Source organism: Stenella coeruleoalba (assembly GCF_951394435.1).
Source record: "Stenella coeruleoalba genome assembly, chromosome: 7".
Taxonomy (NCBI): Eukaryota; Metazoa; Chordata; class Mammalia; order Artiodactyla; family Delphinidae; genus Stenella; species Stenella coeruleoalba.
The window spans coordinates 83,997,283-84,058,230 of record NC_137153.1 but is presented as its reverse complement, the minus strand read 5'-3'; the positions used below and the strand labels follow the sequence as shown (position 1 = coordinate 84,058,230).

Below are 60,948 nucleotides of genomic sequence, written 5' to 3'. Positions count from 1 at the left end.
ACGACAGAGACATGTGCAAGCGACACTGCCTTGTGCACTTTTTATTGAATCATAATGTTATTTTATTTTTTTAAATAAATTTATTTATTTTTGGCTGCGTTGGGTCTTCGTTGCTGTGCGTAGGCTTTCTCTAGTTGTGGCGAGCGGGGGCTACTTTTCATTGCGGTGTGCGGGCTTCGCATTGCAGTAGCTTCTCTTGTTGCAGAGCACAGGCTCTTAGCGTGCGAGCTGCAGTAGTTGTGGCTCACAGGCTCAGTAGTTGTGGCTCGCAGGCTCTAGGAAGCAGGCTCAGTAGTTGTGGTGCATGGGCTTAGTTGCTCCATGGCATGTGAGATCTTCCCAGACCAGGGCTCAAACCCATGTCCCCTGCATTGGCAGGTGGATTCTTTTTTTTTTTTTTTTGCGGTACACAGGACTCTAACTGTTGTGGCCTCTCCTGTTGCGGAGCACAGGCTCCGGATGCGCAGGCCTAGCAGCCATGGCTCACGGGCCCAGCTGCTCTGCGGCACGTGGGATCTTCCCGGACCGGGGCACGAACCCGTGTCCCCTGCATCGGCAGGCGGACTCTCAACCACTGCGCCACCAGGGAAGCCCGGCAGGTGGATTCTTAACCACTGAGCCACCAGGGAAGTCCCTTATAATGTTATTTTAATCACCAGTAGAATCCCAGAGCAAATGCATATCTGCATCACATTCCCTAACAAGAGAGGCAGAGGAAACCAGGTTTTTTTTTTTCCAGCCTGAATAGAAAATCCTTTCTCCATCCAGGATTCAATGGAAGCATTTGCTACCTAAAAGCACTAGACTTGACTTTTTAAAATGCAACGCTTGACATGTTAGAGGTGAATATAAACATATGGGCAGGCCCCAGACACCAAATTTGCTCAGCCTGACAAAACAGAGAATAATGTGCCTTTAAAATATGTGAAAAGTAAGAGGATACTTCATTTGTGTAAAAAGCCGTTACTTCATTCCACAAACATTTACTATGTGCAGGTAACTCTGGTAGGTGCTCCTTGAAGGACATAATCACACTATGGTTAACATTTATTGAGTACTTACTGTATGTCAGGTACTTTACTAAGTGCTCTACTTGCCATATTTTATTTAAAAAGAATAATAAGACATGGTTTCTGTCCTGAAGGAACTGCATCCAGGGCCAGGATTAGGGTGAGATGAGGACTGAGGCTCAAAGTTTAAGGTGATGCCAAAAATCTCAGTGATCAAGATAAATCATGTTTTACTGCAATATTTAAAATATCAAAATTGGTGTAAAAATCTGATGACGTGGATGAACACTCATTCATTGCTAGTGGGAATGCAAAACGGTACAGCTACTTTGAAAGATAGCTGGGCAGCTACTCGCAAAACTAAACGTATACTTACCATTCTGTCCGGCAGTTGTGCTCCTTGGTATTTATCCAAAAGAGCTGAAAACGTTATGTCCACACAAAAACCTGCACGCAGATGTTCAGAGCAGCTTTATTCATAATTGTCAAGATTCGGAAGCAACCAAAATGTCTTTCAGTAGGTGACTGTATATGGTGGTTAATTTTATGTGTGAACGGGCCCCAGGGTACCCAGACTTTTGGTTAAACGTTATTTTGTTGTGTCTGTGAGTGTGTTTCTGGATGAGATTAACATATGAATCAGTAGACTGAGTAAGGTAGATTGCCCTCCCCAATGTGGGTGAGCCTGATTCAATACTTAAAGGCCCAAAGAGAACAAAAAAAAGACCACTAAGTGAGAATTCATGTTTTCTCTACCTGACTGTCTTCAAGCTGGGACAGTCTTCTCCTACCTTCAGACTCTGACTCGGGCTGGAACTACACCATTGGCTTTCATGGGTCTCCAGCTTACCGACTGCAGATCTTGGGACTTGTCCGTCTCCATAACCACATGACCCAATTCCATGTGATCTCTCAATCTCTCTGTCTCTGTCTCTCTCTCTCTCTCCTGCCGTGTATATACTGGTTCTGTTTTCCTGGAAAACCCAGAACACTACAGTGCATAAACTATGATAATCTAAACAAAGGAATATTACTCAGCACTGAAAAGAAATGAACTATCAAGCCATGAAAGGCATGGAGGAAACTTAAATGCATATTCCTAAGTGAAAGAAACCAATCTGAAAAGCCTACATGTAGCCCCAGGCAAACCATCAGACGACACACCTGCATGAGACCAGCACCACAGTGACTCACATGGCCAACCAACAGAATTCTGAAAATTAATAAATCATTGCTTCAGGCCCCTACCTTTGGGGTGGTTTGTCACACAGCAGCAGGTAACTGAGACAGGTGGTCTGTTAAAAATAGAAGCTGGTCTCAGAGTATTCTGGCTTCTGTAAGGAGACAGGTTCAGAAACATATGACGTCCGCTCTAGGCCTGGTGCAGCCCCTGTTTTCCGTCCTTGTGGGCATTGTGAACAGTGCTTTGCCTGGAGACATCAGCAAGTCTAGTTGGGTCAGGCAACAGTCCATTCAGGCACACATGGTATTCTGGAGCTGGGGACTGCCCTGAAGCTCTTGGGCTGCAGGCCTTCCTGTGCTTACTGCTTTGTTCCTACAGGACGGTGGTACACGTATAATCATTCTAGCCGAATAGACAGCTTGAAAACACCTATATTCCCAATGAAAAACTGAAACCTAACATCTCTATGCTAATTACGGCATACTTGGTTCTGATTCAGATAATATTTGAAGGACTTACAGAATTTGGAGTATGTACTCCTGATTAGGGCTCTTCACTTTCTAATTAACTGCCTCTGGAGTAGGGATTCCGGAGCAGGGTTCGTGCTAACTCACAGCAACCAGGGAGATTGACAGTAACCTACGTACACATGAGGATCACTGATTTTATTGAAGTCTCTTCCTTCACCTCCTTCTCCAGGCAGCAACCTTAAACCTAAGTAGAACCCTGTCCTATAGAAGGTGCTGAGTTGAAAGAGGGTAGGACTCTCCAAGGGAGAAGGGCAGGGCTGACCATGGAGGTTGGGAGGACAGCTAGGGGTCCATCCAGGAGGAGACAGGAAAAAAGCAAGAAGGCCTGGACTGACTTTTACTCCTATTCAGTGTTTTTAAATCAGTATTTCCCGATCATCTTCAGGCTGTGGCACACACAGAAAAGGAAAATATTCATTAGGTACAGTTGGGGAACAGAGAGTCTGCTTGTGCACTGTGTGTCGCAACCTCTGAGGGGACCTGTGGTTTCCCCATGTGCCTCAGGGCAGCAATGGGATGTTCTGGCTAAAAAAAAAAGAGCCCTCCTTTATGGCATATATATGTACTTAAAGTAAATAAAAGTTGACTATTTCAATAATCTGTAGGAAAATTTTCACTGCCCTTTGAGATCACTGGAGACACCCTAGGCTGGGCAGAGCTGGGGCTGAGTCTCTGCACCCAGCCCCGTTTAGTCACAAAAACTCAGGAGGAATAAGCAGAAGACTGTAAGAAAGGAGACTAGTCTTAAGCAGTGGGAATTTAAAACTGCATATTGTAGAAAAAAGATGGCTTTATTTCTTCCATAAACTCTAGAAATTAGACACTAAAGTCTAAAGAGCTACTCCTGGTATGGGATTAACAGATACACAGCACTATATATAAAATAAACAACAAGGATTTACTGTACAGCACAGGGAACTATATTCAATATCTTGTAATAACCTATAATGGAAAAGAATCTGAAAAATTTTATATATATATATATATATATATATATATATATATGAATTACTTTGCTGTACACCTGAATCTAACACAAAATTGTAAATCAACTACGGTTCAATAAAAAAAAGGAAAGCTACTCATGGGTTAAATGAGAAGAGCTACCAAAAGAACTACAATTCTCAATGAAATCAGGAAAAAAAAAGTCCCAAGTTTCCAAATTAGCTGTCTCGATTTAGTTGGGTCTAAAGAAAATTCAGTCACAAGGGTAAGGATGAGAACTGCATACACTGAGTGACTGCTATGTTCCAGAGACTTCTGTATCTCACCTCACTCCCTTCAGCATACTTCATGTAGGCTGGCCTATCTCCCATTTTAAAACCAAAAGCCAAAACCGGAAGACCAAAATCAAAACAAAAAAGTTTCCTTAACTCCACGCCCTCAGGGGTGCTGCCCCATTTGTCTTCTTATCACATCAGTTCTTTTCAGAATAATTCCATGCCAGTTGCCACTGTTTCTTCACCTCCAGCCTCAGTTCAACAGACTCATCAGGCTTTTAATCCCAGCCATGCCACGGAAGCTGCTTTTGACAAGGTCTCCAGGGCTCTCCTTGCCAAATCCATTGGCCAGTTCTTTATGTTTTTCTTGTTCAACCTCTCAGCAGCTTTTTAAAACAGTTGATTGCTGTAGAAACTCTCTTTTCTCGGCTTTGGAGACAACAAACAGGTTGCCTCCTGCCTCTCTGGATGCTGGCTTCTCCTCACTGGCACTCCCTGTTTCTCTACCATCTAGCCACACTTGGCTTCTTTCTCTTTCTGAAACATGCCAAGCTTGTTCAAGTTTGTCCAGTGCCTTTGCGCAAACCATTCCCCCTGCCTGGTTGCCATGTGGAAGTTCCTGCTCATCATTTAGCTCAAATTTCACTACCTCAGAGAGTCCCTGACCTCATTATCTAAAGTTACCCCCCACCTCGTCTACTTCTGTTGTTGCTTTCTTTTTTTCCACGCGTGTATTTCTGTCTTAAGTCCTTTGTTTGTGAACTTGTTTACTATTTTTCTCCCTCCCCAAGATTGTGAACTCCTTGAGAGCAAACTCAATGCCTATGCCAAACTGAAGATACACGTGTGATTACCAGCCTCCAAGATGGCCTCCAGTTATCCTTGCCTCTGGTATTCAGGCCCTTGTGTTGCCAGGGCTAACCTGTGTGACCAAAAGAATACTAAGAAAGTGACAGTATGGGACTTCCTGCCTTGGCCTTCTGGGTGGCTTCCTTTGGGGGAAAGCAGCTGCCACATTGTGAGGTCACTCAAGTAGCCCAGTGGAGAAGCACTGAGGCCTCTTCTAACAACCAGCACCAATTTGCCAGCCACATGAGCGAGTCATCTTAGAAGCAGATCTTTAAGGCCCAGTCCAGCCTTTGGTTGACTTCAGCCTGCCAATATCTGACTACAACCTCATCAGAGACCCATACGCCAAGCCAGAACTGCTCGGCCAAGCCAGCCCCAAATTCCTGATCCAGAGAAACAATGAGAGATAACAAATGAGTACTGTTGTTTCAGCCACTAAGTTTTTGGGTGGTTTGTTATGCAGCATTAGATAATGAATGCAGATACCTATATTTTAGTTACTTGAAGAGGATGCTCAACCTAGCAACTAAATTCCTGCTTCTCAGCCGTATTTGACTTCACTGTGAATCCACCTAACATCAGCAGCCTATCAACAAGTGCTTATTGATCACATGCTATATAGCAAACAGTGCTAAAGCAGCTGGAGATGCAGAGCTCTGCAAGTTATGACCCTGCTCTCATAGCTCTTGATGTAGTTTGGTAGACAATAGCTCTTGATATAGTTCAGGAGACAAATAAGAGCGTGTGAAAAGTTAACAACATAAAATAGAGATTTAAGGATGATGATTTCAGAGGAAGGCAATGGATCTTAGGTTTGCTTACCATGAGAAGTTTTCATGGTAGAGATGGTCAGGGACCTACATGAAAACATGGCCTAGATCTAGAATACTTGTGGTTCTCAAATGTGAGAGTGCATCAGAACCACCTGGAGAGCTTGTTAAAACTCAGATTTCTAGGGCTTCCCTGGTGGCGCAGTGGTTGAGAGTCTGCCTGCCGATGCAGGGGACGCGGGTTCATGCCCCGGTCCAGGAGGATCCCACATGCCGCGGAGCGGCTGGGCCCGTAAGCCATGGCCGCTGAGCCTGTGCATCCAGAGCCTGTGCTCCGCAACGGGAGAGGCCACAACAGTGAGGGGCCCGCGTACCACAAAAAAAAAAAACCAACGAAAAAAAAACAACTCAGATTTCTAGCCCCACAGCCTCTGATTCAGTCAGTCTGGGGTGGGGTCCAAGAATTTGCATTTCTAACGAGTTCCCAGATGATGCTGATGCTGCGGTAGAGGGACCACACACTTTGAGAAGCCACATTCCTCTAGATGTCTGCTACTTAAGTCTGGTCCACACACCAGCAGCATCAGTATCTCCTGGAAGCTTGTTAGAGATATAGATTCTCAGGCCCCATCTCATAGCTACTGAATCAGAATCTGCATGTTAACAGGCTCCCAGGTAACTCATGTGCACATTGAAGTTTAAGAAGCACCGCTGCAGAGGAAAGGTCATGTTCCCTTCAACAAGCTGGGCAAGGGCTGTATTTGCTGAGCACATCTGAGGTCAGGCATGGCCTGTGTATATGAGAGAATTCTTCTCTATGGTCAGCCCATTTTGGTTTCATTGATTTTCTCAGGCAGACCATTTTTTTCACTCATTGATTTTTGCCGCAGCAGGAGCCTTCCTCGTCAGTTCTCTGCAGATAATTTCAATTCATTTTGATTCATTTCCTCACTAGCTTGGCACTTCTCCCTTGGCACTAGGCAGTGCAACTAATTGTGCTTGCCTGAGAGTGACTGGGTATGAGACAACCGTGGAAAACTGCAAGGGGTCATGGGGATACTGCCCTGTGCAAAAGCGGAGAGGCCTGGATGCCTTCTGGAAAGCCAGGGAATTTGAACCTAGCCAGGCTTGGAAGCCCAGTGGTGTTCCTGCTGTTTGCTAAGTGAGAAGCTGGTGACAAAATGAGTGTGTCTGTGGCAATGCTTTGAACACAACTGAAAAATTCTGTGCTAACCCATGGAGGAATGGGCTGTTTTCCACTGGTGATTATGAGATAGATGTCATGACATCAGCTGCCCTAATGTCCAGAATTTTTTCTTGTGCCTTTTGTGCTCACACTAAGGCCAAGCTGCTCCCATGAATAGAGGAGGCTGCTGTGTCTGTGTTATGTCAAGATGAGGAAAGAAAACCCTGCTTCTCAAATCTTCTGATCCCAAATTTTCCTTTTTTCTTCTCTTTTTTGTGGGTTTTCACATTTTAACCCATTGATTGAAATCACATGTTAGCTACATTCTGGGAGTAACAAGCTCTCTCTAAAAAGCTGCTTTTTTTTTTTTTTTTTTCTTCTTTTCCCCCTTTGGTCTCGTTGGTTTCCAGACTCATCAAGTTGTGTACGTTAAATATGTATGGCTCTTTGTATGTCAATCATATCTCAATAAAAGTGGTTTAAAAAATAAATAAAAGGCATTTCCTCCCCTTCATACAATAGTCATTTAGCAAACATTTCTGTCTTCAGGTTGACAAAGATGATCTCCTTAAGGAGAAGAGACACACTTATTTTCAAAAACTAAAATAGTGTGATATGTATAATATATAAATACTGCTGAACTTACACAACCATTCGGTTCTCTTAGGCAGAGCTTCCCAAATTTTCTCTGTTCACAGCACCACAGGCCGAAAGAAATATCTAACAGTTCCACTTATTAAGTAGTTAAGTTCAAACAACTTAATAATATTTGTGTCTTATAAACTTGGTAGCTATTTAAAGAAATAAACATAAATCAAAAGAAAAAAATATTTTGAGATGACCATGCTTACTAATGGGATGTGTGCACCAACTGGGAACTTCACAGCTTCTCACATTTGGGAAGCAGATTGAAGACTGTCACCCTTCATTTCCTGTTCCATAGTGATTTTTCTGATCTAATGCTAAAAACTGGGAATGAGCTCAAGCTAGTATTTTGTACGTCTGGCAGTTGTTGAGTGCCTCTGTGTTTCCCTTAAAAAGGTAAAATATCTCATGGCGTCCCTGTGAGTTTGCTGGGGTGCCCCAGGAGCCATGGCCATGAAGTCTTAGGTAAATGTTGCAGAAATATGCAACTCAATAACCCTGGAGCCCCACCTTGCCCAATCTCCTCATGGACTCAAATTTAGGGAAGCACATTCCCATGAAAAAATGTAGTTAAAAATAGAGGGTTTTTTCCTGATGTTGTTGAGATGCACTATCCCGTTTAATTCAAACCTTCACTCATTTTAAGGTCTCTGATATTGCAGAGTAAATAATTTTTTGTCATAAATTTATTTATTGTGACATATGTACAGTAAAAAGAACATATCAGCAAACCTCAGCTTGCTGACTTTTTACGAAGATGAACACTATTGACATTTGGGCTGGATGATTCTGTGTTGAGGGGGCTGCCCTGTGCCATGTAGGATGTTTAGCAGCTGCATCCCTGGCCTCTACCTTCTAGGTACCAGTAGCATGCCCACCGAAGTCATGACAGCTAAAAATGTCACCAGAGTTGTCGGCTGGGGCAAAATCACCCCCACTTGAGAAGCACTGGCCTGTACTCATGTAACTACCACCTTATGGTGGCAAGATTTAGCAAATCCACCCAGTTTATAAGACACCCAGTTAAATTTGAATTTCAGATAAACAATCTTTTTTTTTTTTTTTTTTTTTGCGGTACGCGGGCCTCTCTCGTGGAGCACAGGCTCTGGAAGCGCAGGCTCAGCGGCCATGGCTCTCGGGCCCAGCCGCTCCGCGGCATGTGGGATCTTCCCGGACCAGGGCACGAACTCGTGTCCCCTGCATCGGCAGGCGGACTCCCAACCACTGCGCCACCGGGGAAGCCCAGATAAACAATCTTTTTTGATATTCATTGTCCCAAATATTTAACCGAGTTTCCTATATTTTACCTGGCAAGCCTATACCCCTCCCCACCCCAGATTAAGATATGGAACGTTTCCAGAACCCCAAAAGGCCCCTTTCTGCTCCTTCTCAGTCAATACCCTCACCTCACGGAAAGCACCATTTTTTTTTTTTTTTTTTGTGGCGGTACGCGGGTCTCTCACCGCGGCGGCCTCTCCCACCGCGGAGCGCAGGCCCCGGACGCGCAGGCTCAGCGGCCACGGCTCACGGGCCCAGCCGCTCCGCGGCACGCGGGATCCTCTCGGACCGGAGCACGAACCCGTGTCCCCTGCCTCGGCAGGCGGACTCCCAACCACTGCACCACCAGGGAAGCGCAGGACAGCCCCATTTTGCATGAAGTAAATCTTTATGTTCTCGCGAGATCCGCAGCCACATTTAGCGACGCCTCCCTCTGTTGCCCAATCTTTCTCTGCCCGGAACGGTCTCAAAGCGTCTCACCTGCTCATGCTGAAGAATCTCCTGGACCCAACCCTTGTGCCTTTTCAGTTTCTCTCCTCCTCCTCACCCTCCGTAACCCGCCAGCTCCTCGTTTAGCTCCCTTTCTGCCCTGCACGGGCCTTCTGTCCCTTGCGCCACGTGGAAACAAGGCGCCGAGAGCCGAGCAGCAAGCGGATGGCGTCTACTTTCCTGTCGCCTCTCTCACCCTGTTCCTGCTACACGTTTTCTGGATTCTATATCACCACTACGGCGAGAACTAGGCCGACAGAGACAGACTTCTCTGGAGGGAAGAGGGGTTTGGAGGCCGTATTAGAAGAGGAGGAAGACAGGCCATCCTTACCACTTCACCCCGTGGCTATTGGGGCTGACATCACTTCTGGAACCTTGTTAGGTTCCTCCTACCTCAGCCCCATTGGGCCTTTCCTCTTGCATCTAACAATGGGATGAGGCCAAAGCACAAGGCCTTGTGTCCCTCATTCTGGGAATGGGAACAAGCTACAAGCTTCCTCCTTGGGTTGGCTTCTCTCTACCGTGCTCATTTTTTGATGTTTGTTCACCCACTGGATTATTTTGTTTTTCTGTACTTAATATATGTGTCATGCCAGTCACATTTTACAGCTGATTAATGGAACAATTTACGTAGGGTTGAATTTGCAGAGGTTAAGTGAATGTTGCTGGGAGTTGCTGTCATGAAAGAGGTAAGATATATATATATTTTAAATTGAAGTATAGTTGATTTACAATGTGTGTTAATTTCTGCTGTACAGCAGAGTGACTCAGTTATATATAGTCTTTTTCATATTCTTTTCCATTATGGTTTATCAGAGGATATTGAATATAGTTCCATGTGCTATACAGCAGGACCTTGTTGTTTATCCATTTTATATATAGTTTGCATCTGCTAATCCGAATCTTCCAATCCATCCCTCCCCCACCTCGCTCCCCCTTGGCAACCACAAGTCTGTTCTCTACAAGTCTGTTCCTGTTTTGTGAATAAGTTCATTTGTGTCATATTTTAAGTTCCACATATAAGTGATATAATGTGGTATTTGTCTTTCTGACTTTGCTTAGTATGATAATCTCTAGGTCAATCCATATTGCTGAAAATAGCATTATTTCATTCTTTTTTATGGCTGAGTAGTATTCCATTGTATATATGTACCACATCTTCTTTATCCTTTCATTTGTCGATGGACATTTAGGTCGTTTCCATGTTTTGGCTATTGTAAATAGTGCTACTGTGAACATAGGGGAGCATGTATCTTTTTGAATTATAGTTTTGTCTGGATATATGCCCAGGAGTGGGATTGCTGGATCATATGGCAACTCTATTTTTAGTTTTTTGAGGAACTTCCGTACTGCCTTCCATAGTGGCTGCACCAATTTACATTCCCACCAACAATGTAGGAGGGTTCCCTTTCTCCACACCTTCTCCAGCATTTGTTATTTGTAGATTTTTTAATGATGGCCATTCTGACCTGTTTGAGGTGGTAAGAGGTAAGATTTTGACACTAAGAAGTGAGCCATGACCTTTACTGGGTGGGTGCAGGTCAGGGAAGTTTCCAGAGAAGGTGATGCTTGAACTCAGATTTTGAACTCAGATTCTGCTAAATGGTTGTGACTGAAGAAGTGTGTTCTAATTTGAATTAAGGAAGTTCAGAGGAAAGGTAAATATTGCAGCATGATTCTGTAATGGGAAGAGGGTGGAGCAGGGTTGTCCTGGACCAAAATGGTGGGTATTTGGGTTGGATGGGGATGCAGATGGAGTGAGGGTGGGGGCTTCCACATTTTCTGTGGGTCACAGGGAACCAACAGAACCTGGTCAAGTTTTTGTTTTAGACCGCAGCTCTGTGGAGGTGGGCTAGAGGGAAGGGTCAGTTAGGAGACTTATAATTTAGATCAAAGGGGTCAGCCATTCGCCTGTAAGTATGAATTTACATACACCCATTACTTCCCTCCAAAGCTGTAGTTGACACTAGCAGTGAGGGGATGGGAGTTTTACTGACACAGTGAGGAGACAGCAGGACATTTTGAGGCAGCGGGTACTGCCAGGGAGTTCAGACTTAGTGGAGGGGGTGTGCCTCACAGCAGAGGGGCCACCGTTGGCAGCTTTCAGCCACTGAACGCATGAAGTTGGAGCAGGGTTGCAGGGGAGGGATTAAAGAAAGGGTGGAAAGGACAAAGATGGTCCAGGTCATGAATCAGCCTGGGGTTGGTGGCAGCCATACTGATGGGTAATGCCACTGTGAGATTGTTGGGTGTTCTCAGAATCCAGAGTTACAAAGGTGTGACATCTCCTGAGCATTTGTTCTTGTTCTTATTCTTATCAGCCTGTCCAGGAATGAGTCTGAGATTGAGAGAACAAATAGTTTGGAGATTAAGTAATCAAGCATTCTCTGGTGGCGGTCCCCTGTGGTGCCTCGTTCCATTAGTTTCCTAGAAGCAAGAGACAGTAGTTTACAATTGCAAAGCACAAGGCTGCTCTCCCAGAAAGACCTGAGTTCCTGGTAGGGGAAAAATGAGCTAGTAGGTTGGAAAGGTCACAAGGGAAGTTACCTCATAGCATGGAAGACTGAAAGATGACTTGTTACATCCCTTGTCATGGGTCTAATTTGTTTAAAATCAAATCCATCTGTTCATTTCACACCCTTTGTCCCACTTCCTTGCTGCAATCCACAGTGGATTACTCCATTACTTAAAAACTGGCTGCCCTTACAATAAACTAATAACTTATTTTGTGGTTAACTGCGTCAAGACATTCTGGAGCACGACCAACGCTTCTCTCTCTGTCTCTCTCTCTCTCTAATGAACTTCTTGGTGTAGCACATTGACAGAGAAAAATGTTTACGTCTCCTTCACAAAACATACCATTTACAGGCTCTGAAGTGATGCAGGTAGGGGAAAAGGTTTCTGTCACCGGCTAGGCCTTCCTCTCCCCATGTAACCTGCAAACGCTCATTTGCCTCCCATGTGCCATACATTACAAAAGACTTCCTGGCTCAATTGATTCCATTGATGATCTCCAAATCTTAATTTCAAATGAAGCTCGCTCCTTTTCAGGAAAGAATTATCTTCAGTGCAATAAACCAGAGTCCCCCGAGGCCTGCATTTGGGATGCATCAATTCCCTTAAGGTCTCCTAATCCATTAAAATATGTACAGTATTTCTGGTTAACTAATGGATCATTGGAAAAATGGAATTGCATGCAAAATATAATTCAAAGAAATGAACTTGGGGTTGTTGGCCAATCCATTCATAGGAACATTTGCTGATTGGGAAAATATGTTATTTTTTTTGGCTTAATCCTTTGCCAGGCCACACAAACTAGTGAAGGTTGTTATTTTTGATTTGTTGGACCTGATTCTGAAGACAGAGCAGCAATGGAATTTGTGATTTTTGTCACTGCTCCTGATTAAGAAATGGCTGGCTGGCATTTAAACTCAGTTGGATCTGCACAGTCCGTGGATATTCCCTTCTTGTTGAGTGCAAGCTATAGCTAGATGTTATCTTGCATTCACTCCTGTTTTCTGAAGGGCCAAACATTTTGGAAATATAATATTTATGAAATTGGATATTAAAATAGCAAGTGGTTCAAAGCTGAGGAATGGGTGTTGAAAGATCCCAGCACAGACACTCAGTAATTTTACATTTTTCATTACTGAGGTAATTAAAAAATTCCTTAGGGCTGAATTACAGTAAAATTTTATGTATCTTTCTACTAAGGGTAAACTAATTTTCTTTCCCACTGGACAGCGTTAATATAAGTAGGAAATATTTTTAATCCTATCTCATTTACTCATATTATGAAAAATTGCAAGCCTTACTAATTTTATTCAACATCATTTCTTTCTAAATATTCTTAGATTCAGTAAGTGCATTTAGTATTAAAGGTTAAACAGAAATGAAAGATGGAATTTTTTGTCTCACCAGTGACCTTTCCTAGTTCATTTCTAATACTTGGGTGTTCCCAGAAAAGTCATAGGGTCCGACCACTTTGTATCTAAGTCCCTGAAAGTCATGATAATGTTTCCATAAATTTTTCTTTTAACTTTGAGGAATATATGAAATGCTGTGTGATCTTGGACAAGTCCTTATATTATCTAAGAAATTTAATGAGCTATATTCTCTTCCTTACCTAATTCTTAAAGCAGCAAGTGAAATGCTCAGTGAAGCCCTTTGACTCTTTGAAGCCACAGGGTGCCGTTTTGTATGTTATGGTTCTAGCGGTATTAACTTTAGGGTTCACTTTTCTGATACTTAGGGAAACAGAGAAGTGAATGTAGCATGCAAGAAATTGTACAGAATCTGATGAAAAGCCCTTATGTCTAGAAACAAGAAGGAACTGAGGGCATCCACGCATGGAGCAATAATATTCCATAATGGCTTATCCATTTGGAATTTATGCCCAAGAGAAATGCAATGACAGAGACAGGGAAGAGGGAGGATGGAGAGAAAACACTGTACTCAGTGCTTGGGCTGAATCCATGTGGAAAATTGAGACCTGGGAGAAGCTTTGAACTTCATGTGCCAGGGATGGCTTGGGCAGCAGGGAATAGAAAATCCATTTCCAGACTAGGAGGAGAAAGAGCTGCCGTTTCTTCTAAGCCTCCCCTCTGCAAGGTGCTCTGCCAGTGCTGGCCATAATGGGGTGAGTGTCACGAGCATTACCTCCTGTGACCCTGGTAACCACTTGCACTACCACAGATAAGGAAATAGAAAGTTCTGACTAGGTCACGTGGTTCAGTTCCTATTGCTTGTAAGATGTAAAGTGTGGCTTTGAATGGAAGGCCCGTTGTCTTGCCTTCTCCACAGTGTGTCATTGCTGCCCTTAGAGATTTGCTGCGGATGTGCATTTAGTGTCCATTCCACTCTTTTCACCCCATGACTATCCCAGGGGCTTTCAAAACTAGCTCTGCAGGAGAATCTAATACGAAGGTGCTGGGGCCTTTGCCCAGGCCTATTCAATTGGAACCTTCTCAGGTGGGAACACATGGATAATGACTGGTTTATACAAGAGGTTATTTGCATTTTATTTAAGGGATCCTTCATTCTATTCAGCTCACACAATCATTGTATATGGAGGATTATTAAGGGCCTCACTCTGGATCCATGAGATTAAAAACACACTCTGTCTTTAAGGCTCACAGTCATCTAAACAAGCCTCCGGGATAGGAACAAATATGGAGGATGAAGTTTCAGATCTCACAACCGGCAAGTGGAAGAGATCATTTAGAGCAGAAATCTTCTTCTAACCCTTTCAGTTTCTATTGGGTGAACCTCCCCTGCCTGTCCTCAAAAACCACGAACCGTGTTCTGCTTAAATCAACCCCGAAAATCCCAGGATTGAAGAAAAAAAAAAAGTAAAGTTCCACACCAAAAACGTATTCCTTTTCCCCTGATCCTTTTTGCTTACCTTTATGCAGACCTGATGTGATAATGAGCTGAAAAAGAAAGCATCATAACACTACTTCCTCTGGAGGCATCGGCAAATATAGCAGAGACTACACAATCCTTCCAGTAGCCATCTAATCTAGCCCAGAGAAACGGGAGGTGTTTCTGCTTCAGTTTTTCCTAATCTGTAAAGAACAGGTGCTTCCTAATCTTTAGGACGTGATTAGCAATTTGCCTTCCTGGAGTCTTTTTTTTACCATTCCCGGCTTGTCTGAGTTCTTGGCAATAGCTGTCGTTTAGGAGTGAGATTCTTAAGATGAGCTAGGAATTCTACTTTTGTCTCTGGCACATACTCTGCTCGGCACCCTTTGCTCTGCGGGCCCCTGTAACCCCAAGGCTGGCTCCAGCCTTTTTATGCTGGGGTGAGGGTGTAATTACCCTAATATTACGCTGCTATCAGTTTAATCACTACAGCGTAGACCATGTTGTCCAAAACATTAAAGTTTGTGTCCCTTTTTTGGGGGGGCCATGCTGTGCGATTTTGGGGATTTTAGTTTCCCAACCTGGAATTGAACCCCGGCCCTTGGCGGTGAGAGTGCAGAGTCCTAACCACTGGACCGCCAGGGGATTCCCTGTGTCCTTTTCAAGTGATGGACTCTAGATGCAGTTACTGTTTCCACATTGATCCTCTCAAACAGAACCTGCACTATTCACCTGCACTACTTAACTCCAGCTGAGTTGGTCTGCTTCTCACTTCAGTTTACTTTTGCAGGCAGTCTGTTCCTGCTTTCTTCAAAAGTGGCATTCGGACAGCTGGGGCACAGTGTCTTCCCGTTTATCTGTTTGTGTGCCTGTGTCCTCCTCTAGACCGTGAAACCCCCAGTAGCAGGAGCCCGCCTAATTCATTTTTGTGCCCCACCTGGCACAGAGTAGGACTTTTGTAAATTCAGTTAGTGAAAACAAAAATGCTTGAGTTGATATAATGACTAGGTGTTTCTTTAATCAGATCTTCTATTTCCTTATCTTTTCTAACTCTTTTAGGTTGAACCTGTATGACTTATGTAATAAAAAATATTTAAATTAAAATATGGGTGTTTCTGTTTAATTCTGTGAAAGCATTTCCACTGTTAATCTTAAACTGTTAACTTTTTAAAAAACAATCTAGGCAAAGCATAAATCAGTGCTGTGGGCACGTTTAACAAATGCTTATATTATTTGTTGAAATACGTTTGACTGTGCACAAGCACACGGGCCTGTTCAAAAGAAGAAAGAGTCTCTCTGTGCCCACCAAAGGGTTTCAACCTGTTACCCATTCCCTTTTGGCTTTTCTTTCCAACCTTACTATCCCATCACTTAAAAATGGCCAGTGTAGCCCTAACTCCGTAAACAGAAATTATTGAATGCTAATAATTTCTGGTAGGCAATTTAGGAGACATTTAAGTCACTAATATATATGTGATTGCCTTTTTTACTGCAGTTTCCAGGGAAAGTGCTACAAAGTGATGTGCGGCAATAACAAATTCAGAAGGAAGGGAATATGAAATTCAGCGAGCAGTGTGAATGATTTGCTGTTAGCATGGGGCCCAATAACACTACAAAGCTATAAACTCTGTCGATCTAGATTGCCCAGTTAGGTGGCAGAGATGCAATTTGTCTTTTCTGAAGCCGCCTGCTGTTTGCTAGCTCCATCTCCTGTCACAGCCTATTAGCTCCCCAAGAAAATTGGTGGGAAATTGCCTGCAGATTGTAGGAAATTGCATCTCCAGGCCCTGGAAAAAATGTAGGATAGCACAACACTGACCCTCCCAGAGCAGCTATTAATACAGCAAAAAGTGACCTTTGACTCACCGGGAAACGACTTTGCTATCTGCTGAATAAAGTGTGTATTATGCGTGGGTGAAGGAAGGTGCAAATGATTATCCTAGGGAGGCTTGCAGCCAACCTGCTTTTGAAAGCCTAAATACTAGTTAGAAGTTTTTTTTTATTTTATTTTTTGGTTTATTTGTTTCTTTTAGGTGCAGAGGGTTTGAGTGCTGTAGGAGAAAATGGTCCAGTTGGCTTGTTTTTGAAAAAGCACCTCTTCCCCGAGTTAAAAAGAGGTAAATTGTCTCAAGGAAGTGCTCACGAATCTCTCAGGCAAAAATCCAGGAAGTGAATCTTTCAAAGATGAGATTAGAAAACAAAGATGAGTGCATCAGGGCACTGGTTTGTTTCCCTTTGGTTCTGCTGCGTGTACATCTGGGGCTTCCCCGCCCCCCTTCCTAATTGCGTTTTACAATTCTGTCTATTTCCACTCACTTCTGAATTATTTTCTTTATAGACCATCCCCAGAAGTTCAGACATCAAGATAATTCAGTGCTCCTCAGGGGTACATATTGTGCATATTTTAAGCATCATTAACTTTATGTTACAAAAAAAAAAAATCAAGATCCTGACATGATATTTACAGGCTTGCCTTTCTACCTAGAAGGATCTGAGCTCCCATTTACAAGCGATATTTTTGGAGAGGGAGAACAGCAGTTTAGCTGCTCAGAATGAGTCAGACACCCTCACTGCCTCTGAATCCTAAACATTGTCCCCTAAATCCCACCCTCTCCCTCATTACTGGGTCATTCACGTTCAGTGCCCTTGGGAGCAAATTTGAATGAAATGAGATGGTGGAACACAGATAGTCATTGCTATAAAACAATAAGATATAAGCCATATTGACAAAGAGAAACCCCACACAGGGAAAAAGAACATCAATGGTAGCTCCAGATTTATACATGATAGAAAGCATTGCTCAGCAATTAATATGCTTTTAATTTAAGATCAAAATTACTCTCAGTTTTGATACCCCAGCTTTTCTTCCCTTGTGAACTGCAGTGTTACTCCCTGTTGGATTTGCACAGATGAAAAAAATGAGACTCCTCTCAGCTCCTTGCAGGATTGAGAGGTTTTTTTTTTTTTATAGATCTGCTGCCTTCTTACATTTGGTTCTTGCTTCTAGAGAGAAAAGTATAAAGTATCGGACACTATGTTGTATCAGAGCGCACTGAATTTAGACTGAGAATTTCTGAGCTTCTAAGTGGGCTCTGATGCTCTACCTGTGTGATCTTGGGTGATTTTTTTTAAGCTTCTTGGGCCTCAGTTTCATGATCTGAAAAAAAAAAGGATGTTCTTTAAGAACCCTTTGAGATTTAAATTCTGTAATAAAGGGTAAGGATCTGGATCTGAGCTGCTGCTCTGCTTCCTGCCTACTTCTTGGGCTCCCTTGACTGACTGTCCTTGGAGAAGGAGTTCTGTTTGGCCAAAGAATATATTTTGGAGTCTGCAAGCACCCAACATGCAACCAGCTAACTTATCAAACATTCTATGTCAGGTGAATACTGGCCTGTGACTACGGAAGGGCCTAAAAAAGTTCTTAAGACATGACCCCTGGGGGCATACTGACTACCAGGGTGAGTGGATATTAGGTGGTAGACGGCCCATCACAGGACAGCTGCTAGGCAGTGGAACTTCGGTATAGAGTTCATATATATGTAGCCCCACATTATAGGATATGGGAAGGGATATCAAATGAGGTCCAGTTAACTTTGAAAGTAGTATGTTAAATGGAAAAAAAAAAGGCACAAAAAGTTACATATTGTATGATTGCATTTGTATGAAATATCCAGAACGGGTAGATCCATAGAGACAGAAAGCAGATTAGTGGTTGCCGGGGACTTGGTGATATGGAGGATGGGGTAATGGGGTGTTGCTGCGTAAGGGGTAGGGGTTTTCATTTTGGGGACATGAGACTGTTTTGGAACTAGATAGAGGTGATGATTGAACAACTTTGTGAATGTACTAGGTGATGCTGAATGGTACACTTTAAAATGGTTGATTTTATGTTACGTGAATTTTACCTCAGTCAAAGGAAGAGGTCTACTTAAATTGATGAATAAAGGAACAAATGCAAGGATATATAATTACTTACAATTTAAAGTGGAGATTTTAGCCCAGAGAGTATAACTCTTTTCCACAGCAGAAACCACTCTGTAACCTTTCTTATCAGCCTTTTTTCCACTCTGGTGTTTGACCATGGTGATGATTTGAGAAATGACTGGAAGTTCTGATGTCCCAGAATGCTAAATAACTCCACAGCTCCAAAAGCCAATGCTAGAGCTGATTTTGTGATATTTCCATTTTCAGATGATTTGTGAACACCATCTTTCCTACAGACTCCTTCAAAATCCGATTCGGGTGCCATGTCTTTTCTAAAAAGTCTCCAATTTGAGCTGAAAGAGATCTCTGCCTTCTCTGACGAATAATGGCATCTACCAACCTTTTTAGGGCTTTACTGATTTCCTATCTTGGATTATGGTTGCTTATTCTTCCGACGTGCCTTACCTCCCTTACTTGAGGCCAGAATCACATTTCCCTCACCTTTGTATCCTCCCAGACACCAGGGCAGTATGTACTCAAGTAGACATTGGAGCTTTTGCTCTTATTTTCTTCTCTACCTGAAATGTGCTTTGAGGAGAATTCCCCAGCAGTCTCTTCCCTCCTTCTACGTAGCTGCTGGATTTTTTAGGGATCCACCCATTCCCCATTCTCAGTTCCTGAGATTCAGGGTGGGCGAAATGCCTCCCGGTATGTATGCCAACCCTTCAGTCATCTTCATGGGTGATCTCATCTGCATATTCCAGATCTGAGAATCCATCCACAGAGACTGCAGATTTGGGCCCATGTAAACCTGAAGCTGAAGGTGACTGTTTGCCATGGTGTGGGAAGAGGCTGCCTGGGAATAAAGCCAACATGAAGAAAAGCAGGCCAAGCAGTGGAGAGAGACTGGTTCTGGGAATATTGTTTGGATACCAGGGTTCTGCCAACGGGGAGCCAAGTTTGCCCCTGGATTTCTCAGTTTCGTGAGCCAACTTTCCCCCCTTTTTTGCTGAAGCCATTAGAGGTGTGTTTCCGCCATGTGTTATTGAAAAGACTCCTGTCCGATACATTCTTGGTATCTTTTCTCTGTGTTTGAAATGCCCTTCAAGGCTTGGGTAACATCAGATGTTCTCTGGGAAGCCCTCACATCTCTTATATTTTTATTTATTCACCCTGTTATTTTTTATTCTACTTTGAGCAGAGATTTATGGAGCATTAGAACAGAAGCAGATATATAAAAGAATAAGATTGTTTTTGCTTCCGGGGAGTGATATTTAAAGAAAGCCTTATATTTAAGCAATTTTGTATAATTTTATCTCCCTTAATCCTTATATTAGTCTTGTGAGATGAATATTACCACCTGTATTTTATAGATGGTAAAACTGAGGATCAGAGGTTATAAAAATATTCAGTTGAATAAGCCCACAGTTTGACCATTTGGACTCCAGTTTGGACTTCTGTTGATAATTCCTTTGTTCTTCCAATGTAGTCTGCGTTATGTATCTTTTTTGTCTTCTCCGCTAGACCCTGGGTCCTGTAAGGGCAGGGACGTATTTTTCAATCAGCGACACATCTTAGCAGAGTCTCTTAATGATGAGAGACTTCAATAAGTATTTTTTCAGTGTCATGATAGCTAGATGAATGAACCACAACTAAGTGAATAATTTGTGTCAGCTGAAATCCAGACCAGAATTCACATCTCCAGATTCAAAGGAGTCGGAGATGCCATACTGGTGTTTCTGAAGCTCAGAATGTTGTACACCTGTACAGCCATCTATTTCCTCTGAGCCATCAGGCGCACAGCAGGACCATGTGTGGAGCCGCTAGAACTCAGGAGAATCAGTGAAGATTTACCATTAAATGAATGATTATTAAACTTCAGGGCCACTTACTTGCTAGGTCATAGGTATAAACTATGCAAAATAAAACATTTTAAACGTATTGTTTAAGATCAGGGTCCCTTTCCATTCAGACGTTCCTTCCACTCTTCTTTCTCTTGCATAGGGTGGCACTGGAAAGGCCATGTGTGCTGGGATCCAGCTAAGAGGAAGTTGAGTTGGGGATACATGTAGTTCAAGTTTAGTGAGATATGTTTATTTGTTTCACAGTCACTTCCAGAAGTACATAGTGGATGTTTCTTTAGAAGGAGGATTAGCCTAGCTGTTCTGCTGTGGGAATGGCTTCCAGGAACCATTGGCTCCTACTGACCATTGGCTACTTGACCCAGTGTCGTGCCGTGAAGGTGTGGGGAAGGAGTTATCTCGCACCATGAACATGTTTCATAGCTCAGCACTAAGGATATGAGTAGTGGAGGAAGAACAGAAGTTGAAGCATATAGAGTCAGAAACTGGTAAGGAAAATGTGTCTCACCGTCAGCTCTTAGTAGAAAATTTGGTTCTCATCAAAGCCTAGTAAATGGAAGTTCTTTCCTCTCAGGAATATAACGTGATAATGCAACATGCACAGTTATAAAGACACCATAATCTTTTTTCTTTCGTGAACGGAATTGAGAAAAATACGAAGTTGGTATAGGGCCTTGCAAGGGACCCGTGGGAGTGAGGGGCCTGAAGCTGAAGCTTTATCCATTTCATGGTAAATCTGCCTCGGAAAATACTTTTCAAAATCGTTGTTGTACGAAGAGATGGTCAAGGGTGCAGATGAAAAATGTGGGAAAAAGTATTATGGAGGTGTGGCTTGTAGGTAAAATGTCAGTTTTTTACACGTTTTGTGACTTTTATGATATTTCCTATTAAAAATTAATAATGTATTGTGACTTCTTTAAATTCTGAAGAAATACTAAGTATTCCTTTTACTGAAGAGCACCTCTCTCTCCCTGAAAAAAATGTTTTTTTTTTTTTTACAAAAATGTTTTTAAAAGCTCCAAGCCTCAGAAAATCTGAATTTGCCTCTCCTGAGAGTAACTATCAAAGGACTTTGGGTCAGTCATTTCCCCAGACATTTGTGAAATTCACCTCATAGTGTTTCACATCCTTCTGGAGAGGCATTCACTTTTGGTTTTCTTCAGGGACAGGGGATGTGGCATCTTTGTGATTTCTGTATTTGCAAAGTCAAAAGCAATAAGATTCCTCTTGCTTTCTAATTGTGCAGCAATTGTTTTGAGCTCTGTAATAACCTCAGCTTCAGGATCTGGGAGAGCATCGCTTTTTGCCAATAAGCAGTACACAAGGCAAGACTTTTTGGCTTAGCATAAAATAGTGTTGAAATTATGTATTGCGGTAGAGTACCGTTAACGACAATTTATGCAAAATAGGCCAAGGCCCAGGGAAAAAAAATTGCTCTACCCGGGTTCATGGGATAATGAATATCAGAGCTGCAATTATAATTTTCTAACTCCCCAACTGTACATGCAATTTGCAGGTTTACAATCCTGTACAAAACACCAACAGAGAGCACAGATGGGCTTCTAACCCCTGCTAATGAGAGCATCACTCTTCATTGCTGGGATAATTAAGCAAATATTTAGTGGTCAGAAACCCACCCAGACTTTAAATAAAATCAATCAAACCCCAATCCCTTGGGAGATGTTGATTTTGGATTTTTTTTTTTCTACATTGAAATGTAGCTGTGTGTGTGTGTGTGTGTGTGTGTGTGTGTGTGTGTGTGTGGTGTTTCTTATTTTTATAATTTTAAGCAGAGGAGAGTTAATCCAATTGCACTGTCTGTTGAAGAGCCACATTCCCCAGAAAGGCGCTGCTCTGACACTCAGAAGGCACCAGGTCAGAAGAGCGTTTTCTCCTCGTTGATTGCTCTTTTTTTCCTCAGAATTTTCCTTCTTCCTTATCGAATTAGACCCTTTGAGTAAATTGCAAACAGTTCTCTGTGTGAGGCAATGTCTAGCCCACTACACTACGTGACACAATCATTGATATTTCTTGTGTAAATAACAGCAGTTGGATTCAGCACTTTCAGGAATGGGAGTTGAAAAAAATAATGAACTATTTTTCCAAGATAAAACATACTATATGTTCCAGAAATTAGAAAGGTCTGAGGAATGAAAGGAAAAACTAATACTTAATTCTTGTGTTACTTTTGTTACAACCTGTCCATTCCACCTTCCTCTCCTAATTCTCTTTACTCAGCTATACTTTTTTTTCCTGTAGAATTTATCACCTTTGAACAAACTGCAGTCTTTATTTATTGTGACTATAGTTTATTATCTGTCTCTGCCTGCTAGAATGTAAGATATGGGACAAGAATTTTTATCTGGGTGTATCCCAAGCACCTAAAATAGCACCTGGCATACAAAAAGAGCTCAAGAAATAGCTGCTGGATGACCACGGACTACGTGTCAGCACTTGGAGAGCAAAAAGTGAATATGATATTATACTTTCCTTTGAGACGCTAATTACTTTCTCTGTGGATTGAAATTCTAGAATTTTGGCATTAAATATTTATACCATTCTTTCTTATCCTTCCTATTAGAACCCTGATTTGTTTGCAGTGGCAACATGTCTAGTAAAAACAGTCTATCATATAACCTTCCTTGCAGCTTTTCTTTTAATTCTGGCTAACAAGACACAAGCTGAATTCTATTAGGGATATCTGGGAAAGTTTTGCGTTCCTGATGTAGATATTTCCTCTTCCCCTTTGTCACTTGTTTTTTCTTGTCTGGAATGTGGATGTGATGCCTGGAGGTATAGCGGCCATAGTGAGGCAGGGAGGATGAAAGCAAAATGCTAAAGATGGCAGAATGAAAAGATAGAAAAGGATGGCCTACTCCTAGACTTATTGCAAGAGAAATATACAATATTTGGTTAAACTTTTTTAAGTGGATCTGCATTGCATTGAACCAAAAACAATCCTACAAAATACACCCATCTCAAATTGTGACTTAGCTGAATATCTTTGTTTTCATGATCCCAGTTTTTCAGAGAGTTAAGCCCATTGGATTACATTTTGGTGCCTTACTATCATGGACCCAGGGCGTCTCAAAAATAGAGGGGAAAGGAGGATGACTGGAGGGCAGAGGATTCCTGCTACAAGGAATACACTTACCAAATAAATCGAGAGTCATTTGAAATGCAAGAGGACAAAATATCTGTACTGTAACTGCTCTTCAGAAAGGAACCACTTTTTCACAGAGGCTTTAGGTTTGTTTTCCTCTCCTCTTGGGGCACTAGATTATAGTAGATTTATTGCTATCCATGTACAGGGACTAAGTAGAGATATTGAAAATGCAGGTAATAGGGCTGAACCATCTGGAAAACTTTTGTACTAATATAGTGGTTGCTGTGACTCACAACTGTACATATAGGTGTATGAGAGTGCAAGAGTGTGTAAGAGTGTCCTCTTTGCATCCCCAAACCAATACATAGTTTAGTTCTCCCTTTAACTTAGCCAGAATAACCATTCTTACCAGTCGCTGCCATTTTGATACTTGACCAATAATAAATGTTATTTTATATTTGGTACATTAGCTGGCAGCACCATACAGAAAATAAAATATCTCCCTTATTTCTGGGACCTTTCACATGCCTCTACTGTGGATTTTCAGATTTGGTGCTGTGATTTTTATTTATTTAATTTTTTTTTTTTTTTTTTTTTTTGTGGTACGCGGGCCTCTCCCTGTTGTGGCCTCTCCCGTTGCGGAGCACAGGCTCCGGACGCGCAGGCTCAGCGGCCATGGCTCACGGGCCCAGCCGCTCCGCGGCATGTGCGATCCTCCCAGACCGGGGCACGAACCCCTGTCCCCTGCATCGGCAGGCGGACTCTCAACCACTGCGCCACCAGGGAAGCCCTATTTATTTAATTTTTATGTAACGCTAATCCTATAAAGGGAAATTTACAATTCCCTTCTGCAAAGAACATTTAGTTACATTAGCTGTGGATCTGTTTTTTATTTTTTTAAAGATGCTATCTTATTATAGAAAGTGTCTCTTTTTAAACCTTTTAAAGATGACAAATTATTCCTATGTTTTAGTTGAAACCTAAAACAAACAAACAAACAAAAAGCCTTAAGCAAGACAGTCCACCAAAAGGAAACCATTCAGCTATTTCCCTGTTTTTCTAGCTCTGGCAGGAGGACTTTGCTTCTATACTCTTTTGAGGAAATTTGTGTTGAGGAGCAAAATGAAAGGAAACAGGTAAGAAACAATAAGGTCACATCAGTTCTGATCAGTTCTGTCTATACTAGGAACTTCAAGCTCCCTGAGAAAAAGAACTGTAATTGCAGTTTATATGATGTCTTGCTCTTGGATTCTTCATCCCTTTTTCTTATTATTTAAGAAATTGATTTCCAATTTCAAATATATTTTTTACCTAGTTATCTTTTTTTAATGAAAATTTGAAGACAGACAAACAAAACCAATTTATTCTGCAATGAGACTCAAAAAATCCTGTCTATCACTAACCAGAAAGATGTCCAAGGATCAAATATTACCTTAATTCTCTCTTGAGAGTCATCTCAATATTTGAAGATAGAGGCAACGCTCCCTACCCCCAATATTTATTCTTTCATTTCTCTCCATCAATAGAACCTTGGAACCCAGAATAAAGACAGCATACACAGCTAGGTATCGTCATATGAGTAAGTTACGGCCAGAATTGGTGTGTACAACTTCTGGGAAATGGAGGTGGCTTGTCTTCCTCCCTTTTTTCTCTTTCATTCATAGCATGAGTATATGATGGCTGGACTACTTAAAGAAGTATTTTTTCCATATGTATTTTCCTGGGAGTCACACAGACAGAGGGCATTCTTACATTACACCCACATAAATGGGACTTGTGATTAGAAATTCTCAAGCCCAATGAGGCATACATGCCCAACGTCTCCTCTGTAAAGTGTATGGAATGTTTTCCCCTACCTCTGAAAGTATATATATTTGGGGTTAGGAGGGCAGCTCTATGCCAACGCTTTTTAATCTGACCTGCTCCCTTGCTACAGCCCCAAGTTGTGCTGGGTGCAGCCAAGTAAAAAGTGAGCTGTGGGCCTCTTGAGGATTTTTAGATAGTCCTAAGGTGAGTGCTTTCTCTACTGCTTGCTTACTTCTGAGATTCACATTCTTCACCTCTGGCCTCCAATCCATCCCTATATTTCCCTGCCAGCCACACCATGCATTCAAATGACATTTTAAATATTTTATTCAGCATTTTAGTTATGCCTGGAGGGATTAGTCTGCCATGTTGCTGGAAACAGAGTTCTAAATTCTGTTGTGTTTCATCTTCAAAAAATAGTGCCTACCTGATCACTTTACATTCATCAGCATTACTTCTTTTATTAGCCCATCCTTCCTTGTGTTAGACACAGAGCTATGGGTTTCCCTTCATTTCTTTCTTTCCTTTCTTCTTCTGTTCCTTCCTTTTTACCTTTTCTTTTCTTTTCTTTCCTCTTCTCTCATTCTTTCCTCCTCCCCCTCCCCTCCTCCTCTCTCTCTCTCTCTCTCCACCCCCTTCTCCCCAACCTCATTTTTTTTTTTTAAAGGAATCCAGGACCCCAGAGCCCAAGATCCTGTTGAGTTTTAGGGAAGAAGTAACAGAATCACTGTTCACTCCCGCATTTATTGACTGCCTGCTGTGTGTCGGGCACTGGGCTAGGCACTGGTGCTCTGTGGGTGCACCAGGATTCATAGATGGATCCTGTCCTCAAATAACCAGTTGTGTGGGTGATTGTACAGTGTTGAGTGCTGTGGTAGGGGGAAGTACAAGGTGCCAGATTGATACAGGAGGGGGCAGATATAGAAGGTTTTCTAGGGGAGCCCATCATAAAGGGTAATCTGTATATGGGAATTCCCCTTTAAAGAGCCCATCTGAGCAGATCAGGAGTGAGTGACTGAAGTAGTCTAGTCCCTGGCATTAGAATTTGTCTGGGAAACAAACACTGTATTATTATTGCTTATATTACACAGGTATGAGACTGTTTTTAGCCTCAGAAAAATCACAAAACATTTTTTCCATGGCAATGTAGTTAAACTCTCACACCCAGGAAGACAGGAGGAGTCTTCTGCTCTTGAATGGGTAGATAAAACGATCAGGGAGCTCCAAGTTCAAGAAACAGACCCTCATAAGTCAGACCATAAACATCAACCTCATAGGATAACAGAACGGCCCATGGTTTCTCTCCGACCACAGCATGGTGACCTCAGATAATCCTTTGCAAAAAAAGTTGGCACAAATGCATTCCAAAAAGCACTGCACTACTGCACGTCAGTATTTGAACCTCCTAACTGAAATGGGTGAAATAATGACCTACAGATAGGATCGTTTCTACAGGCTCATTTTCCAGTTTCCATAATGTAAAGTGGAAAGAATCGCTTTGTTAAAATCCAGTTTGTTAGGATCATGCTTTACACCAGGATCCCAAGACGTAATTTTTATTAATGCAAAAGTGCAAACTGAGAAAACAGACAATTTTTCTGTTTTCTGCAGGAACTGCAGGTTGGTGGGCATTTCTCTGTATGTAACACTGCCTGTTTTCTTGGGTACACCGGTCGGCTTGAGCGGAGCCCAGCAGATGACAGACTGCGTGTACTCTCGGTTGTAGATCACAGCTGAACAAACTGCTCTGGAGTGTGAAGGGTCAGCACAGTGTAAACAGAAATCAGCAGTGACCTATGGAGTAGTTCGTTGCGAGACATAATAAATACCGTCTTCGCGCCGCCTCCTGCCTTCTGCTGATTCAGGTCTTCTCCAGCGCCATAGGGCTTGTCTCTGGAGCAATATTTCAAAGCCAGCAGACCATTGTATTTGGAGCAGATTTTCTAACTGTGCTTTTAATTTGGGGAAGATAGCTTTTAGCTCCTTCTGAAAATGTCATCATACACATGGAGCTTCACTGGGAAAGAATAAAATACTTCTTAGAACACTCCATTAGCTTTGGCTACCATTAGTTTTGCTATTCTGCAAGAATTTCTCCTAGGTTTAGTGGATAAAAATAGAGCTGTTTTTTTCAATCCAGAATAGAATTTTGTGGCAGAATCACTAACTTTCCCTACCTTTGAAATCCCCCAGTGACCATTTAGTCCTTCTGTACGCCTTTATTGAGGGCTATCCAGGCCAGTATAACCTCTTGCCAAAGTAGGGTTGGGTCCACATCCATCCTGTTCCTTTCCCTGGGACAGCCACAAATCAATCAGGAGAGCCTGTACTAGTCCCTGCCCATGTTGGGCAGATTATGCTTTGCTGTCAGCTGGCTCGTACTCACCTATGGAGGTAATTTAAGAGAGTCTTACTCGCCTGGACCTGAGGTGATTGGATCTGGTGAGATTGGACCATACACTATGTTCCCTGTGCACGCCAGGGCAGAGGAGAAATAAGTTTAGGAAGCTGTATGAACATACCAGAGAATGCTTTCCAATTTCCATCATGTACAAGATTCACATAGATTTGCTTGTCCAACAGGGTAGCCTTGCAGAAAACCTAAAGCCACTCATAGAATAATAATATCTGACACTGTGCTGCTCGACAAAAGTGTAAAAGGGGGATAGGGAAGACTTCCCCCGACCCAAGCCAAACCAAACAAAAAGCTCAGTCTATAACTTAACCCAGATGGTCCTGTTTTCTTTAGACTGCAAACCATTTCCAGTGAATTCACTAGTTTCAGTGTTTCTTCTTTTCTATTCTTGCCGTTAATGTTTGGCTTGCCAAGTGCTAGCCATCCAAGAAGATGTGAGATCAGATACTTAAGATTAAGCATTCCAAGTTAATGATATTTGGTTAAAATAAACAAATGGAATAAAATGAACTGCAGACTTACTGGTCCAAAAGTTAAAACTTGTTGATCAAGACTTGTGCTATGAGATGGTTGGTTTTATCTGAAAGTAAGGTGCTCATGAAAGATAAACTTAATAACAGTGTCACCAAGGAGATAATGGGGGCGTTATGTTGAAGGAATGGTCCAGTCTCTCCTGTTGTGTGACCCCATTTTAAATCCCAGCAAAATGTCCCAGTGAAATAAAACAACAAAAACAACAAGAAACTGAAATAATGGGCTAGAATATGTTGGTCATTAACCTCTTCAACTTGGAGGCCTGGGATGACTCAGGGTAGGAAATCTGATGAGAAGAAACAAAATTAAAAGTTAAAAAGAACACGAACCCAAAGAAATGTGACTTAGAGAATTATGTGCACGCGTTTATATTTTAGCATTTCTTCATCTTGCACTAGATGCATTTAAAAATGGAAAACAAGGGCTTATGACTGGCTAAAGATAACTTCAAGGCCTTTCATCAGTCATTTTCACCCATCACCTCTTGATTTCCAAACATACTGCTTTGTTTGGCAAATAAAGATGTTCTTAGTCTATTTTGAATACTGTTTCTTCTCTGGCCTTTGTGCCCACAATGTATATGTGAAACTGTCCGTGCTCATCTCCCTTTTCTTCTTCACAGCACTGCTGAAGTCTAGGACCTGCCTAAAATTTTCTCCAATTTAGAAGATTCAAGTTACTCTCAATACAATGGAAAACGTACCTCTTCCTGGACATCTAAGCACCATTCTGCACATGTCCACATGGTATTTTTTGGCGTGTGCACTTTGCAAGAGCCAGGTCTTTTGAAAGCTTGCATGGTTCCTACTCCTGAGTTATGCATGACCCATATGGGTGTTCCGTAAATGTTGAATCGAAGTGAATTGCTTCCCATTGCATTTATTGGCATATGTACTTCAGTAAGTCAAGATCCATCTCTTTTTGCAGTGCTCAGTGGTTTTCTTTTTGAATGCATTCCCGACCAGGCCAGAGGTGTTGGATGTCTCTGAAAATTGTTCACAGCTTCCTAAACAAGGAAGCAGCATGATTGCATTGTTGTATTGTAGCCATGGCCAAGGTTTACAAATCAAGGAAACTCCACTTCTATTGTACAAGTGGTTGTGCTTTCTCTTTTGTTCTTTCCTTTTGCTCCCTCCCTCCCTCCCTCCCTTCTTTCTTTTCTTCCTTCCTTCCTTCCTCTCTCCCTCTTTCCTCCCCTCTCTTTCTTTTACTTTCATTCTATCAAAGCTCCCCTGTGAAGCTCAAACACTTATAACAGGATCAACAGCATTGAAGGGCTGTCTTTTTCAGCCCAGCAAAGCTGGACAAATGCAAATCCAGAAGCCTGGCCTCATACCTCAATTGAGGAAGGTGTCAACAAGAATGAGTTGAATCAAGGCTGGCCCTGCTCTCTGCCTGGGGATGGCATTGGCCCCACCAGCAGGAACACTGAGTTTCTAGCTTCAGGCATTGAGTTCTCTCTATAGCTTAATGGCTCACAGCCCTTTTATGAGACAGCTGGATAACAATGTGCCTTTATGACTGGCTGACTCTTTTTCCCCCTTTTAAATCTCCAACTGTACTGTATAAAACATTCTGTCTCCTATCGTTCCATCAATGAGGCCTGAATAGCTGAGCCAAGTGCTCCTGCAGCACTCATTTATTCCCTTGGATCTTTTTTTTTCCTACAGTAAAAGAATGAGGAGAAAAGAAGGTCCAGGATGTAAGAGGTGGCTGGTAAAGGCCTCTGTGTGAGGTCCTTGGCGAGATAATCTCATTCTAAAGATCTGGGTGACTGGAATTTCCCTTCCTCCCATCCCCCGCAGACATCCCCTCCCCAACATCCTTCTAATACAAATCCTTAAGCATTAAGTCAGGCGGAAAATGAGTCTACTCTACATTTATCTTCCTGAATGGCAGTCAACTCCCGCTTAATCTTTCAACATATATTTGTTCAATGGATCAACAGATTGTGTAAGCAGCATGACGGTTGGGTTTAGAAATGTGTCTGCTCATGTTTGGTTTGTGCTGAACCATTGACCATTTTGTTTGTGAATCCATCATAAATTATATCTCTGAGTTACCCGGCACTAGGGATGGGGACAGAGGACAGTGCTCATACAGGCAGAAAGGCTTTTTCAGTCACTGTCATTTTCCAGCATCGAGAATGCTGACTTGTTTTATTTTGGAGTGCTTTTTAATCTTTCAGACTAGAAAACTTCAAAGTTAATTCCTTCCTCATTTTCCCAAGGTGTCTCCTACATATACTTCTGCAGTCCTTTCCCCATTAAAACAAAGTAGGCTCTGAAGATAACAAGGAAGTCATAAAATAGTATAACGCATGAATGAGAAGGTTAAGAATTAAAAACACTATGACTCTCCTAATGTCCTATATGAACATTTTGGTTTAAATCACTGCTCCTTAAAAATGGGAAAAGTTTGTTTGGGTATTAGAATATTGAAGCATTGATTAGTCAATTCATGACAAAACTGATTTGATTTTTTTAAAAAAAGAATTGTCAGTTGCACTAAATTTTCAAGTTATCATTCAACCAATCAGCCAACACTTACTGAGCATCTACTGCATTAAAGGCAATGGAGAGAATATAAAAAGTCAAAGACAAATTTCCTGACCTCAATAACTTAAATCAAGTTGGAGGAATGCAAGTATTTTGAGGCTTCTTGAATAATGAAGGGAAGAGAAAATTTGTGTTGTAGTAGTGTAGTTTGTGCGCAAGAAGGAATAGTTTTTGAGGAAATTTTATTCATTTATTTGAATAAATTCAACAGTATTCAAACAGTATGTTCAACAGTATTTATTGAACACCTAGTATTTTTTGAGCACTGAGCATATAATGCAAAGTGAGATAGATTCACTTGCTATCCTTATGATGCTTAAGATTGAAATAGGAAGACTGGAAGTAGGGTGTGGATGAGGAAGGAAAATTGATGTCAGCCATCGTGTCCAATTCATGCCCAACTCATGTCCTAGTCAGGCCAGGGTTGGGAGCTATGGGCAGACTTCACTTGCTGGTTCTCATAAGTAGACTTTGCATGTTAAAGTGGAGACTTGTTAGATAAAAGGATGTTTTCATACATTTTGAGTGACACATTCTTGCATTTCAAAATAGAAGTATAATCACAACTTTGAAATTATCAAGGCAGAATTTTACAATAATACATTATTTAATAATATATTGATATATAATATTTTGAATAATATGTTACATATCATTTTTTAAAACCTACTGTTGATGTAGCATTCTAGCTATTCAGTCACCTCTGTGCGTCTGTTGCCTTACTGACTCCCCATAACAACTCTGTCAGCTTGGGAAAGTGTTGTTGTCACCGTTAGAAAAATAAGGAACCTTCAAGTTCTCGTGGACAAATACTGTATGATATCACTTAGATGTGGAATCTAAAAAATACAAGAAATTAGTGAATATAGCAAAAAAGAAGGAGACTCACAGATATAGAGAAGAAACTAGTGGTCACCAGTTGGGAGAGGGGAGGGGGGAAGGGCAATATAGAGGTGGGTGAGTAAGAGGTACAAACTATTAGGTATAAAATAAGCTACAAGGGTATATTGTATAACACAGGGAATATAGCCAATATTTTATAATATTCTATAAATGGAGTATAACCTTTAAAAATTGTGAATCACTGTATTGTACACCTGTAACTTACATAATATTGTACAGCAGCTGTACTTCAATAAACAAAACAAAACAAAACAAAAAAATCCTGATGGACAAGTGCCCAAGGTCATAGAACTAGTTATTGGGAGATTTGACATCAGGGTCTAGGCCTCCTGATTCCTAGCTCTGGGAATTTAAAAACTCATCTATTGATTTTTTGTTTCCTGCTGGGGAATATTAACCAATGTTTTGTTGTTGTTGTTTTTGTTTTTTGCTCGAGATATGTTTTAATATTTATAGGTGAATTTGTCTGCAGTTGTGAAGACAAATTCTTTGTAAATCACCTATTATGGTGATTCAATACCGACTGATACCTCCACACACTTTGAATATGGAGTAACAGTAATAGAATAAGATACATAACATCTAGTAAGCCAAATACCAACAACAAGTCCTTTAGCAGCCACTGGATCGAGAGACATTCAGGCTTTGGAGTGTTTACTTGGATTTGATGACATCAAAAGGCACAGAAAAGCTGTAATCCTAGATCCAAAACTGGTAGTGATGGTTCCCTTCATTGCAGAAAGAGAAGCTCACCCAAGCCAGCCCATGAAAAGAGAAAGGTTTCTAAGAGGTTTCAGGGGGTTTATTAGGAAATAGAGCTAAAAGATGGGCCTTAGGGGCCCTGTTGCTGGGAAGACATGGGAACTGCGGCCTTTCCTTAACTAATATAGGGTTAGGCAAAGTTTGGGTTCGGTACACACCCTGGGTCCAGTCACCTGATCCCAAGGTGTTGCACATCCCTATGTCCATTCAGAAGAGGGTATGGGCAGAGCTAGCAATGGTCTGTGTCTTTCATTAAGAATATTCTATTTATTCTGTTTATCTTACACCACAGCTAATGGACTCAGTAGACTCTAAATGTTCCCCCAATTTGATTAGGGTTGATCTGGTTATTTATAATTGCTGAGAAGCATAACATAGTTTTGTTTGCACTGTAGTTTATTATGCAATATTTGATTTCCTCTAAAAATAGAGGGAAATTATAATATTCACAATGACCATATCAGTCAATGGCAGGGACAGAAATTAGAATTCTGCATATTCTGGTCATATGCACTATGGTTATCCCAATGTTTCCTAATATAAGAGAAGAATAAAATTATCCATTATTTAGTTATCTCTTATAAATACAGAATCTTTGCTAATAAGGGCCTGAGAAAATATAAGAGCTAAGTTTTCTTTTTCACAGAGATGTTCCTGAAACAAGCTGCCTTGATTTGACCTTCTTTTTCTCCTCTCACCCTCTTTGTACATTTCAGGACAGGGGCTTCCATCATGGAGTATGAAAACTCTGGAAATCCTTGAAATTTTCCAAGGTAGGTGTTATGGGAGACTGGATTGTATTTCTCCAAATCCACATGTTGAAGTCCTGACCCTCAATATGACTGTTTTTAGAGACAGGGCCTTAAAGAAGGTAATTAAGGTTAAGTGAGGTCATAAGGTTAGGGCCTACTCTGATGGGACTGGTGTCCTTATAAGAAGAGGAGACACCGGAGAACTCTCTCTCTAATGTGCACACAGAGGAAAGGCCACATGAGGACATATCAAGAAGGCAACCATCTCCAAGCCAAGAAGAGAGGGCTCACCAGAAATCAACCCTGCCAGCACCTTGATCTTGGACTTCCAGCCTCCAGAACTGTGAGAAAATATATTTTTATTGTTTATCCCATCCAGTCTGTGTTCTGTTATGGCAGCCTGAGGAGACTAATACAGAGATTTTCATCTATGAGCAAGCTGAAATGCACTAGAGGTGAAGTAGCATAACGTATTAAATGGAGAAACCAGAATTTGAAAATAGGCTGTTCTGATTTCCATGATGATGGTCTGTCTCCTATCTGGTCTGCCTGCTTAATTCTCCAAAAGTCTTAGTGTTGAAAACCCTTACTGGTGTCAAATTTACAGGTGGGTCCAAAAGTTTGCTAAGTAGTGAAATTCTGGGTGAAACTCGAGGCAGAATCTGGACAATCCCCTCTAGTAATTGCAGGTTGGCTATGATGAGGGAGCGAAGCAAAAGCCCTGGAAACTGTGCTCCAGGCAGGTACAAGGTGCCGAGTCACACTAAGGAAGTCAGTTCTTCCAGGGGAAGCAGAGAAATGGGGCCACTGTAATTATCAGCTGGAAAGGGAATTGGGGAAGATGGAGGAAGCTAGCGAATCTGCAGGCTACTTCCTCCTTGAATTCAGGCTGGGCAGAACTGAGACCACTTGGAGCAGTCCAGGAAAGCACATCTCATGCAGAGGGGTTAAGGTCTGAATAGAATTGGCAGCAGTGTTTACTGCTAAGGGATTCTGAAATGCTGCCAGTTAATTTAACGACAGTCTGCCTCGAAAAAAAAAACGCACGTGTTTACACAGCCTTTATTTGTATTTGCCATGCAAAGCTTATCATCGTACTTTCCTCTTAATTTTTCATCTTCCTTGTACAACGTTCAGTGGTGAATATCATCAGTATTTTCTTTTTATCCTTGGATGATGGAAACCTGTGATTTTTTCCCGTTTCCTCTTTACTTTAGAGAGAGGAGGAACACTTAGAATTTGCCCTGGAGATACAATGTCTTCCAAATATTAGCTCAGGGAATAGAAAGGCTCTGAGTTGCCGTGTGCTGTTGTTTGCTGGAATAAATAATCATACAAAAGGCCTTGCTCCTTCTGCTCCTCTCTCTTTCAGCAGAGTTCAAACCAGGGTTATTTGCAGGTATCCTTTTGAATCCAATTGAAACACTCTGAATATCTTGGCTTTTCAATCTTTCTTTGGCTTTTCCATCACCTCATTCCTTTTTATTTCTTTATAGGTTCTTGACCTTATTTCTTTATTTCTCTCAAACAGTAGAAGCTCTTCTGTGTGTGAGTGTACACATGTGTGTGTGTGTCTTTGTGTATACGTTCAAGTGTGTGTCTGTAGGTGTGTGGTATATGTGTGGCTGTGGGTGTGTGTGTGGGGGTGGGTATGTGGTGTCTCTTTCTTTTAAAAGCAACGCTGATTGTACCATCGTTGAATTCCCAACGCTTTGCCATCCGTAATTGTAATTGCTAAGTATTGATAGACTAAAAGTCAAATAAATGGATGAACTACCAGATGCATATCGAATACAAATAAAGATTTATTCCCCACATCTAGTGCTGTTTAGAAAGTTAAGTGCGTAAAATGCCTTGAAGAATAAGGGTTGTGACACTCTGGGCTCAGTTTTCTCCAATGTTCACTTGTGCCCCTGCTTTTTTTTTTTTTTTTGCAGTACGCGGGCCTCTCACTGTTGTGGCCTCTCCCGTTACAGAGCACAGGCTCCGGACGCACAGGCTCAGCGGCCATGGCTCACGGGCCCAGCCGCTCTGCGGCATGTGGGATCCTCCCGGACCAGGGCACGAACCTGTGTCCCCTGCATCAGCAGGCGGGCTCTCAACCACTGCGCCACCAGGGAAGCCCCAGTGCACCTGCTTTTAAAAACAGGTATTTCCTTTCTGTTTTGAAAGAGTAAACACCTTACAAGCTGAAAGTCATCAAAATTCTGCCTTTCTCTATTCATCATACATTCCACTTGCCAAGTACAGATTAAGGCAGATTATTAACCTGCTCAATTACAATGGAACTCCTATGGAAATGTCTATTACAACCACATTAATATCTCATTAGTTCATCATGTTAATGTTATTACAATGGTTACCAAAGGAATTGGCACTGATTGGTACCTAATTTTGAAAGGTTGTTGCCCCAAGCATCATTGGAGAGGGAGGCTCAATAGTAAAGATTAAAATCTGCTTTCTGTCTTATTCTCTAAAACAGAGAAGAAAAGAAAAAAGAACAAATGAATATTCCTGGCAAAGACATTCTACAGAGGCTGTCTGAGACTCAAGATATAAATCTATTTTGACAGGTGTAGTCATTATTCTTCTCATCTAGGATAGCATTATTCTTTTGTTTTAATGACAGAGATAGCAGGAAGACAAGATTTGCCTTCACGTGAATGCATAAAAATGTAATAACAATTAGCTAATATAATTAAATTATTACTAATGATGATAATACCATATCTGTGTCTTTACAATGAATGTGTAGCTCTACTTATTTACATCTTTCCCCAAAGGAGTTCAAATAGATTTATAGGAAAGTTCAACCACTCCCACTTCCCCATTCATTTGCATACATTAAAAGAAACTGAGCATAGAAGCTGATTGTGCCATTTTATAAGGAAAATAAGGTCTCTGCAGTTTCATGCCTTTAACTGCCTGGGCAGTCTGTCCTGTTTGGGCAGGAAGGTTTATGCAGCTGTAAGGTGGGTAGAACCAAGACTGGAGTCGGGGTTCTAAGACTGGACTGGACTTTGGGGGTATGTTCATCTCCATATGCCCAGGGTCTCTGGCTGGTGGGTCCTACACAGAATGAAGAGCTGGCCTTTAAAACAAGTATAAAGAAGATAAAGTCTGTTGTTGATGCTGTCTTATTTACTATACTTTTCCTACCTGTGTTCCTACTTTTCTCTCAGAATCCAGAGCTCTCATGGTCTTTTCAATGAAATTTTGGGGTGGGTTGTCATAGCAGTTAACCTCTTGGTTTGTTTCTATTTTCTTAGCAAAAAAAAAAAGCCAGCTGAAAATGACTAGGGAGGAGTTGTTGGAGGTTTGCAGAGAAGGGAGAAATTGTAGAATGGGCCTCCTAAGGAGGAGGGGGAGAGCAAATTGTGTCTGAAATGTTGAATAAATAAGACTTGTCTGGTAGCGCTGAGGTCCCACTTGAGGTTTGCACAGACGTTGAACGGTGAGCCGTCATACTGGTTGTGAGCTCACTCCTGCGGTGTCCAGCTGCTTGGGGGCAGGCACCTGGTCGAACTGGGATCTCGCTGGGTGTGTAGCAGGCATATGCAAGGGAAACATCATAATAATGGATTGTGAAATCTAACCAGGGCAAGGAGGCAAATAAGAGTGCAATTAAAAAACAAAAAAAGAGCGTGTAACAGACAGTGAAATGTGGTAGGGGCAGTCAGTGGAGTCCCAATGTGGTTGAAGAATTATTGGATCAAGATTGTTGAAGGGATGCAAGAAGAATAGGAGATGGTGACCTAAATGGAAAATTTGGAGGCAGTACATTTGTTGGTAATGACAAGGTCTAGGACGTTAATATGGGAACCAGTGGAAGGTAGATTATTGCAATAAGGGCAGGTTAATGTGGTAATCTAATCTGATAACACATGTTTCCATGTAACTGAGGACTTTTAGAGATTGGGGGGAAACAATAGTTTAGAAATAAAGATAAGGAGCAAGGGGGATCCTGCCCATCTCAAGCCTTGTTGAATTTTGGGTATGAGGGGTTTCCCTGGTGGCGCAGTGGTTGAGAGTCCGCCTGCCGATGCAGGGGACACGGGTTCGTGCCCCGGTCCGGGAAGATCCCACATACTGTGGAGCGGCTGGGCCCGTGAGCCATGGCCGCTGGGCCTGTGCGTCCGGAGCCTGTGCTCCGCAACTGGAGAGGCCCGCGTACCGCAAAAAAAAAAAAAAAAAAAAAAAAAAAAAAATTGGGTATGAGAATAAAAACAGCCTCTACTTAAAAGGACTCCTCTTGAAGTGGTACCTGAAAGCTCTAGCTAGAGCAAGAAGGTGAAGGCAACTTCCAGAGAGGAGGTCACAGCATAGGGGATTTCCAGTTGCAGAGGGCACAGAGCAAGGTGTTAGGGAGTCACGGAGGTGTGGGAAATTGAGTCAGATTAGGGGAGGCACGAACCCACAAGGGGATCCATTCTAAGTGGTGAGAGATGATACATCTGAGGAGTGGAGAGAGAGAGAGAAATAAACGTTGTAAGCACCTCATATTTCGGAGCTTGTTGTCATAGCATAATAAGCACGAATTAATCAGTGCAGTCCTTTAAAGAAAGGGACACATGTTTCTGTACCCCCCTTTCTCCTTCGTGCTGATTGGGATATGGACAAGCAGGTTGATGCTCTTAACTAGTGTGGATCATGGGGTACAAGCTTAAGATTCCTGAGCTGTAAGAGAAAAGACGCTCAAGTCCTTGGTGACAATGAAGCCGCCACAAGTACTGTGAGCTAGCTATACCTCTGGACTTCTTTTTTGGGACAAAGAAACTTCTATCCAATTTAACACAGTGGAGAAAATAGTAACAGGCCCTCCTTAATTAGAATTGTGGTCAAAGGGGAAGAGAGAGCCAAAATGAGCAAATAGATTGTTTTTCGCGGTACGCGGGCCTCTCACTGTTGTGGCCTCTCCCGTTGCAGAGCACAGGCTCCGGACGCGCAGGCTCAGCGGCCATGGCTCATGGGCCCAGCCGCTGCGCGGCATGTGGAATCTTCCCGGACTGGGGCACGAACCTGTGTCCCCTGCATCGGCAGGTGGACTCTCAACCACTGCGCCACCAGGGAAGCCTGAGCAAATAGATTGTTAAGAGGAGTTGAAGCACCCCCTTGCAATAAATGCATGTTTTTTCTTTAAATTATATTTCAACATTAAAAAAAGGACTTGTAAATGCGATTGTTGAGTAATCTTGGCAAATGAGGTACGTTGGAAGATCAGATGTGGGCAAATGCCGTTTTGCCTTTCCAGTTTTCAAAAAGAGGAAGAGAGATTCAGCAAACTCTGAATTATGAGCTTTATTTTATTTCCTGGAGTTCCAAGAAGAGGAAGTGTTTGGGTCATCATTACAGTAACCTCATTTCCTTCTCTGACAGATATATTGGACTATCGTGCCAGGGGAAATGTGGCAGAGTGTACTTTTGAACTAAAGCAAGGCATCCGAAGAGGCTTTCAAAATGTCTTCATAGATCAATTAGAGGAATATTGGTTGAATAGAAGATGGAAAGAGTGTATGAAGGATATTTCCTCTGTAACAACCCTTCGCATAGGTTCTATTTTTGCTCCCCTATGGTGTCAGCTTCATCATAAGGGTTGGCTCCCCCTTGTGGTTAAAGGTGGCTTCACTGATGCTTGCCTTGAACAGGGAGAGGGATCCTTCTGAATCTTCCCTCTGGGGAGTGAGAAAGCTTCTTTCCTGGATTGTGACAATAAACCTTTTCTTATATTTTATTGACTTCAGTTGGATCAGGAGTCCATCTCTGAACCAGTTGCTCTGCCCAGAGAAAGGGATACTTTGCTTGGCTCAGGGCTGACTGGCTAGGGGTGGAGTTGACTTCCTCTAAAACACATTGGCTTCATGGGGCAGGAAGGGCGTGATTATGTACGGATATAGATATCTAAAGAGAATTGAGTAGTTAATGAAAGAAGAGGGAGTGTATTATTTTTTAGGCAAACACAATATTCACTATTCTTGGAAGATATTGAGGGTAAGGTTCTTCAATTCTGTAACATGAAAGTTTAAATTTTGATGAGGCAGGCATTCTGATCTGTCAGGATCATATTAGCCACAAAATATAGTCCAATTAATCAAATGAGTGAACCCAAGGAGCAGGATTGTTTATCATGATTCATCTCGTGGCAGAGACATGTTGGCCAAAAATTATGATTTTGGTTTAATTATAATCAAGGTTAATGCTTCTACCTGATTAATTACCCAATATATTTACCTTCTTTAGAACATTACAGTAGAATTATGTTCTCAGAATGGATAAGAATGACACCCATTGTTTTTTTAATTGCAGGAGAGCATGTATCTAAAGATTTGCATGAAATTGCTCAGGTATAAATTAAAAAGGAAACGGCTGGAACATAGTCTTTTTTTAATGCTATTTGAAATAGTGGTTTGAAATACTTAACTTCAGTGTGATTTTGAAGGTGCTATTGCAAAAAAAAAAAGTCTCTCAAAGGATCCTTAAGTGTCTCGGATCATTTTATTGAGATCGTTAAGACAGATTTTATTTTAAAAATGCTTAGAGTTGTCTAATACTTGCTGCTGTTTTTAACCAGTTCCTCTGTTAAGTGAAGCAAAGTATATCAAAGCTCAGTGGTAAAAAGTTCATCTTGAAACCAGCTTATTGGTTATGCTGACTATTTAAATGAGAAATCAACGTGTGCAATGTATTGAGGAAAAAGAGACCACAGATTTGGGGTATGTGTTTGGTGAAATGATAGATCTGTAATTTGGGGAAGTTTAGAGGAGCTCTTTTTGTAGGAAAGTCATCCCTTAGGGTGTGTTCTGCAAGATATAAATCCAAGGTCTTCAAGAAAATTAAATAATTTTTAAGATGAGATCTTGTCATTCAAAACAGGATTTAATGATTTCCATCAGCAGAAGATTGTCCCAGAAGGCCATCTTCACTTGAAAATAGTTAAATATTCTGCAACTCCTTGTTACTTAAACTGTGGTCCATGGACCAGAAAGATCATTATCATGGAGAGCTTGTTAGATCTGCAGAGTCTCACCTCCATCCTAAACCAGCTGAATCTTAATCTGCCTTTTAATAAGATCCCCAGAGGATTCATCTGCTCATTAAAATTTGATCATGGATTACTAAATCTCAATTAGGGAGATTTCCACAGTCCACAGAGTATTGGGGGGGTAGGGGTTCATAGGCCAAAGAATTCATGTTTCTACAGATTCTCTCACAAAAGCCCTTAGATATAGCATAGAATTTCCATTTCCATTTACTGTGATGACTACACATGATGTTTCCTACTATAGTCTCTATTACTTTTTAAAACTTTATTTTAAATGAGCTGTCTCTAGAGTAAAGGCTTTGAAGTTGAGCAACCTAGGTTTGAAATCTGGGTCTGCCACTTCCCGAACGTCTGACTTTGGGTAAGTTACTTCCATAGTCAAAACCTAGTTTTCTCATCTCTAGAATCTTTAGATTGTGGGAAAAAATCTCTAGAATATCATCTCTACATGATACTGGTTTCATACTGTAAGACACTTAAATGTACCAGTCCGGGCCCTGGTACATATAAAGAACTCAGTGAATATTAGTTCCCTTCCTCCTTGCTGGAGCGTGCAGTCTGTTAAAACCTTAGAATCATCTACTACAAATGATGCAAAGACTACAGAAAGTCTTCCCCTATGTAGCAAAACTGTAATGTGGTTCCTATAAAACATTAGATTTTAAACAGTTCTCCTTGCCAAGTTAAGTGATTCTCAAAATAATATTTAAATAATTAAAAAGAATTGCATTGTTTAGTGTGGTCCATCTGGATGCCAAATTGCACTCACCAAATGATAATTTGGATTTTTTAATATAATTGATACATTACTGTGCTTCCTGAGTCTGATTTATCAACAGGCTTTGCTACTTTTTTACTACTTAGCTTTTATTCAGTGACTGCTTCTGGGTTCCATGAAAAAGTGTCCACTTGCTAAGTTTCCTTGACTTCGCTGCAATCTTTGTCTAGTGAGGAGTCAGAGTGGTCCATTCCCTGATGCTTGGAAGTGTGGCTGGATGGGTTCTGATGAGTCACTGAATGACTGTTGGAAAAGCTACTCCTGAAAGACAGCCTGGACTGAGAGCTGGAAGCTTTGTGGACCACCAATAGTTCTTTACAGTGAAACTGTTACTCTACTATAAACTCCCTGATCACACCATCCCAAGATGAGTGAAACTGTAAAATGATAGCTAGACTGTATGACAGTAGTTGAGGCATGGAGGGAGCTAAAGGCAGTGCACAGGTGAATCCATGTGACTGATGGTGTGGTGGACATCATGGATTTTCTCTCCATTGTGGGCTGCAGGTATCCACAATTCCCACTCAGAGAACAGGAGGTTATCATTTATTTAAAAAAATTTTTTGATTAAAATATATAGTAAAGCATAAGAGAACATAACAAACACCCATATTCCCATCATTCAGAATTAACTATTGATATCCCATTTAACCATTATTGTATGTCCCATTTCCTTCCCAACATCTCCAAAGGCAACCACCATTAATAGTTTGGTACATATCATTATATATCGCTATAAAAACTCTATTATTGAAGATGGCGGAGTGGGAGGACTTGGAGTTCATGTCTCCCCCCAACTAGGGCACCTGCTAGATGCTGGTGGGGGACCTCAACCCCAGAGGAGATGGGAGGAACCCCTGAGTGACTGGGTAGGATGTGGTGGGGAGTGAGTGGAGGGGAGAAGTGGAAGCCAGACGGGACTGGCGCCCCTGAAGGGTGGCTGGGAGTGGGGAGAGGTTCACATGCCTGGAGGGACCCTTGGGGCCTTGGAGGATCAGGGGGAGCACGGCTAGTGTTTCCCCTGCCCACTTGGGCCCTGGGAAGCTGGCTGGGCTCCTGGGCTGGGTTCTCCACCCTCCAAGTCCCCTTCCGGCTGCATTGGTCCTAGGGGCATAGGGTGGGGGGGGGGGGAGAAGAGGAGAGGCAGACTGGGAGGGGCCCTCTGGGATCAGAGGATCAGGGGGGAATGTGCCTAGCATTTTCGCTGCCCACTCAGCTCTGGGGAGCCTGCTTGGCTCCTAGGCCTGGTCCTTCACCCTCCAGGACCCCCTCCAGAGGCATGGGAGGGAGGGAGGGAGGAGAGGGGAAGAGGAGGAGAGGCAGACTGTGGGGGGGGACCCTCTGGAACTGGAGGATCAGGGGAGGTGTGGTGGGTGATTCCTGCACCCAGTCGGGTCCCAGGAAGTCTGATGGGCTCCTGGGCTGGGTCCTATACCCTCCAGGGCCCCGTCCAACCACGTGGATCCTAGGGTGGAGAAGAGGAGAGGCGGATGGGAATGGACCCTCTGGGATCAGAGGATCAGGGGGGAATGTGCCTAGCATTTCCCCTACCTACTCAGGCCTCGGGGAGCCTGCTGGGCTCCTGGACCTGGTCCTCTGCCCTCTGAGGGTCCTAGGGGCGTAGGAGGGAGGGAGGAGGCGTGAAGAAGAAGAGGGACCAAAGGGGAAGGACCCTCTGAGATCAGAGGATCGGGGGGAACACTCCTAGCATTTCCCCTGTCCACTCGGGCCCAGGGAGCCTGCTGGGGTCCCAGACCTGGTCCTCCACCCTCCAAGTCCGAAGGCACTCCTGGGCCCCTCCAGCCACGCTGAGCCTAGCCCCGCTCCCCACAGCCAAGGCCTTTTGCAGCCTTTTTTTTTTTTTTTCTGCTGTTGTGGTTCTGTTTTACCTTCCAGTTGTTGTTTCATCTACATTTTTATTTTTTCTAACATATCTGTTAGTTTTCTAATCGTATTTTATTTTTTACTCTTTGTTATTGTCCTGCTCCTTTTTTTTTGCTGCCCCTCGCAGCTTGCAGGATCTTGGTTCACCAGCCAGGGGTTGGACCTGAGCTCCTGTGGTAGGAGCTCCATATCTGAACCACTGGACTTACAGAGAACCTCAGATCCCAGGGAATATTCACTGGAGCGAAGTCTCCTGGAGGTCCTCATCTTGGCACAAAGACCCGGCCCTGCCCAACAGCCTACAAACTCCAGTGCTGGAGGCCTCAGGCCAAACAACCAATGAGACAGGAACAAATTCCCACCAATCAAAAAAAAAAAAAAAAAAAAAGAGACAACTAAAAAGTATGTCACAGATGAAGGAGCAAGGTAAAAACCTACAAGACCAAATGAAGAGGAAATAGGCACCCTACCTGAAAAAGAATTCAGAGTAATGATGGTAAAGATGATCCAGAATCTTGGAAATAGAATGGAGGCACGGATTGAGAAAATACAAGAAATGTTTAACAAAGATCTAGAAGAACTAAGGAACAAACAAACAGATGAACAAAACAATAACTGAAAAGAAAAATACACTGGAAGGAATCAATAACAGAATAACTGAGGCAGAAGAACCAATAAGTGAACTGGAAGACAGAATGGTAGAAATAACTGCTGAGGAGCGGAATAAAGAAAAAAGAATGAAAAGAGTTGAAGACAATCTCAGAGACCTCTGGGACAACACTAAATACACCAACATTCGAATTATAGGGGTCCCAGAAGAAGAAGAGAAAAAGGAAGCATCTGAGAAAATATTTGAAGAGATTGTAGTCGAAAACTTCCTTAACTTGGGAAAGGAAATAGTCACCCAAGTCCAGGAAGCACAGAGAGTCCCATACAGGATAAACCCTAGGAGAAACACATCAAGACACATATTAACAAACTAACAAAAATTAAATTCAAAGGAAAAATATTAAAAGCAGCAAGGGAAAAGCAAAATAAAACATACAAGAATCCCATAAGGTTATCAGCTGATTTTTCAGCAGAAACACTGCAAGCCAGAAGGGAGTGGCAGGATATACTTAAAGTGATGAAAGAGAAAAACCTTCAACCAAGATAACTCTACCCAGCAAGGATCTCATTCACATTCGATAGAGAAATCAAAAGCTTTGCAGATAAGCAAAAGCTAAGAGAATTCAGCACGCTGAAGGAACTTCCCTAGGCGGGAAACACAGGAGAAGAAAAAGACCCACAAAAACAAACCCAAAACAATTAAGAAAATGGTCATAGGAACATACATATCAATAATAACCTTGAATGTAACTGGATTAAATGTTCCAACCAAAAGACACAGACTGGCTGAATGGATACAAAAACAAGACCGATATATGCTGTCTACAAGAGACCCACTTCAGACATAGGGACATATACAGACTGAAAGTAAAGGGATGGAAAAAGATATTCCATGCAAATGGAAATAAAAAGAAAGCTGGAGTAGCAATACTCAGATAAAAGAGACTTTAAAATAAAGACTGTTACAAGCGATAAGGAAGGACACTATATAATGACTGATGGATCAATCCAAGAAGAAGATATAACAATTATAAATATTCATGCACCCAACATAGGAGCACCTCAGTACATAAGGCAAATGCTAGCAACCATAAAAGGGGAAATCGACAGTAACAAAATAATGGTGGGGGACTTTAACACCCCACTTACACCAATGCACAGATCATCCAAACAGAAAATAAATAAGAAAACACAAGCTTTAAATGACACAATAGACCAGATAGATTTAATTGATATTTATAGGACATTCCACCTGAAAGTGGAATACACTTTCTTCTCAAGTGCGCATGGAACATTTCCCAGGATAGATCACATCTTGGGTCACAAATCAAGCCTCAGAAAATTTAAGAAAATTGAAATCGTATCAAGCATCCTTTCTGACCATAACACTATGAGATTAGAAATTAATTACAGGAAAAAAACACAAATTAGTGGATGCTAAACAGTACGCTACTAAATAACCAAGAGATCACTGAAGAAATCAAAGAGTAAATAAAAAAATACATAGAAACAAATGGCAATAAAAACACAATGACCCAAAATCTATGGAACGCAGCAAAAGCAGTTCTAAGAGGGAAGTTTATAGCAATTCAATCTCACCTTAAGAAATAAGAAAAATCTCAAATAAACAATCTAACCTTACACCTAAAGGAACTAGAGAAAGAAGAACAAAGAAAACCCAAAGTCAGGAGAAGGAAAGAAATCATAAAGATCAGAGCAGAACTAAATGAAATAGAAATGAAGAAAACAATAGCAAAGATAAATAAAACTAAAAGTCGGTTCTTTGAGGAGATAAACAAAATTGATAAACCCTTAGCAAGACTCATGAAGGAAAAAAGGGAGAGGATGCATATCAATAAAACTGAAATGAAAAAGGAGAAACCACAACTGACAGTGTAGAAATACAAAGAATTATAAGAGACTACTGCAAACAACTATATACCAATAAAACGGACAACCTCAAAGAAATGGACAAATTCTTGGAAAGGTACATTTTTCCAAGACTGAACCAGGAAGAATTAGAAAATATAAACAGACCTATCACAAATGATGAAATTGAAATTGTAATTAAAAATCTTCCAACAAATGCAAGTCCAGGATCAGATGGCTTCACAGGTGAATTCTATCAAACATTTAGAGAAGAGCTAACACCTATCCTTTTCAAACTCTTCCAAAAAATGACAGAGGGAGGAACACTCCCAAATTTGTTCTATGAGGCCACCATCTCCCTGATACCAAAATCAGACGAAGATATCACAAAAAAGGAAAATTACAGACCAATATCACTGATGAACATAGATGCAAAAATCCTCAACAAAATACTAGCAAACAGAATCCAACAACACAGTAAAAGGATCATACACCATGATCAAGTGGAATTTATCCCAGGAATGCAAGGATTCTTCAATATATGCAAATCAATTGATGTAATACACCGTATTAACAAATTAAGGAATAAAAACCATATGCTCATCTCAATAGATGCAGAAAAAGCTTTTGAAAAAATTCAATACCGATTGATGATAAAAACGCTCCAGAAAATGGGCATAGAGGGAACCTACCTCAATATAATAAAGGCCATATATGACAAACCCACAGCCAACATCATTCTCAATGGTGAAAAACTGAAAGCATTTCCACTAAGATCAGGAACAAGGTGAGGATATGCACTCTCGCCACTATTATTCAACATAATTTTGGAAGTCCTAGCCATGGCAATAAGAGAAGAAAAAGAAATAAAAGGAATACAAATTGGAAAAGAAGAAGTAAAACTGTCACTGTTTCCAGATGACATGATACTATACATAGAAAATCCTAAAGATGCTACCAGAAAACTACTAGAACTAATCAATGAATTTGGTAAGGTTGCAAGATACAAAATTAATGTACAGAAATCTCTGGCATTCCTATACACTAACAATGAAAAATCAGAAAGAGAAATTGAGGAAACAATGCCATTTACCATCGCAACAAAAAGAATAAAATACCTAAGAATAAATCTACCTAAGAAAGCAAAAGACCTGTACTTAGAAAACGATAAAACACTGATGAACGAAATCAAAGATGACATAAACAGGTGGAGAAATATACCATGTTTTTGGATTGGAAGAATCAATATTGTGAAAATGACTATAGTACCCAAAGCAATCTACAGATTCAATGCAATCTGTATCAAGTTACCAATGGCATTCTTCACAGAAATAGAACAATAAATTTTACAATTTGTATGGAAACACAAAAGACCCTGAATAGCCAAAGCAATCTTGGGAAAGAAAAACGGAGCTGGAGGAATCAGTCTCCTGACTGCAAACTATACCACAAAGCTACAGTATTCAAGACAGTATGGTACTGGCACAGAAACAGAAATGTAGATCAATGGTACAGGATAGAAAGCCCAGTGATAAACCCACGCACATATGGTCACCTTATTTATGACAAAGGAGGCAAGCACGTACAATGGAGAAAAGACAGCCTCTTCCATAAGTGGTGCTGGGAAAACTGGGCAGCTACATATAAAAGAATGAAATTAGAATACTGCCTAACACCATACACAAAAATAAACTCAAAATGGATTAAAGACCTAAATGTAAGACAAGACACTATAAAACTCTTAGAGGAAAACATAGGAAAAACACTCTTTGACATAAACCACAGCAAGATCTTTTTTGACCCACTTCCTAGAGTAATGAAAATAAAAACAAAAATAAACAAATGGGACCTAACTAAACTTAAAAGCTTTTGCACAGCAAAGGAAACCCTAAACAAGACAAAAGACAATCCTCAGAATGGGAGAAAATATTTGCAAATGAAGCAACAGACAAAGGACTAATCTCCAAAATATACAAATAGCTCAATATCTAAAAAAACAAACAACCCAATTAAGAAATGGGTGGAAGACCTAAATAGATATTTTACCAAGGAAGACATACGGATGGCCAAGAGGCACGTGAAAAGATGCTCAACATCACTAATTATTAGAGAAATGCAAATCAAAACTACAATGAGGTATCATCTCACACTGGTCAGAAAGGCCATCATCAAAAAATCTACAAACAATAAATGCTGGAAAGGGTGTGGAGAAAAGGGAACCCTCCTACACTGTTGGTGGGAATGTAAATTGATACAGCCACTGTGGAGATCAGTATGGAGATTCCTTAAAAAACTAAAAATAGAACTACCATATGACCCAGCAATCCCACTACTGGGCATATATCCTGAGAAAACCATAATTGAAAAGGACACATGTACCCCAGTGTTCACAGCAGCCCTATTTACAATAGCCAGGACATGGAAATAAGCTAAATGTCCAATGAGAGATGAATGGATAAAGAAGATATGGCACATATATACAATGGAATATTACTCAGCCATAAAAAGAAACGAAATTGGGTCTTTTGTAGACATATGGATGGACCTAGAGTCTGTCGTACAGAGTGAAGTGAGCTAGAAAGAGAAAAGCATCATATATTAATGCATATATGTGAAATCTAGAAAAATGGTACAGACGAACCTATTTGCAGGGCAGGAATAGAGACGTAGATGCAGAGAATGGACATGTGGACATGGGAGGGAAGGGAGGGTGGGACGAATTGGGAGATTAGGATTGACATATGTACACCACCGTGCATAGAATAGACAGCGGAAACTTGCTATAAAGCACAGGAAGCTCAGCTCAGTGCTTTGTGCCTACCTAGATGGGTGGGATGGGGGGTGGGGTGGGAAGGAGGTCCATGAGGGAGGGGATATAGGTATACGTATAGCTGATTCACTGCATTGTACAGCAGAAACTAACACAACATTGTAAAGCAATTATACTCCAATAAAAAAAAACCCTCTATCTATTCATCTATCTCTCCATATCTGTAGCCAATGTATAGTGTTATTTTGTGAGTGCTTTCTAAAATGTACATAAAGATCATTCCTGGGACTTCCCTGGTGGTCCAGTGATGAAGACTCCACGCTCCCAGTGCAGGGGGCCCAGGTTCGATCCCTGATCGGGGAACTAAGATCCTACATACCACAACTAAGCCCGCGCCACAACTACTGAGCCCGTGTGCTCTAGAGCCTGCATGCCACAACTAGAGAAGCCTGCACGCCGCAACGAAGAGCCTGCACGCTGGCCACAACAAAGACCCAGCGCAGCCAAAATAAAATAAATAAGTAAATAAAATTAAAATGTACGTAAGGATAATTCCTTTTGAATATCACCCATCTACCTTCAACATGCTTTTGAGATCCTGCCATGCTGATAGGCTGGTTTCATTCCTTTTAGTATAGATCTAATCAATTTCTTTTAACAGTAATAGAGCTTTCAGTCTTAGAAATAGACCACATTTTACTAATCTCTTTTTAGGATTTGTAGGTTGTGTCTGATATCTAGCAGCCATCGGTAGATCTGTGAATGCACTGTTATTTCTGCTCCTACCCTAATGGTTTGCTTATTTATCTAATGGCTGCTGTCTTCATTAGGGATTAGCACATTAATTGAAACAGCACTTATCCCTCTTGGTAACGTGATGAGTTGTCTGTTTTATTCTTTTGTCCTCAAGGCTGAAAGGTGATGTGTGCACACTTTGGTGAGCTCAGAAACCCTAAATAAAGGACAGTGGATTAAATAATTCATTTGGTAAGAACAGGAGGCTACTCAAGTGTCCTCCTCTAATTTCTTGGCTATTGTTAGACACAGACCAATGAATAGATTACCTCTGTATTTAAGCAGGTCCAGGCTTACTTCAGCATTCACAACTTGCCTCTTATTGGTGGCTAGAGAAGGAAGCTTCTGTGGCTTCTGCCTGCCAAGGGAAATGTGTTTACGTACCTTTATTAGCAATGTGTACGGAGTAATGACACTAAGGTTTTGAGGTCATCTTCATGCCACACTGGAGCAGTTATTTAAGTGGGAATATTATCCTCCATATAAACTATATTTTCTAGTTACCTCAAAACTCTTTTATCTTCTTACACCCTTTATTAAGAACTTAGTCCAAATTGTGAAATAAAAATGTAGCTGTGTAAAGTTGTACACTGTTATGAAATATAGTACAAAGAAGTTAAAATACCCTAGAGTTGAGTTATGGTCTAACTCAGAGGAAGTGAAACTGTAAGCAAGACTATGAGAGAGAGAGAGAGAGAGAGGAGAGAGAAAGAGAGGAAGAGGGAGAGATTGATATTGTGTGTGTGTGTGTGTGTGTGTGTGTGCACGCGCACACATGCGCACCATACTTTGGGTTGGTGGTGTAAACAAGCACATTATAACCACATTATAAAGGATTATGTTCTGACTACCCTCTCTGATCCATTCCAGTCAGGTTTTCTCCCTACCGCTCCACTGTAACCCTTCAGGTTACAGTTAACAGTAAACTCTCATTGCCAAATTCTGTAGTTAATTCTCCGTCTTCATCTCACTCTGCCCCTAAGAGTATGTGATATATTTCATCACTCCCTCCTTGAACCGCTTTCTTCATTTGGCTTTCAGGGACCACACAGTCTTCTCCCTTGATTATCCAGTCTTTTTCAGTCTCTCTTGTGACATACCCTTCATCTTCCAGACCTCTACATGTCAGTATATCCAAGGGTTCAGTTTTTCCATATCTTTATTTTTTTTTGCGGTACGTGGGCCTCTCACTGTTGTGGCCTCTCCCGTTTGCGGAACACAAACTATATATCTTCAGTATAGTTATAATTATTGAACACTTACCATTTTAGAGGATGTTGTCAGGAGGAGCATCTAGTTCTCTTGCTCGTATCCCCATCCTGCCCCATTGCACATCTTCACAGGTATTGAGAAATTTGCTCAAGAAAACATTAATATTTCTGCAGACATTTTAGAAGCCATGGTGCCTCCCTTACTTCTCAGGTTCCAATCTTTGTCTTAAATGTTCTGTAGAGCTTCAGTGAATTGTGGGTGAGAAAGAGAAAAATAGCAGAAATGTTATATGTTGGATATGTCTGCTTGTTTAGAATATTAAGAAATAAGGAGAGAAAGACAGTCTAAATTAATTTAAAAAAGTCTTAGTCTTGCATATGTTCAGGTACATACACATATTTTGTTTTTGTTTTTGCGGTACGCGGGCCCCTCGCTGTTGTGGCCTCTCCCGTTGCGGAGCACAGGCTCCGGACGCGCAGGCTCAGCGGCCATGGCTCACGGGCCCAGCGGCTCCGTGGCATGTGGGATCTTCCCGGACCGGGGTACGAACCCACGTCCCCTGCATCAGCAGGCGGACTCTCAACCACTGCGCCACCAGGGAAGCCCCCATACACATATTTTGAAGTACGTATTTCTTGGTGCAAATATATACTGAAATTTGCTAAGTGAAGTTCTTTTGCCTCTGTTATTATATATATAACATTTAAAAATTAGAACATTGTATGCAAATGAGCACAATAATAATTGTAAGAGTGATTGAAAACAGGTGAATTTCTTTAGTAAGTGATTGTTTTCTACTTGGTATGTAGTAAAAGGGATAAACATTAGCCTTGTATGTTTGCAAATGATTTAATTAAAAATTTCCAAACTGAGGCGGTGTTACTATAATTTTAACAGTTAAAAGGAAGAACTAAGACTTGTTTTTCTTGGTTCAGATGTGAGAAAGTTCTTTAGGTGACTCCATCTTGACCCTTGAGAGAATTTCTATTTCCTCATACAAGCCACAGAAGCCAATGTTATTCCTTAAATCAGGAAGGTCATTACTTACCTTTGGCCCTCCAAGCAATTCCAAAGTGATGCATTTCCTTGCTCACCCTGACTGGTTCTAGAAGCCATGGGAAAGAAAGATGGCCTGCTGAGGGATCGGTTGGGCTAATTTAATGTTGAAAAGGACCACCGCTTTCGAAACTATCTCTTGGTTTACTGAATTATCCCTCAGAGGCAAAGGAAGAATGGCAAAATGTTACATGCCATAAACATGCAAGCAAACATATTAGTCCTGTGTCGAATCAGAGTAGCTCTGATGGTGCCTATCCCAAGAGTGCCCCAAGAGACTAGGACATTAGTTTCTTTGTCATGACCACTGGTGGGGATTGGTGAAGTGGATTTGGGGTGCTTCTCTTGATTCTGGATGAGGGTATCCCCCTTGGATTTTCTCCCTGAATCCTCCAGATCCTCTGTTACAGTTTTTCTGTTTTCCACCTTCTCCTAACAAGAGCAACCAGGTATGACATGAGGAGAGCTAGTATATCAAAATAGTGCCATATCTGTCTTTTGGGATGGCTTCTGAAGTCTAGGCCTCTAATAGGTATATGGGGCCTGAGAGTGGGGTCTGGTGATAATGGTGCAGGGCCGGTGCTTTTGATTGGTAGGAGAGTAAGCCCATAGAAAAGTGCTTTATGATCTGACAGCTGATCTTTTGATTGTGTCTGGAACAGAAGGATTCTTGCTTTTATAACTTTTCATTATAAGCCCAACAATTGTCATATTAGCGCATGACCTTAAAAATTGCTGAAAAGACCTATTTGGGTCTGAGAACAGATGTGTACAACTCTATGAATTCCATGGAATGACATGGGATTCCTTCTTGTCTTATTTTGTACACAAATTTTACAATGCTATACAAACTCTTCTGAACCTTGCTTTTAAACTCATCGTATTTTGGAGATTGTTTCATAATATTATATAAAGAGCTGCCTGGGTCTTTTCAGTGGTGCCGTAATATTTTATTATTTTGATGTACTATAATGTTGTAAAATACAGTCTTCTATTATTGAATATTTAAATTACTTCCAATATGCAAATATGGCTTTTTTGGGGGAATGCTCTAAATAAATTCTTGTGTATATATCTTTGTGTGCATTTGTAAGTGTATTTGTAGCATAATTTCCCAGAAGTGGAATTGCTGGGTCAAGAGTATGTGAATATTTTAATTTGGAAAAATATTGTCAAATCATCTTTCATTAAGTACATGCCAGTTTATACTTCCATCTGCAAGACACAGGAATACCTGTTTCCTCACTCCTTTTTCCAGCATACCAACTGGGTATTACCAAGTATTTCGATCTCTGCCGCTAATGATGACTAAATCATGGAATCTTGCATAGTTTTTATTTCTATTTCTTTTATTATTAATGATATTTAATATCTTTTAAAACATTTAAATGTCATTTTAATTTCCTTTTCCTTGAATTATCTTTTCATGTCTTTTGTCAATTTGTGCTTTTTCTCTTTAAAAAATTAGATCAGTTAATGGTTTATCTATTTTGTTTTTTCAAAGAGCCAGATCTTGAATTTAATTATCAATAATTTAATATTACTAATATTTTTTTCTAATTTCCAAGTCACTGATTGCTGTTTTCATTTGCATTACTTCTTCCTTCTGTGTTGATTTTTTAAAAATATTAAATGAGGGCTTCCCTGGTGGCGCAGTGGTTGAGAGTCCGCCTGCCGATGCAGGGGACATGGGTTCGTGCCCCGGTCTGGGAAGATCCCACATGCCGCGGAGCGACTGGGCCCGTGAGCCATGGCCGCTGAGCCTGCGTGTCCGGAGCCTGTGCTCCGCAACGGGAGAGGCCACAACAGTGAGAAGCCCGCGTACCGCAAAAAAAAAAAAAAAAAATTAAATGAAACAAGCCTGGCAATAATGATGAAAATAGCAGATGCTGGGGAATGAGTACATGGCAGTTTATTATGGCATCTTTTATACTTTTGTGTTTGTTAGAAACACTGTAGAATAAATGAATGCCCTGATAAGTTCTGTGCAAATTAATCTGAAAGCCTTACAAAGTAAATGATTTTCTTGAAAAAGTATAAATTAGCAAAAGGCTGTTGCTTTTTCTCTGTCCCTTTTTGCCCTCTGTTTAAAAAAAGAACATATTTACTGTAAAATAAAAAAAAAAACTTTTAATTAAAAAATTGTACATTTACAGAGAAGTGGCAAAGATACTACAGAGAGTTCCTGTAAACCCCTTACTCACTATCCCCACTGTTAACATCGTACACTACCATGGTACATTCGTCAAAACTAGGAAACCCACACTGGGACCTTACTACCAATTAAATAGCCAACATTATGTGAGTTTCACCAGTTTTTCCACAAATGCATCTTTCTGTCCCAGGACCAATGGAGTGTGCCACAGGTATATGGGTTGTCATATCTCCTGAATCTCTTCTGGTCTATGGCAGCTTCTCAACCTTCCCTTGTTTTTCATGACCTTGACAGTCTTGAGGAGTACTGCCCTGATACCCTGTAGAATGTTCCGTAATCTGGGTGTATCTGATATTTTCTCCATGATTAGACTGAGGTTATGTGATTTTGGAAAGAATATCACAGAGGTGAAGTGCCCTTCTCACCGTATTTTATCAGGGCATGTGTGATATTTCCATGACGCCACTGAGAATGTGAACCTTTACCATTTGGTTAAGGTGGTGTCTACCAGGTCTCCGTACTGTACCTTTGCTCTTTCCCTATTCTGTCCTCTGGAGGTGATCACAGTCTAGCTCTTCTGAAGAAAGGATAGTGGTGGGAATTAAGCTCTACCTCCCAGGACCTTGAGACCTCACGTGGCCCCTGTCCTCACCTGTTGTGTGCTTGGGCAGAACTCCTCTCAGGTTTTAACTGCTGTTCCTAGACTGGAGCAGCTTGGTTTTCAGTGAATACCTGTTGGCTGTTTGGGGATTCTCCTGCTCTTGAGTCTTTAGACGCTCTTTTGCTCTGGCAGATTTTGTGGCTACTGGTGGTTTTTCCCTGCCCACTTACATTTCAGCATTTGTGGCTTGTTGTAATTGTTGCCTTTGAGTGCTTGGTTTATCGTGCCTCTGAGTGTTTGGTTTATCACCTAGTTCCTTTGTTTTTATGTGGAGATTGTGAGAGATCCAAAAACTGTGCCTCCCTTTGCTTCAGTCTTGTCTTTATGAGTTTTCATGATGCTGTATTACTTGGCATAGATATTCTGCCTGCTAGGTATTTATGGAGTATAATCTTTGCAGTGAGAAACGTGTTAACGTTATGAATGCATTAAAAAATATTGGGATCATAACCTTTTCTTTTCCTCCTTTCTCTCCTTCCTCCCTCTCCTTCTTTCTTTTCCTTCCTTCTTTCCACCACCACTCTTTTTTTTTCTTTTTCATTTTCCAGCTTTGCTTTTATCACTTTGGAATCATTCTATTTTTTTTAATTAAGAAGTTGAATATTTTATTATTAAACTGTTTCTTATTTTCTTGCATGACTCTTGCTTCACTGTATAAAAATAGCAAACACAGTATGCTGCAAAATTAAGATAGTATTGTTCTTCATCTGACACTGTGCAACTAACAAAAACTTTTCTCCACTGCCAGTTATTTCCAATGGGAAGATAACTAAGTATTTTGAACCAAATCCAGGGATGGATGTGAGCAAGTTACAATATTATATAAGGCTTAAGATAGCAGTGTTACCCTTGAGTTACATAATTTTTATAACTGGTTTTACCACAGCTAGTTTCAGGAATTCTGAATATTATAGCTGGAGCCTAGCCTAAAAATCATAGGGTGCTATGAAAAAGACTCAACAGTGTTTATCTGACGTTGTTAGGAACTTAAGGAATATTTTCTTTTGGTAACATTGTTGCAAGTAGTTTCGTTTTGCAAAAGTTGGTGTTAAAAAATCTTCTGTCCTCCACTAATTTAAAACAAGTATGCTAGATTAAGTTCTTTCAAACTACTTTATTTAAGGGTTCCATTTTCACTCCTCAACGGATTTTATGTATTTCTCATATGCTTCTTCACTCATTAGTTCATCTAGTTCCGAAGGGCTGTTGAGTGTCATCTTGATCAGCCAACCATTTTCCTAATAAGATTTGTTGACAAGTCCTGGATTTTCTGCTAGAGCTTCATTCATTACAGTTACTTTTCCTGATAGAAGATATAAATTCATACGGTAATTTGGAAGTTTTATGTTATTTTCTATATGTCATTATTATCCTTATAGTTAGAGTCTAATGTAACATACTTAATTTTCATCTTTATGAACAAAGAGAAATAAGTATTGCAGTTTTTCCTGCCCTTTTCGTTTTCCTGACTACCCTGATTTTGGCTGATTACATTATCTTTTTCTGTTTTCCTGGTATTCACTTTGAACCTTTCTGTATACATACTTCTATTACTGGATTAATCAGAATTAAATGATATATTTTAATTTCTACCAATGTACTTGCACTCCATTCTCTTTTTCAGCCCTTATCTCCAAGATTTTGTTATTAAGTAAAACCGGAAGAAATTGCTGTTTTTACAGGTTAAAATGACAGAATATTGGCAGTTTCATGATGGATATAATTGGATCACTACCCAAATAACTATTTCTTTAACTTGAAATTTAATTACTTTACTGAAGTTTGTCTTGATGTTTATCTCTCTGATTCATTATTTTTTGGTATATGGCATAACCTCTCAATCCGTCGTTTTAAATCTAATTTTATTTAAGATAATTATCTTGAATTATATATTTGAGTCTTTTCTTCTCTTCAGTTAATTCTCTTTTTTCAGGAGCAAAAAAATACTTGAATTTAGGATCCTCTTGTTTTATACTATGTATTCTATTTCCTCTCTAATCCTACAAAACTCTTCATTCGTATACATTTTATTGTGTTCTCTTTTCTCAGTTCTGTGTTTTCTACAGTGTCTGTTCTCCTTTTCGGTGTTTCCTTGATTTCTGTGATGGTTTTATTTTTCTCTTCACCTTTTCTGGTCTCTGGATACTTCATATATAATTTCCTTCTGATGTCTGATCATTTTTTTCCCTCTTGAATATTTGTATCTTTTCTTCATGCTCTTGTTTTAAAATGACATTTGTTCTATTTAATTCTCTGAGATCCTGGATATGTGTTTGATATTTCTATCTGCTTCATTGTAATATTTTTTATGATGTGCTTAGTTTTGTTTCTTTTCTTTTGTATTTTACTGTAGTATCTTTGACTAGATCTGTTGCTAATTCCTTTTTTTTTTTTTGCGGTAAGTGGGCCTCTCACTGTTGTGGCCTCTCCCGTTGCGGAGCACAGGCTCCAGACGCGCAGGCTCAGCGGCCGTGGCTCACGGGCCCAGCCACTCTGCGGCATGTGGGATCCTCCCGGACCGGGGCACGAACCCGTGTCCCCTGCATCGACAGGCGGACTCTCAACCACTGCGCCACCAGGGAAGCCTGCTAATTCCTTTTTATTATCACTCATCTTTGAATGATGAACCAGATATTTGAGGGTGTTTTATGTTTGTAGTGTTCTGGGGTAGCAGGAGGCCTTGCCTGGTGCACAGTAAAACTCCTTATGATTTAGGGTTTTGAATGTCAGCTAGCTGATGCTTCTATCTCTGAGGATGACAGAATTTAACATCTCAAACTTTAGAACTGCTCCTCTCTCCCGTCTCAGTAACATGTTCTTTCAAGGAATGATGGCAAGTCTATGTGTTACGTTTTTATCCTGGTCTCTCTTGTTATTCTTGGCTGCAGTATCCAGGGAAGGTCCCACCATCACTGCACATCTTACTCTGTTGCTTCTGCCTTAAAGGGCACCATCTGCTTTGTTTTCTGTGACCTCCAGGTGCAGTTGTCCCCTCAGCATTGTTCTGTGCTCTCGTCTACTATTCGCTAAATTTGGGGACTCTTTTTCATACAATTTGGTTCTCAGTTACAGGTTTCATTCTAGCTGAGGTTTGCCTTTTTACCTGTCAAATGTCTTGCTTTTAGGTAATTTCAAGGAGGAATACAGGGTGGAGATATCTTAATTTTGCCCTTTAAAAATTGGAAGGCTCTGCGTCATTCTCTTTTGAAATTTGTTATGTGAATTTAAAATGAGATTGAGAAGGAAATTCAGAATCATTCTCCTAAACTACTTCAGACAGACAGATAACCATTCAGGATTGGAGATACTCAGCAAAGTAGGTCAAACCATTTTTAACCTAAATATGACTGTTGGCTATTTCTGGGGGGGGGGGGGGGGGGGGCTGGCCCACTTGAATTAATGAAGGGTGTAAGGAAATCTAATGTGGTTATGTTTTAAAATTTATTTAGGAACAGCTTTTAAAAGTGAAGCTTCACTAGAGCTGTGAGAGATATTTAGGAATTTCTAGCTTAACTCTCATATTTATTACTGGGAAAATTAAAGCTTGGAGAGCTTTGTTGTTTCATATCTAGTGAGTATCAGACTGAGTTCTAGACTAGCAGTGTTCCTAAAGTCAGTTGTATATAATAGCTTTATTGTTTTTGCCTTATCTGCATATTATTTAAAACTCTTCTACATAATATTTTTCTCAAATCCGGCTCATATGTTTTATTAAAATAAATTTATATACAGAAGAAATTGTGAGTAAATATTGGTACAGAGCCCAAATGTTTGGTGAACCTTAACTTCCAACATCATGCTGTTTCCTCCGTATTCAGCTCTCTGAGAATCTATTCTCTGATATAGAGTCTGGCTACTCTAGCCTTTGGTCACCTTGACATCTGAGTTCCTAAGTGTCCAGAGATGAGGTTTTTTTGGGCAGAAATGCTTTATATCCTTTCCGTGAAACTAGATTATCTTTCATCTCTTCTTTATCTATTCAAATCATCCCACCTCTATTTACTTTTCTACCGAGACCCAATTTTATATCTCTTCAGTGGTATTCAGTCCTTTCCGCTGTGGAGCTAGAAGCCATCTTGGAATTCAACGTCTCTCATTTTACTGGAGAACAAACTTATCTGAAGATTAAATTGGCAATAAAGGGTCATGCAGCCTGGGGCTAAGACTTGGGTTCAAACCTCATCCTCTTACTCGTCTGTGATCTTACAGAATTTACTAATCCTTTCTATCAGTCTTAGTTTCTTCACCTGTAAAATGAGGTTAATAATACCCATTTTAGAGGGTTTGGTGAGGATTAACAAATATAATGAATATGAAAACACTAAGCAAGATAGTAAGTAATAATTGATCAACAAAGTGCTATTATGACTTTGCTACTATTGTTGTTATTAGTAGTAGTAGTGTTTGTATTTCTACTACTGCTGCTGCTGTTGCTACTATTACTACTACTACTGCTACAGGGTCTCAAAGTTAGTGTGAATCATTCTACCACACCAGGTAAGCAATACCTCAGTTTGACATACCATTTAAGAGGTATGCCTTCTCTCTTTTTTAAAAATTTAATTATTTATTTTTGGCTGCATCAGGTCTTAGTTGCGGTGGGCGGGCTCTTTGTTGTGGCATGTGGGCTCCAGGGTGGGTGGGCTCTGTAGTTGCGGCACCCGGGCTCTCTAGTTGTGGCTCAAGGGCTTAGTTGCCCCACGGCATGTGGGATCTTAGTTCCCTGACCAGGGATTGAACCTGCGTACCCTGCATTGGAAGGCGGTTTCTTAACCACAGGACCACCAGGGAAGTCCCTATGCCTTCTCTTTGATAATGGCTTATGTGGTTCAGGGTACCAAACTGACCCCAAAGAATTACCTATAGACCCAATATGAAGCACACCAAAATCATTGTGTGTTTTAGGGGAATAAGACACATCTGCCAAATGGTGTGATTTGAATTGTCTAGAAATAGATCTTCCATGCTCTGTGCACCAATTTGGAAATTGTCCTAGACTCTAGAGAGGTAGTCAAGTATAATAGTTACGACATAGACTCTGGAGCTAGACTGCATGAGCTCAAAACTTGACTCATCCACTTTGCTAGTTGTGTTGCTATAGGGAAAGTATCTGAATACCTCTGTGTCTGTTTCCCCATCTCTAAATTGGGGATGATAACAACCACTTCACTAGGTCTGAGAGATCAAGTGAGCTACTATGTATAAAGCACATGAACTAGATCCTGACACTGTATTCACATGTCTGTCTCTCCAGTCTTGGGGGCAGTGGTTTGCCTGTGTCTTCCTTTCTCTTGTGGATCCAAGAAGAGTGTTGATTTTTCAGTCTGTTCAGCTTTTACTTGTTGTTCAGATGGAATGGTAACGTCCAAGCGCCTTACACACAAAACTGGAAACCAGAAGTATTACTGAATATTTAAACAACAGAATATTATTTACTCATGCACATATAAGTATGCGTACATATACGCAGACATGTGCACCCAGCTCTGATCTTAATGAAATTACTCTGACTGGAACAGTTTAAAACCAGTGGTCGGGAGTGGTATGCTCTGATGGAGTGGCAAGGGGTCAGGAAAGGCCTAGAGAGGGGAAAGCTTGGGTATCTCAGGGAAGGTGCAGAGGGCCAGGCAGCAATCTTAATAGCCCAATTAGGGTAGAGTGGGATAGGTGACAGGAAAAGAAGAATGAGAATGGAGTTCCAAAGGTAAGAATAAAATTAATAATGAAATGTAAAGTTCCTTATGATTACAGAGAAGGTTACTGTTGCAGAGGAGGCAGTAACCCCTGAAGACGGGAAAAGGGAACATGGGGAAGGGATGGGACATGGAAGAAAAAACTTCTTCACTATTTCATTGCACAGACTTCTAGATCTCTGCTGATGACATCAAGAAGCTGTGGGCCTGTGTGACATGTTTGGGCTTTTCTTAAACATTGCACGTTGATAAAACATCCGATGGAGTTTTAAGGAATGATGATGTGAGCAACCCTTAATTTTTCATATTTTCTTTCCTATCCATGAGGGGATATCACATGCATATCAAGACCATATAGTTCTCCATTGTGTGAATAGATTAAAATAGTCCTCATCCATCTGAGATCAGTCAAGGTCACTGCCCACCCTATTGTTAGCTCATCCAAAGGTACATTGTAACATATGTGAGAAAGGTAAATCTTCAGGGAAAATCAAGGTTGGGGCCTGATGCACAGTTGTGTTGCCGACCCTTTTCTTCACCTTGATCTTCTCAGCCAGGGGTCATATGGGAAGAAATGGCGCAGCTCTGGGCCAATTAAACCATTCTCTGGATCTTAGCAGTCCTGATGGCCTCACCGAGGTGGGGGGGGTTGGGAGGGGTGGGGTCACCCGAACAAGGACAACATTAGGGAATCTGCTGTTTTAATATCAAGCTACTTCAAAAATTTACTAGAATATCATTTCTGCCTTGGTGTTCAAAAATCCCTTAGTAAGTGGTCATTAAGCCTACTCCTCTGCCTCTCCCGCCCTCTTCTTTTCCAGTACATTCTCTTGGCACTGGATGACAGAAATATCCCCAAACTTTTGCACATTTCAAAAATATGCTGTATCCTGAATAAGTCTCACAAAGAAAATGTTGACAGACTTTGCATCAGGCCCATAAAATTCAAACCTAAAAAAAATTATGGGCCTGGGTCAAAGAAGCTATTTCCAAGAAAACAGTTGGACTCCGTGCAAAGGATTTTTGACACAGAACATACTCTTCTTTTAGACAATCAGTGGGAGACTAGCTGGTCCCCAGCCATGCATAAATCTGTCCATGTACAATTGGTAGCAGTTCCTAATTGGGGGAAAGGAGGGGGGGATGGACTGGGCAGTGCAGGCTGAGAGTGGCAGGCGGGGCAGAGCCAGGAGGAAGAAGCCCAGTGCTTGCTGCCACCCTTCCTGAAAACCTCCCCCACAGGACTGTACCGAGAATAAATCACCACCTCTTCTGGAGCT

The 60,948-nt window shown here is 41.1% G+C and overlaps 1 long non-coding RNA gene across 1 annotated transcript; it reads left to right on the top strand.

The window, feature by feature from the left end:
• Window positions 1-9,122: 9,122 nt before the first annotated feature.
• LOC307188785 lies at window positions 9,123-35,290 on the top strand. The gene is made up of 4 exons (XR_013829068.1): window positions 9,123-9,849; window positions 33,112-33,168; window positions 33,374-33,490; window positions 35,085-35,290. It is a non-coding gene; the product is annotated as an uncharacterized lncRNA (long non-coding RNA).
• The last annotated feature ends 25,658 nt before the right edge of the window (window positions 35,291-60,948 follow it).